Genomic DNA, 72,089 nt, shown 5'->3' with positions numbered 1-72,089 from the left:
GAAATGGCGCAAATGTTTTCAAGTTAAACCCTCTGAAAATACGCGATCTTGCGTTTGGTCTTTCACTCTGGATCAAAGGTCGTGGTGCCAAATAAAAGCCCATATGGGACTTCCTGTATGTTGAGAATAGTAAATATATCACTATCTTCAACCAGTTTTGAATTATAGCTCCCTGAATATCCAATGACCTTGAGTTTCACCTTTCAAGGTCACTCAAGGTCAAAAGTCTTAGTGCCAAATGAAAACCCATATTACGAGTTCCTGTATGTTCACAATAGCAAATATCTATCTTCAACCGGTTTCGAGTTATAGCTCTCTGAAAATCCGTGACCTTTTAATTTGACCTTTCAAGGTCACCCGATTGCCTCCAAATTTTAATCATTTCTTTTGGGACCAGTGCCCACATATCCTGAAAGTTTCATTTAATTTCATTCAGCCGTTTTTCCGAAATGTAGCTGACAAAAAAAAAGAAAGAAAAGCAAACTCGACCAAAAACAATACCTTTCGGACTCCGTTCGGATGACGTAAAAATGTGTTCTCTGTGATCTATTTTCCCGTGCATTCTGTCCTCTCCTTCCCACTGTGAGACTCTCTCCCTTGTAGTTATCATAGCGCTCGCTCTCCCTGGTTCTCCGTCCCTCCTTCCTTCCGTTCTTTTCTCTCACTCGCGTTTTATTTCATTCTTACCACCATCTCATTTCCCGGACAAGGATGTATCTCTGTACCTATTCATACACCAAACTTCCTATTTTCCTGTCAAACAACCCACTTGCCTGCCTATCTAGCCATCCACATATATTATGTCTATGGATAGCTCGATCTGTCTACCTATCTGTGTTGCGTCTCTCTCTCTCTCTCTCTCTCTCTCTCTCTCTCTGGGCTGCCGCAGGTATTTGTCATTAAAGTTTTGTGCTCAGCGAGGCGGTACATCACATCAGGGTTTGTGTGTTTGTTGCTAAGAGAGAGAGAGAGAGAGAGAGAGAGAGACAGACAGACAGACAGACAGACAGACCTAAGGGAATGAGTTCGCTTAACAGAGTGTTTCTAAGGTTACACGTGACCTTTAATATTTGTGTAGTTTTCCTGAAGAGAAAAAAATATAATGAAACAAATATATAAAGAAATAATATATTGGATTGTAGAGTTCAGTATGTTTTCCGCTGTACTACTTCCTTCGTGATACAATTGAAGTATTTTTTTTTTTCTGAACAGTTGTTAACCTGCTCAGTCTTTTCGCGTATTTGATATATTTGGTGTAATTACGAGTATGTTCATAAGAATGTCATCAGTAACAAACTCGTGTTCCTATCGGGATGTTCGTTGTAGAGATGATTATGACTATAATAACTAATATTGTTTGAAAATAATCTATATCGTTAAGATGCAGAAACTGAAAAAGTCCAGAAACAAGAGATTAAAATATCACAGAAACAAGAGAATATTTGGGATGGAAAGAGATTAAGAGTTCTATACCCATTACTGCATTCCACCAGCAACAAACATTTTGCGGGTACAGTGCAGAATCTAGTAATGGGTATAGAACTCTGAATGTTTCTCCTTTCCAGATGTTGTCTGTTTTTTTGTGTTCTTTTTTTCCATCTCTTGTGTCTACACTTCTTCCATCCCTGCATTATATTAGAATAAAGTTTTTGTTTTCTAGTTTATGATCTTTTTATGGAGGCTACCTACAAAGTACACATTAGCTGTACTATTACAACTTTAATATACCTTAACTCCAATCGTGTGTGTGTGTGTGTATGTGTGTCGCGGCCAAGACTGGAAAAAAAATTTATACATAAATTGGCAGGATGATTGCAACTGGGTCACAGACCCATTTCAGCTGCATGTCCAAAGAAATTTTCTAAATGGCTGTTATGACCCCTAATCGTTTCCATTCGTTTTATATTAGGCGCAGTGCGAGGGGGATTATCCATGGAGTTTCCTGTAAATCTCGCAGGAGCAAGTGCTGAGCCGAGCGTCAGGGCCGCAGAGCACTTGTTTAAACTATATGATAATCGCAAATGCGATTATTACTACAGTATATACAAAATGCTTATGCAGCATGAGACAACATAAATCTGTGGAGTTTTACATATTCCAAGAAGATGTCTGAGTTTCAGAGGTTTGTAGGTTGTAACTCGCCTACTGTAGCTTGAATGCTACTTTACGTATGAAAAAAGAAAAAAAAAGGTTCAGGTTGTTATGAATAGTTTTGGTGCCCATTACGCTCTTCAATACTTTTTCGTTTTGGGGTTATGGCTGATGAGGAAAGAAGAAATAAAGAAAAAGGAAATGAGAATAAAGTTTATAATTTTGCAACCTGATTCCGCGAATCATATGTAGGTTATCGGAGCTCTGTGAGTTGCTTAGCACATAAATAGCAAAGGCCTTTTAGTCCATATACTAAACATGGGCTTTCGCGAGCATTTTGGTGCACATAACTTTATACCTAATCAACGGGACGTCATTTTAATCTGCTCTATCCCTACATACTCTTTGATTCCACAATTACTGATGAGCTGAAGGTAAGGAATGCATAGTCATGATTAGACGATTTTACTTACCATTATCTTAGTAGATACTGTGTAAACTGGAGTGGTTAGAAACAGGCTACTTTAATCCATTCACTACATCTCTCTGAAGCTGAATATATCTCTGAGGTCGTTTACATATTCGTTTTCCCAACTCCTGAGGATATAATCCAGTTTTGGAGAGATATTTTATATTAGAAAAAGTCGGCTATGCCATCACCTTTGTCAGCCTTTTCACTTTCCATGGACGCATCAAGAAGGCTAGTTTCACTTGGGCTGCCACAGTACGATTTTATTCAGTTAAAGGAATTCCTAGTTCTTGGTGCAGATGGGGGAATGGTATGGGAGAGGGTGCTAGGGTAGAATGATGTGATGTGGCTTTGCTGAAGCTACGAGAGAGATGTGCCTAGCTTCCGAAAATCATCAGTGAAGCAGACAGCAAGGCCGATCCAGTATTTGCCGCTGCTTCTAAAAATGCCTAGAATTGGAACTGTTAAATTTTCCTGATCTCCATAAGCCAGCCTACATAACTGTATCCATACTAGCGAAATTGGTAACCCCTTCAGTAGGAAAAGGTTTCCCTATAATACACACACACACACACACACACACACACAGTCTAGGTCCAATGTTTAGCGGTACCTCTTTGGTGTAAGTTAAAGATCACTGACATAATGGCTCAAATTGAAAACTGTAATGAGTGAATTCCACAATTGTAATTACCAAGGACCTTCAGTGGCCTCGTGTAACTATATTTTCTGCGTGCTACCTCTTGGAGCTCGTGGAACTATACATCTTTTATATTTTCTTGTCACCGATTTTCATCTTTTGCAGGTTAGTCACGTGTCTCTGACAAAAAAGGACAATATCATGGCTTTTTACTATTCTCTCATTGCACTTCCTGAATAGCCTCATACTTTAATCTCCTGTTACAAATCGGCATGGAAAATGAGGAGATGGCATTTTTAGATCAAGATAAAGTGAAAAGAGTATAGAGGAATCCATTCTTTTCCCTCGTAGCAGAGTTGGGAAGAAGGTATGGGGTGAAGAGGAATAGGTGAGTGGAAGGAGCCGGTAGGGGTTGGATGTAGTTATTATCACGTCTGAGTTCACACAGTCGGACACATAAGCATGCGAAGGGGTTAATGAAGATTGTATCCAACCCCTCCATTTCGCAAAAGATCTCCATCAAAATAGTCATAATTCATCCTTGTAATGAAGAGGCTAACCTGAGAGTTAAGAAAACTGTTCTTTCCCACCGATAGTACGATAGTGAAAAACTCCAAAGGTTATTCTATGCTCTGCAACCAAGAATTATTGGAGTCTATAATGACCTCCACAGATCAGAAAGTCTCTCCAAAGCTGAATTACCTTGCACTGAGACAGGAAGGATAAAATTCCCTAACCATATATATATATATATATATATATATATATAACATCCTGTGGTTGAGATGGTTAGAGAATTTTATCCTTCCTGTCTCAGTGCGAGGTAATTCAGCTTTGGAGAGACTTTCTGATCTGTGGAGGTCATTATAGACTCCAATAATTCTTGGTTGCAGAGCATAGAATAACCTTTGGAGTTTTTCACTATCGTATTATCTATAGGAAATAATAATTTTCTTAACTGTCAGGTTAGCCTCTTCGCTACAACATATATATATATATATATATATATATATATATATATATATATATATATATATATATATATATATACTGCTACAACCAAACTGTTTGATTCAACTTTGGGCACACTGAAGTCTGCTAGCTAACTTCACCAGGTGGGCAAGTCTACATATACTACATCTGATTATATTCAACTGTCGATAGCAAGAACAAAAGAAAAAAAAAATGTAATCTGACTGAAGGAGTTGTGAGGGAATCTGCAAGAGTATCATGTAGGCTGGAGCTAAAAATATCTAAGGCTTGATGTGAAGGTGATTGGAGATTGATCCATATCATGGATTACTGCGTCGAAAATTGCTTGTGCTTGCTTAATCTCTTTTTAACCAATTTACGAGTATGACGGATTTTTCCCTTATCGTCTTGGAAGTGGCAGACGATATTATATAACTTCCTGAAGAACTAGTGACGAGGTTAATGATGGATAAATCTGCCCCTCCCCGTTGAAAAAGCCTCTTTTTAAAGGAGGATTACAGAAATAAAATCGCTCTTGGAATTCTTAGTTCAGCAGCAATTATATAAGAAAATAAATCATGTAACGGAACAAAATACCCGATAACAAAAAGCCTTATAATAAAATGGGAAAGTTATCCAAAAACCAGTCGACTACCAAACATTTGAAAAAGACAAGGCTCCTATGACACAAAGTGTCTTTATTTGTTCTTCCCTAGCTGGCTACATCTTAAGGTACGTAAGTGAAAAGTGAGACAACAGTGTTTAGTGAAGCAAAATGCCTTACTGTGCTGCAACAAGAGTTAATATTGCTTCTGGACAAGGCATCTCGGTATTTGAAATTGGCTTATTTGATATCATATGACTTGGGTTTTCGTATGCAACCTACAAAGGAATATGCTAATTTTTATTTATTGAAGATGGTTAGGGAACACAACGTATCCTGATTTTCACTTGTCACGATGACAGGAAATGAACAATAGTGTCTGATTCAAAATGAAAATTTGAGATTTTACTTTGAGCCCTGTAACCGATCTTTAACTTGAATAACACCGACAGGAATGAACACCAACAGCAAACACATCATAATGAAACGCATAATCTCGAGGTAGTAAAGTAAATTATAAGATGCCGTTATTGTGAAGGGTTTAACGAAGATTGTTTCTAAACCCCCAGAGAGAGAGAGAAAAAAATCAAGTTGATTAAAATCCTCTGGCGGTAGCAATGATGAAGTGCAAAAGCATCAGTATATTCAAAGAAGTTAAAGGAAACTGCGTGCAATCCCTTCCCTATGAATAATCTGCCCTAAGATGGAAAAAAATCGTCTGGAGTTAACCATAAAACAAAACATAAGCTACATCAACGTAATAAAGAGGCTAAGAATTCAAGAGCCACATTCATAACCTTTCTTGACCCATGTTGTGAATAAGATTATTTGTTTGTCCTCATACAGTAACTTCACTCAGACGGATATTATACACTCCACAACCTAACCAATGTGATTAATAACGTTGATAATATAATGAAACAAAAGTATTAATAATAAAATGTAGCCTATCTGATGCAGTATAGAGTTGATCGATTGCTTAAACTGGTTATTATAATTTCTGGATTCTTTCTCTGTTTCCCCGGTCATGATGGCAGATTCCTTGATGAAAGAAGGCAATACGCTTGTCCACTCAGGAGACATTCCAACAACATTCCTATTCTTGAGTGTATTATAGTGCACATTTTGCTTTGTTATTATCAAGGGTTATTTAGCACTTTCTGTATATAGATAACACTGGATAAAGACACAGAGAAGAATACTGGCCCCGTTACCTTATTTATAATGTAATATAAATAAATAAAATTAATATACTGTAGATAGATATATAGGTTGAGATAGATAGATAGGTAATAAATCTGCAAACAGATCAATCAGTTACGCGTGTTACAATTGATTTATGCATACACTGGCATTAACTGGAAACAGGAAGCACAAAATATCCCAAGCGCTAGCATGTATTCACAGTCCCTGGAAATGTGAATACACTAAAGTGCATTGCATATTTTACGATTCCTTTATTTTCCTGTTGATAACAGCATACACCTACGTAAGCATCTAATATATATACATATATATATATATATATATATATATATATATATATATATATATATATATATATACAGTAATCCGTCTACTATCCGATGCAATTGAGCCATAAGCATGTCCGGAAAGTGGTCTCGTCCAGAAAGTGGGCCCCAGCCTCCTGGACCGGTACTTATGGACCCTAACCCACCCTGACTCAGAAAAACACGTATACAACTCTCTACTGGACATGCATAGCACCTATTTAAGACCCAATTCACATCAATCAGGGACATAAAAGACTGAAATAAATGCAAAAGAACCAGAGAATGAGGTTTTAGAGGTGGGTTTATACAATACTGTATTAAAAATTCTGGGTACTTACAAGTCCCTGGTTCCTGGACTGGTACTTATGAACCCTAACCTAGCCTAACTCAGAAAAACACCTCCCTACTGCACATGCACAGCATCTAAGACTCTATTCACACCAAGATGGAACATTAAAGAGTGAAATGAGGTTTTAGAGGTAAGTATGGAAAATACAGTACAATATGAAACATTCTGGATACTTACAACAAGTCCCTGGCCATCTCAGTGAATAACCCGCCTCCTCTCAGACTCTGACAGTAAAAAGGAGTACCTGAAGCACCTGCAGTACCCTGCACATGAAGTTTTGCACTGAACTTAGTCATTTGAACTCAGAATTTCATTCTCTTAACACTGCGCACCCTAGTCTTACTTGCACCTTAATGAAATAAGTGTAGCACTCTGGACTTAAGTCTTTGCACTCATAAATCCAGTCCCTTAACACTACACACTCTAGTCTAACTTGCGCTTCATTGAACGTCAATAAAATCAGTGTTGCACTCTTCACTTAAGTCTTCGCTCTCAAAATTCTAATTTCTTAACACTACCACTGTTTTTTTTTCACTGAACAACACTGTAAAATCCCGTGTGGTCTAGTGGCGGGTTCTTGCTGTTTATTCACTGTCAGAGTCTGAAAGTAGCTGATGCAGGTGGCCTAGAGGTGCGTCACTGGGACGTGGTGATGGACTATCCACTGCAGACGACTCTGAAGAGAGGCGCAAACTCACGTCCAGTGGTGACTCCACCGTGGCTGATGTGCTGGGCTGTGGCTCGAAGGATGAGGGCATGTCTTGGGGAGGCAATGGTGTGGAGCCAGGGCTGGGCACAGCAGGGGTCACGGGTCTGAAAAAGTTGTCAATGATTGATTGACACAAGGAATGACGATTTTGGCGATTAATTATGCGCTGCCTGAAAGCGCGCACTTCCCCCACAAGTCCCAGGGGCCCCATCTCCCTGTTGCGGTCCGGGTATTCCAGGTAGTCAAGAACGAACTCTACGTGTTCCCGGAGTGTGCTCAGCTTGGGGATGGCTGGAGTAGTGTCACGCTAAGAGGAGTCCGCATTATCTTCGCCGTCCTCATCAGAAACTTCAAGCTGGGTACTGACACATGCAACTGAAGATGCGATCTAGATATCAGACATGGTCTGATACCCAGGATCGCCCTTGTTGTCATCCAACCACTCACGCACTTCGTCCACATCAACATCGTCGCCGTGCACGCGTAGACATGCATGGAAGTCATCCACTTCAAAACCTAGGAAATCGTGCTCCACATCCATTCTGAGAAGCAGACAAGACCAACCATTTTTTAGAGTCTTGACAAGGACTTCCTTCCATGCACTGGCCCAGTTGTAGATTGCAGACTTGATGTTGTAGCGGCAAAGGTTTTCCAAAGTCTGCTGGCCTCACATGTCCTGTCCCTCCCTGCGCTCGTCCTTGTCCTCGAGAACAACCATCATCTCGTCCAGGAACTTCCTACAGTACAGCCTCTTCGTTCCCACGATCATTCCTTGGTCCATTGGTTGGATGAGAGCAGTCGTATTAGGTGGCATAAACATGCACCTAATGCACCCATTCTCAGCCACCAAGTCCTTATCGCACGGGTGGGCAGGTGCATTATCGAGGAGAAGGAGGGCCTTTACCTGGTCGCGCGGGATTCCCAGTGTCTTCGTCTGGTAATTGATGACCTCCTTGACGAAATGGCGGTGGAACCAGTCTTTGAAAGATCTGGGCAGTGAACCAAATGACAGGAAGGACATCCATCACCCCACGAAGACACTGAGGCTGCTTTGCGCGGCCAACAATAACGGGCTTAAGCCGGTGCATGCAGTTAGCATTGGCACAACACAAAGCAGATATCCATTGCTTGCAAAGCCTGCGGCCAGGTACACTCTTCTCCGTCTCCTCGGCTAGAGTGTTAGTTGGCAAAGAGCGATAGAATAAACCAGTTTCGTCAGCATTGTAGACTTGACCGAGAGTGAGGCCCTCCCTGTCGATCAAGCCCTTCACCTTGTGCCGAAATTCCTCTAGTCCATTCTCGTTGGCGTCCAAAGCTTCGCCATGAGACTTACAGTTGGTAAGGCCATGTCGTAACTTGAACGCGAAGAGCCAACCCTCGGATGCCTTGAAGTCTGGGGCGTCATGAAGCCTTGCAAACTTCTCAGCAGCACCCTTCAGCTCCATGCCACACACCAGCACACAAGCAGCACGTTGCTGTTGATACCAAATCAACGTGGAGCGGTCGACTTCAGCATACCGGGGAGTAAACGTCATCTTCCTCTCCACGTTGCATTTGTTCTTCAATAAGAAGTCAGCTGTGTACTGCATGAGTTTGTTGCGGGATCTCTTGATATCAAACAAAGTAGATCGGGCCAGGTTGAGTTCACGGAGGATGCGTGAGGTTAACCATCCAGCGTCCAGCTTGTCCAATATCTTCCTCTTCTTCTCCAGAGTCAAAACCATTCTCTTCCTCTTCTCAGCCGGCAGGGCCATCATCACACACACTAACAAGAGCCAGGAGAGCAGCAGCAGAGCCTGCAGGAGGTAGGGCACCACCACAAAAGTGAGCACGTGGGCGGCCATGATGACAAGCGTGCACTCACAACAAGAGATGGGCAGTAAGTGGGGAGGATGCAGTGGCTCTCTAATGGACAGCAGGGGAACTATGCACCAAAACTCAGCTGGTCCGCTCCACGCGCTCCGTGTTCAAATTATGGGGGGGAAAAGTCGGATTTTTTTTTCGAATTTTTGCGCTTTTTGGCCAATTTTGGGAATACTGAATCCCGTAACAAAATGTCCGGTAAGTGGGGTGTCCGGAAAGTGAGCGTCCTGATAGTATGGGGATTACTGTTTATATATATATATATATATATATATATACAGTGTAATTTCAGCCCAACAGAGTAGTAGTATATTTCAGCACAAAGCATCCAGTGATCACCATATGGAATGGGTAGGCTCTAAGATTCTAGCAAAATCAAAAAGGTTTGATGAAAGAAATGTAATAGAATCTTGCCTAATTTCTGGCACATATGAAAAGAATGTAAACATGAGTTATGGTCATTTTATGTGTGATAAATTGTTAACTTAATTAATTTTAAAGCAGTAACCCCCAGATTAACAGTTGATTGTTCCTTGTCGTCTCCTGTTAGTACAGTCACACCTGTGAGGGTCACACCTAGCATTAATTCTCTAGGTCTTAAGTTAAGCCGCAATATTAACCCCTCCCCCTCCTTTTGTCAGGTGCATCCCTAAATATGAAAAGAAAGGTACCTATTGTTCTGTGCATCGCCCATTTTTGAATTCAGGTCATCCTTTGTTGTGTGCCACTCCCTGCTGCAGGTATCCATAATTTAAGCCGCAGGTACAAAGTTAGGTACCTATTATTCTGTGAATAGATCAGTTTTAATCAGGGGCGCACCCAGGAGTATTTTTCGGGGATGGGGACATAAAAATGAAAATTGTGGCTAGAAAAAAAAAATCTAATGGAAGTCACTTTAATTTACATCGTTTCTTACAAGGAAGGATATTTCAGGGAGGGCCATGGCCCCCTTGGCCCCCCCCCTGGGTGCGCCCCTGGTTTTAATTAAGGTCATCCTTTGTTCTGTGTACCACTCCCTCCTGCGGGTGTGCATAAAAGACCTCTACCCTTTACGTTTCTGTCTCACCCTGAAGATGTAATATACGAAAGTAATCACTGTCGCTCCTTTGCTCCTTTCACTTCTCCTGTAGTTATTTTGCACACACACACACACACACACACACATATATATATATATATATATATATATATATATATATATATATATATATATATATTAGGGTGGGTCGAAGAATTTAAATTCAACGAAACATGGAAATTTTGATGCCCGAAACACCATGTTTACATAATATAACACTATCATTGAAAATTGGCTAACGCTTCTCCAGCAACTTTATTATATGCTTGGACCTAATGCATGCAGTAATAATTTACCGATAATACGAACTTTGACGGCTTTGATAGTGACGATACTGATTTTGACGGCGTTTTTACAGGTTACACAAATGAGCAGTGCCTGTCAATTGTCAGTTTTAACTTTTTGCATTCATTTTTATCCTGTGTTGGAATGATGGCTACCTGCAGCATGAGGAAAAAGGTCAAAGATTCCGCATTTGCTTTACCTCGTAGACTTCCAGTGAATCAGCTACCTACATGCAAAGATGTCATTAGTGAATATTTGGAACACAAAATGGCAGATCCATTATCAAGCATGCAAGCCCACGCTGAACGTATTGGTGACCAAGTAGTAGAAATACATGAGAAGGCATCGATTCTTATAATTTACTACAAGAGTATTGTCATCCGTGTGAAACACTGGATAACAACAGCTCAAGTGGTAAGAAAATACTCTGCAAACAAGAGGACTTCATGCACCTACTCGGAGAAGTTGGCCAGCATTGATGTACTATTTGGCAACTGCTGCTGTAAATGATACGAAATTATTGATGCTAGAGAGAGGTCTGAGTGTCGTTGTGCCTGGGCTTTCAAGATACCTCTCGAAGAGTGGCCGTTTTCGGTGGATCAAAACAGTTGTAGGAAAATGTACATCAGCAAAGAAGACAAACTAAAAACAGCAAAAAAATGAACTCGCAGCAAACAGAAAAACGAAAGCTTCATGAAAAGTCAGTTCAGGAATCCATGCATGATGAAGAAGATGCTGGAACAGCATATAGGGATGACATTGATGATACTAGTCATGATGTATCAGATGATCAATATGATGATGATGGTACTGAAGAAATAGAGAGAGGCAAGCAGGGTCAGAACAAATTGGCATACCCTGGACTATGTCATGTATCAGACCGATGCCAAATGGCAACAGAGATATATGCTCCATAGTGAATGCTGCACTGAAGGACATGGATATTCTTGCTTGGGATAACAAACTTGATCCTAGCAAGCTTCGGCGTCAAAGAAGATACTGGAGGGATATTGCTGTTCAACAACCTCAAAGTGCCATGCCAAAGGTAGTTTGTCTGGGTTTTAGTGGTACAACTGACAAGACTGAGTACAATCCCTCATGGTGAGAGAGTCATCATCAAGGAAGGCCACTATTAAGAAATTGGTTTTCCTGATGCTGCGTACATAGATCTTGTCTCCCTTGAAAGTGGAAAAGCAGTGGATATTGCCAAGGAGATCATGTCTGTTGTCCATAAGACAGATTCAGCAAAATCACAACAAGCTATTGTTTGCGATGGCACGAACATGAACACTGGCAAGAAGGATGGGTTAATTCGTGTGCTGAAAACCCAGCTGGAGAGACCATTACAATGGCTTGTCTGTTTGTGAGAACTCAGTGAAGTAGTTTTCAGACGGTATTTTGAAGCCACTAATGGTACAACGACGAGTCCAACTAGCTCCAGAGGGGAAGTGGGTAGATCCCGTGAGTTCCATCCAAAAATCTGGCAATTGTAGACTATGAACGGGTGTGTGGAAAAAAGACTCAACCAGATGAAGTTGAGAAGGATCTCAGCAAAGATCAGCAATACTTGCACGGCGCATGTCTGGCAGTGCTAGTCGGAGGAGCCAAAGACGTAGTTTTGAGACCATCTCCACAGTTAGGGCCACTGAACCATGCCAGATGGCTAACTAAAGCCAACCATACACTGCGGCTCTACATGTCGTCAGAAGAGCCATCTCCATTATTGAAACGCCTTGTTTCACTCATTCTCAACTTTTACGCTCCAGCTTGGTTTAAAGTGAGAGCGAATAGTTCATGTCAGGATGGCATCAAGAATTTCATCTATATGGTGGAACTATTGAGAGAATTGCCACCAGAATATCAGGGCTTCAATCTCCCATTCCTCAGCAATAACAGTTACTTCTGACACCCTGAAAATATGCTGCTGTCTGCTGTTGCTGATGAAGATCCACATGGACGATGCATGACTGTTGCCCTCATTCATCTGCTGTTGCTGATGAAGATCCACCTGTACGTTGCATGACTGTTGCACTCATTCAGCGAGCACGGGAGAACGACAGCGACGATGTCAGACTGTTTGACAAATCTGCTTTGAAGATAGATTTCGAGGCCAAGAACTACACCGACCTGGTGCAGCTAGACAAATCGTCTGTCACAATCTCTCCACTTTTTAAGAACGTCACAATGGATGACAGCCAACCCATAATCTTGGACCCTGGTCACTCTCAAGATGTAGAGGGTTTCGTCAAAGATGTAACATCGACGACACAAAAAGTCTAGGGGCACCAGGTGTGACATGGCATACCTCTGCGATGTAAACGGTCTCGCCGAGTTTTTCTGAAGCGTTAGAGTAAAAAAGACTTCTGATCGGAATATACGTGCCCGGTTCGTGATTACGTTTCCTAATGAAATAGATCGGAAATGCGTTATGTTGTTTGTCACTGTTTGGTGTTTCATATACATCTGCGATTTGTATTTTTTTGTTTATATTGGCAGAATACTGTCTGTATATACTGAATACTGGCAAGCAGTTGATTTTATGGTTCGTTCAAGCTAAATCGTGCGTATAAATGTATATATATATATATATATATATATATATATATATATATATATATATATATATATATATATATATATATATATATATATATATATATATATATGTGTGTGTGTGTGTGTGTGTGTGTGTGTGTTAAGGCAGCAGGCGGGAGAAAATGTGGCAACCAAAAATATGTAGTAGCCTGCTAAGGTGTGGTGCTGTAAGGTATGGTGTGCTTTTATGTGGCATAGGTTGTGTTGTGCTATGGTGTGGGGTTGTATAGTGCGGTGTGATGTGTGTTTTTGTGGAAGAGTGTTATAGTATGGTTTGGTAAGGTGTGTATGTCATTTTTTTTTATATAAAGTTGTGATGTTTGGTGTGATATAGTTTGCAATAGGTTCCTTTGGTTTAGTGCGGTGTAGTATGATGTGGTGCGATGGTCCGTGGTGTGATAATAGTGATATGTGGTATTGTGATCATGCATGGTGTGGTGTAGCGCGGTGTAGTATGATTTGGTGGCGATGTTCCGTAGTGTGATAATGATATGCGGTATGGCGATCATGCGTGTGGTGTAGTGTGGTGTGACTTAGATTGCTTTGATGTAATGCAGTGGTGTGGTTGTGATGCTGTACAGTGCGGTGTGGTGTGTAATGGTGTATTAGTGATGTGGTATGGTGATGATATTGTGCTTAGGCGATGTGATATGATGTGCTTATGTTGCTTGTTGTAATATACTGTGGAGTGGTGTGCTTTGTGTGGAAGAGTGGTGTGGTATGGTAAAGTATTGTAAAATATGGTATATGGTATTGTGTGGCAGAGTTGGTACGGTGTGGTGTTGAGCGATGTGGCGAGATATGGTGTGGTGAGGTGGTTATATGGCATGGTGGTGGTGTGATATGGTTAGGTTTTGGTATGACATGTGATGCAAACCACAGCATGGGGTGGGGTGTTTTTGTGTGGTATGGTACAGTATGCCATGGTATGGTATGATGTAGTACCGTATGATGTGGTGTGGTATGATGTGGTGGGGTTAAATTTGCTCTGGTATAGTGCAGTGTGGTGTGGGATGGTTCGGTGCGGTGCGGTTTTATCTGCTCCAGTGTGCTGTCGTGTGTAGTGGGAGAGACTGGAAAGAGGCAGAGTGTGCTGTGGTGCGATGTTATTCAGTGGTGTGGTATAATAAGGTGGCACGGTGTGATGTAGTGGTGCAGTGCAGTGTGATGTGGTGTGATTCAGTGGTGTTGTGTGATGCAGTTGTGTAGTGTGATGTAGTGGTGTAATGTGATGTAGTGGTGCAGTGTGATGTAGTGGTGTAGTGTGATGTAGTGGTGTAGTTTGATGTGATGGTGTAGTGTGATATGGTGATTGTAGTGTGATATGGTGGTCTAGTGTGATGTAGAGGTATAGTGTGATGTTGAGGTATAGTGTGATGTAGTGGTATAGCGTGATGTAGTGGTGTAGTGTGATATAGTAGTGTAGTGTGATAGTGGCGTAGCATATACTGTTGTAACGTACTGGTGCTGTGTAGAGGTGTAGGGATATGTGAAATCATTCTGAGCAGCGTGGCAATGTCGGTCAGAGGACAGAGGCACGGCATGGAATATTCACAGCAGCCAAGTTCCAGGGAAATAGGTTAGCTTAGACTGAGTTATCTTAGATCAAGTTAACTTAACGACCAGCGAACAATGAAATGGAGACGTGGATAGAATTACAATGCAAAAAGGAGTGAAGGAAAGGTGAGGTGAAGTGAAGTAAGGTAAGGTAAGGTAAGGTAAGGTGTAGTAAGGCAAGGCAAGGCACTGTAGGTTTAGGAAAGTAAGGTAAGGTAAGGTTAAATTAGGCGTAGGTTAAGTTAGGTTGTTAGATTTGGTTAGGTAAGGTATAGTGAAGTAAAGTATAGTTAGGTTAGGTTGGGTTAGGTTGGGTTGGGTTGGGTTTGATTAGGTGAGATTAGGCGAGGTAAGGTCAGACTGAGTTACTTTAGAACACGTTAAGTTAAGGAAGAGTGAACACCAAAATGTAAATGTAGAGAATTACACACGTTAGGATAGGTTAAGTTACGGTGAGGTTAGCTTGGTTACTATGGGCTTGAGTAGGTTATTCGTCATTTCATGTTCTGCTATATCATGCTTTTGCTATGCTGGGTTAGGATGGGTTTATCTGGATTTGGTTATTACGCTGGGTCGGGTTGTGTTGGGTCGGGTCAGGTTAGGCTAAGTTGGGTAAGACTTGGTTAGGGGTGAGTGAGCAAATAAATGGAATTAGAGGTAGAATTTCAGAGCATAGCGAAGCCGGCTTTAAGTTAGATTAAGTTAGGTTTGGTACAAATCAACGAAGATATTGAGATACGGAGTACACTGTAGAGCATAATTTACCCACAAATGATACTAGGTTATGACGGAGGTGTGCATAAAACAGTGCCGCCCAAATGTAATTAAGGGAAAGGACTCTTCAGACTACCGAAGGGAGTACAGCACCGCACCAAAACACCTGAGGACAATAAATTACTAAAAAGAAACACTTGGAGAGTGACACATCCGCGTCCTACAATAACCAAAGAGCCTAACATTTTGACCTTGCCATGTGACTCTGACCTCCGACCGATTGTTTTGAAAATGTCTTAATTTTTGCATGATCCTTAACACTTCCTTTAGGTCTGATGTAAATAGAATCAAAACTGCATGTTGTATAATGTGACACTGTCCTTTAACCCATTATTTTCAAAGTTAAATCTCTTCAGCCTTGCCTGACCTCTACTGCGTTCACTTAGTTCAGTAGAAATTTGATCAAAACTTTTTGTGCTACAATGTTCACACACACACACACACACACACACACACACACACACACACACACACACACACACACACACACACACACACTGGCGTTACTTCGCGTGGATGAAACTAGCTCTTGTTCGTTCATCTTGACCTGACGAAGGTTATCGTGGTTTGCAGTTTTTATCACGTATATCAGTGCAGGTATAAAACAGTATTACCATTGTGCATGCTTTTCACAGCACTTCTTCTTGACTATAGCCTATTCGATCTGCTCTGAGAAGAGACGAGCCTTAAGCTTTTGAAAGCTGACAGCTGATTGCTTGCTCTAGTGCATGCATTATAAACGATGCATTTTATATTACTTTCCCTGTAAGAGTTACAATAACCGATTGGCGATAAGACTGCCCAAATAAAATATTATATATAGTTATTTGTACAGATGAAATTAAAAATGGGGCCATACTAAGTTTATCAGATGGTCTAGACAAGTTCGAAATTTGAATTCTCGTGACAAATCAACACATATTCAGGTAAAGTTTTACGATTACCTTGATTTTTTCTCCCTGTTTTGGCAAATTAAGGTAAATTGTCATTACCGCGACATTTTGTAAAATCTGACTTAGTAAAACATCGGAATTCCATTAAAAATGACTGGTAGACATGGATGAAAAAGCTATGTTATATCACCGTCACTTTTAAATACCCCGCAGCCGATACCTTGTCATAGCTCATTTAAGTTATAAGTAGATATTCGAAACTAAAAACATATAAAGTTTACTGATGATGAGAAAGTAGAAAATACAATGGAAATTGATGCAACAGCAAAACCCTCTCAAATCTATCTATCTATCTATCTATAGCCCGACGCCCTAATCCCGCAAAGGGTGGCCGCAGACAAAACGCCTCCAAGTCACTCTGTCACCCACCATTTGACTCCCCTCCCCCCAACTCACCCCCCCCTCCCTCATATACCTCTCAACTCCATCCCTCCACCTCATCCTCGGTCTACCCCTTCCTCTCCCTCCCTCCACCTCACCTACATACACCCTCTTAGTCAGTCTTTCATTCTCCATTCTCTCCACATGTCCAAACCACCTCAGTGTATTTCTCCTAATCTTTTCAACCACATCCACATCTACCCCACAACGTTCCTTCACTTCTTCATTCGTCAACCTGTCCCTCCACGTCACTCCACATGCTCCTCTCAAGTAACTCATTTCCACTGCTCTCACTCTTGACTTGTTCCCCTCTTGCAAGGTCCACGCCTCGCTTCCATACGTCAGGGTAGGGATCACAATACCATCATGCAGTGACTTTAACTTCCATACTCACCTCCCTATTTCTCATCACTGCTTTCAGTGTACAAACATCCTTTCTTCCCTGCTGTACCCTTTCACGTACTTCATCCCCCAAAGTTCCATCCTTACTCATCACACTACCCAAGTACTTGAATGCACTCACATTCTCCATATCCTCACCATCCAACCTCACTGCACACTCTGTGACTTCATTCCTCTCAAACACCATAACTTTACTTTTGTTTACCCTCTCAAATAAATTCGAATATTCGTCTACTTAGTCAAGTGGGACATCCCAAGAGCGGCCTAACCCCCCCCCCTCCCCTCCGTCATATTTGCTGTCAGATTTTACAAAACTTTCGTAGTAATAACATAATTTACATAAACTTGCCTAATCGCGGGGGGAAAATGAAGGTAATCGTGAAACTTTACCTGAAAGTTTTATTATTATTAATATTATTATTATTATTATTATTATTATTATTAGTCCGGGGAATTCAAATTTCAAACGTGTCTGGACCATCTGATAAACTTTGTAAGGCCAAAATATTAATTTATACAAATGATTATATAGAATATTTTATTTAGGCAGTGCTATCGTCAAGTGACCCTTATTAGAAAAATAATTTAAAATGCATGGTTAATAATGAATGCACTCGAACAACCAGTCAGCTGCCAGCTTTCAAAAGCCTAAGGCTCATCTCTTCTCAGAGTAGACTGAATAAGTTATGGCACCTGATATACTTTTACAGCCATACTAATTTTGGAAGAACGCAAACTTGTAGATACGACCCAATTTTTTAATGGAAATACCTGAAGAAGATGATAACAAAGCATGCCTGATCGTTTTGAAACATTAATGACTACATCCTTTAATGTGGGATGCAGACTAATCACATCTAACAATTACAGACGTCCCATCACTGGCTGTTATGAATAAATTAGGGACTTGCTAACACGTTCCCACACAATTTTAATAATACTGTACTTGTTACACATCAGCATTCAAAATGGAGAGATGGCAATTTTGGACTGAGTGGAAAAAATGTAGTATGTTAAAACGCTGATAAGTATGGTGCAGAAAAATACGATTTGGTGTGGAATAATGTAATGTGCTGCTTTATGGAATGGTATGGTAAACAGCATAGATTATGGTATTGGTGTGGTACGGTGTGGTACAATATGGAATGGTATGGTACGGTGTGGTATAGAATGATATGGTATGGCATGGTATGGTGTCATGTAGTGCGGTATGGTACGGTATGGTTACAGCTCACTATTCGAGGTAGTGCTAGCCTACATCAGTTTTAAGGGCAAGCTGGAGTGATCAGAGTATAGCATGGGCAACTATGTGCTTGTGTGTGAGTAAAGAGTGAATGAAGGGGCAGAGTGAAGTAGATGTGAGGCAGTGATGGGCTTGCGAATTATTAAACGTCCTAAAAGGCTGTCGAAAAGGAGAGTATCAAACGCTGGCAGACTACTAGAGAGGAAAGCTTTGTGCAGATGAAGACTTTACTGTAGCATGCCTGTTTTAGCCTAACGAAGATCCTGAATCCCTTTTTCAGCTTAGTTGATGGCAAAGTGTAGTCAGATTATAGGGCTGATTTGACTGGTAATAAGGAGACTCATTCGTTTCTCGTACATAAGGGTCATGGAATTTCAAGCAATCATGACTATGTGTTCCACTTGTGAGAGTAAAACAAGTCGAGCATAGTAATAGCTTTCAGAATCTATATGTTTCCATCTCTTCTGGTGTCCAGTAAATAGACAGATACAGACAACTGGCTTGGAAAAGACTGGCAGAGATAGACATGTAGTCTGAAATATTCAGACTGACAGAAATAAACAGAAGACATATTATGGAACGTCTTCAGAGATTGACGAAGTAAGGAACACCAAATTCCGACACACAATAAATAATGAACCTGCATGGAAAACACAGCAAAACACTGCAGATGTACAGTACTAGAGGTGTCGTTTTCATAGTTGCTGTGTTCGCATACGAAAAGAAACCCCAGTTTGGCAAGTTGGAGATGCTGTACAAAGGGGGAAAAAAAAAAAAAGTCGCTCTAAACGAATATGGAAAGTGTACATCTAGTTTTCAGTTGCACCAGTTGTTTCTAAGGCCACTTCGATAGTTGATAAACTTGCATCAAAGCGAAAAGATTCTCTGAATAGTAAGCTTCACTATGAGGTACGGAGTTCCTAAGAACTACCAGATAACCGTTGTAACACCTACAATCAAATGAATTCTTTTCTACTTCGTTCTTATTATATTCAGACGATTATATCCAATTTCAGAGCAACTCTGCGTTGGACCGGTCAAAAATATATTCTAAGAACACTCATTACAGGGGCCTCTTTTAGCCTGACTATTATGGTTCAGTAGCAGATGACATAATTTAATTAATTATGTCGCTGAAAGGAAATTAATAAGGATTGTGCACTTGCTGGCACCACCATCAAAGGGGACTGTGCAGGTGAAAGAATAAGAGGGAAAGTTTCGGCGGTTGCCATCTTATTATTTTTTTTTTTTTTACATCCACCAAATTATTTCATTCAACTTAGAGAGGACATCTAATAGTGAAGGGTTTATTGAAGGCTGTATCAAACTCCACCTTTCGAAATATATCTCCAGAGATGAATAATATAAAAATACTTTTGTCTAAAGGGTTAAACAAACAGCAGCGAATGTGAAAGCGGCATTATGCGATACAGTGACACCCGGGGTCGTGCAAGTAAGGTCGAAGAGCAACACGGAAAAGCAGTTTTTCTGTTGCCACAGAAATGCTTATTCCTTACTCAGAAATGCACCTTGGCCAAGATGTAGACATATGCACTGTTAATCTATAGTTCACTAATCATACCTTCGCGAAACTTTTTGTCGTTTTCCAGCTACTGCCGTTTCACGCAGCTCAACGACAGAATAAAACAGTCCTATATTTACACACACCCCTTATCCTACATAGCACTACTAAACTACCATCATATTCTAGTGTCAGTCTCTTGTTACTGCTCAGGGGCAGAAAATGACAATACTGGTACTTGCGTTCTATATCCTTTCCATATCACCTCTTCGCGACTAGCCTCATTTTCTAGTGTTTATCTCAAATTAAAGCAGACATAACAAATGAGAGGATTGCTTAAACCTTCACTACTCTTTTGCATTTCCGTCTTGCTACCGTCAGACAGTTTTATTCAGAGAGATCCCCTGCCCCGTAATAAAGGGGTCATTGGAGATTCCTCTATGCCATAGTGTTCGAAAAGTCTCTACTAAGCCGAAAAGAATCGTTCGAAGGTTGCAAGAACATGACTTGAAATTCTTTCTCGGGCTGAAGTGGCTAACCGTATAGGCCAGGCCGTCAAATCTCTTCTATTCTTGTTGCTACAAGACGAATTATTCAGGTTAGGAAGAGAACCCTGGTGGCAAAGAGTGTGATGAGGGCTTTATCTAACCTCTTTCGTTTCCTAAGTATCATCTAAACATTATCGTTTGAAGATTTCAAGAATACAGTAATAATAACGTCCTCGGGCTGAAGTGAGTAATGGATGTATGGTCCATACTGCGGGATAATGTGATGGGTGCTTCTTTAATTCTGCTTTTTTCTCTTCCCACTACCCTGGATACTGCCCACTCCATTAATTGTGGGTCTGGGCTTCGAGGGTCAAAATGGTGGTGATGATGATGATGATGATGATAATGATGATGGCTATCAGTGAAATTCTAGTAGCAAGAAATTCAGAAACGTACCGATACCCCATATGTTACATTATTTGGATGCTTAAACAACACACTGCCAAAACATGCTCAGATATATGGAGAAAATTATAGCCTACTAACGTGAAGAAGTAGAATATCATAATGCTACCAAATATAAAAATGTGATTATTATGAACACAAAGGTATGGTCTTAATGATAATATTTTGTCTGTCTCATATATCTGAGGTTATAGGTGATTGTACAGTTATGAAATTATGTATTAAAAGGTTGCCGTGTTGCATTTGGTGATGTGAACATAATAAGGTCTAGGATACTCATATACAGATATGGAAGGGAAATGTTTCAGTGTGGAGAAAATAGACAAAGTTATCTCTTTCACAGCGTTATTATATTTCATGTACGGTACTATACTCTTGCTTTCTCTAGACAGTATTAACAGTTTCAGCCAGTGGACATCATTCTGAATTGTCCTTCATGCTACAGGGCAATATCACTTAGCTTAAAGGAATCTTCTCATAGCTAAGTTATATCTAATTCTTCCACCTCGGAATGCTCTCCCACGCTGAATAAAGTCGTATAGATTTTGTAATAATATATTAAAAAAAAAAAAAGAACATTGTAGTCAAGTGGCTAATGATGCGAATTGAAGGACAATTATGCGAAGGAACTGGATGGAATTAATGTGATGAGATATATGTGTATATTGATGAAAAAAAGGAGTAGGTCACCGTATGCCATAACAATCAAAATATCTGCACAGTGAAATAAATAACCCCATGTAGTAAAGCAGGCGAGCTTGTACGCTCGTGAAATAGAGGAGTCTTGCAGTGCAGAGCAATACTAAGCTGTTAAACATGGATAGAAGATATAAACATGACAGCTTACACAGATAACTGCGTATCAGTAAACCAAGGTGTTATTTCGAAGTGTTAGACAAATATGCAGCAATTTACATTTAATTCATTTCCTACAGATATTGCATATAGGTGAGACAGAAGGGCGCAGAGGAGTACACTAGGAGTATAATCTCAGTGAAAGTGAATGTTGAACAGTCAGGCAACCTTGCAACAGTATAAGAGTCATTACATAGTCAAGATTAATTATACGGATTTTACGAAGGAAGTAGATGGGAAGTGGGGATGATGAACTGTTGGACAAGTATACATTACAGGGGAGAAAATATTATGACCTTGAAAATTGATGTAAACATAAGAATAAGGAGAATGTTTCACGCACACCATATAACACCATATTATTATAATAGGGTATAGGTAGGTATTTCAAGCACGTTCTTACCGTTCACGTTTACTTATCCAACTGCCCATGCCTGCTTATATGAACATAGATGAATTATCGGCTTATAGCAATGAAGCAGAATATTACTTCAATGCTGAGTAAATGTTAACCTGTTAGACATACGAGCAACAATTTAGAAGAAATCATTGTAGTCTACATGAATTAGATGAATAGTATAACAGAGACAGAGGAAGAAAAGGAAGTGGAGAATATTAGGTGGTACTGCCTAGATAAATTATATGAATCAAGGGAGTAAAGAGTGACAATCGTACAACAATCCTATATCACAACAAGGGAGGGTTAGGGGGATTGGATGAGGAGGTGTGTGTGTGTGTGTGTGTGTGTGTGTGTGTGTTTGTGCGCGCGCGCATACGTGAGTGCGTGTGCGTGTGCGTAGGTGCGTACAGCTCCGGTCAGATTTTCGTGACACAGTCAGCACTGCCAACGCCAAAGCGTCAGTGGTCCAGGGTTCGAGAATCTCGACTCGCGTGTCTGACACACACACACACACACACACACACACACACACACACACACCTAAGGCATGGTAAGGGACATCGACGGAGCATCTCCCTATCTTATTACAATCACGACCAATATTTCTATGAAATATGTAATCTATATCCCTCTACATATGTAAAAGACCAGTGATATTATTATTAGTTTATTTCCACGTCACATGAATTAATGTGGTTAGGTAACATAGTATTACATTTACCCAGAATACATCCTATAGGTGTATAGTCATAGCTAGGAAACGCTGACAAGTAACGTTTTACCTTATGCCACGCCCTTTGCAATTGACTTTTTAACTTCAAACTACATTTGTGTAGTAAATAGATTATCAAAGTATAGCACACCTGTTTTTCGTGTGTAAGCTCTGAAACACACGGATGGTCGGGTCTCCTTACATTTTGTCTAAGCTATAGGTTAGTCACATAAATGACGGATGCTACCACAACGTGGATAAGCGTCTTATTTTCAATTATGATTGGCAAAGTAAAATCACTATATATATATATATATATATATATATATATATATATATATATATATATATATATATATATATATATATATATATATATAGTTTTCTCTAGGTAATAATATAATCATAATAAATACTGAAAGAGATGAAAGACTCAATTACTTGGATATTTAATAATCCCATACTTAATATCCAGTCCACTCACCATTTTTCTCAGTCACACTCTGTAGCCTCCGTGTCATTGATGCCAGAAGCTTTTGCATCAGCTCTGGCCTGCGCCAGTGATTCTCCCACTGCCGTTGAACGCTGGCCATCAGGGTGTTGGTATTTCTCTCAATTTCCAGTTCCCAGGCATTGACAATCTGGGTCCACACATGCTCAGTGACATTCATGTCAGCTCTTTTTCTGGATCAGTCAAGGAGCTTAAGGTTCTCCTGCGTCTGAAACCACCTCTGTACAGCGTGTGCAGTGTGGATCGCGCATTTATCTTGAATGAAGATAACGGGCCCAGGAGGAAAAGGATAATCTCTTTCTTGGAGGGAAGGTAGGAATCACTCCTCTAGAATTTTTATGTATTTGTCTGCTGTGAATCGACCTTTTATTTGAAACACGCCACCAAGACCGTGTTGACACACACAGCCCCAGACAATGCACGTGACGTGACCAGAGCGGGCCTCCTCCAGAATGTTGTGTCGGTCGTAGCTGCAGAAGAAAATAAGCGTGATACTGTCCCCTCGTATTAGTCATTCGTAATATGGAGTATTTTCTAAGTGGCAGTATGGGTGTTCATTTAAATAAATATACAGTATAAATATTTAACCTTTAAATGGATTGGTGCAAAAGAGTCAAATAAACTATTACCAAAGAGACATGATGCACATAGTTTTCATTACTGGAGTAACACAACATGCATATAGCGAAAGTGACTAAAGGTTTCTGTTGTGGACAAATCCCACACTATTCTACTCTGATAGAATATATATATATATATATATATATATATATATATATATATATATATATATATATATATATATATATATATATATATATATTTATAAATAATCAAAAGAGTGCAAGGGAGAGAGAAAGACGGTGCAATGTGGTAAGGGGGATGTCGCAATGCTGGTGACCCAGACCCTGTGCGTGTGAAACGGCCATTTGTGTTTTATTTTTCCATGTGCTGTGGAAGGGACACAAAGTTGGGTCACAGTAAAAAGTGTTTCGAGTGTAAATATGATGCACATGTGATCCCTTAATCGCCTCATCCCGGCAAGGCGGGGTCACGATAAACTAAAAAACTAAAAGAACCATGCAAACTCGGGTCACATTTGCGTCACATCCACACTCTCAACACCTTATTATGTTTTACAATATTTAAATATGTGATTATTAATTTAAAATGAAGCTGTATATATTGCAGGGCTGTCGACAGCTCATATCTTACCGTGTATTATCCCTTTTCCAACAGTGGAATCTGCTATGGGAACTAGAGGAGAAATGCATCTCATCTGTAAAGTTGGCTTTGCTCCAGAAGTCATCATCCTGCTCAACATGGAGTCATGCAAAAGCCAGCCTTCCAGCACGGTGCTGGTCCTTCAGGCATTCTTTATGAGCTGGGGTGTGATGGTGTATTCCAGCGCAATGTAACCTTCTCAGAGTTCTGACTGACACTTCTAACTGCAAGTAATGCCTTATTGCCGCTGCGTTGGTAAGGGGGTTAGCTTCCGCTGCCGCAGTGATGTTCCCATCCTCTAATGGTGTCGTCGTCCCTGGGGCTCCTGTTCTTTCTATGAAAAGGAATTTGCTGTAAACCCAACGAGGTTGTGATGCATTTACTGAGGAATTCTCAAACGTTACTATTGTAGATTGCATGGGGCTTTCCTAAGGACTATGTAATGTTTTAGTGCATCCGTCCGACTCTGTGAAACCTGAACGATCTGCATATACAATATCGTTTCATGGGGTGAACGTCACTCTCTCAGCTTGTCGGAGCCACTCATTGGGGAGATGTTGCCATAATGCAGGTCACTTAGTTGTATCAGTCTGGACGCATGGACTATGTTACTACTTCACGCGATAACACTGTCACCTCCATAGAATCCATGAAAGTTTGACAACACATTGTTAACCAGTTGGGACAATTTCCATATTGATATTACCGATAGATGAACGTGGTGAACAGGGTTGTTAATATTACTCTGTACACCCATATTTTTTCTCATCATCCTTTAACTGTTTTATCAATTCTCGCACCTATTTCGCTAACTCTGGTGGAAGTGGAATCACTTAACACATAGTTATGTCGCATTATACTGATCTTTTTGTAATGTTATTAGATCCTAAATGTAATCGATAGTTTAATCACCAGGTATTCTTAATGTGTGAAACAATGATATGGATTTGTTGTTAAAGGGTATGTGGAAAAACTAATTATCTCTTTTATCATATACGATGGTCATTTGAGAACGGGAGGGTGGGAGAGATGATAACTTTATCGGAAGACTAAAGAGGGAGCCAGAGCTACAATGCGTTTTGGTCACGTCTTTGCTACAGCCACGTTCGGATACACTTAATATACACAGATAACACATAAATATGAACTACTACTATACTGTAATGCTACTGTAAGTCATACGTTACCGTGAACAACACTTAACCATCGTAGCACGCTTAACAACTTAACACAGACCCTCCTTTACTCCAACCCATTAGTGACAGGACCAAACATCTGATACCCTACACTACCCCACTACCAACCAGTAATGCAGGTCACAATTGTTGATGGTTGTAAATGCAATCGCAGACAATTTGTGTTCTCGTAAAATATCTATTGCCAGACGCCTCAATCCCGTTCGGGGTGGCCACAAACAAATCGCCTCCACGTCGCCCTGTCCCCCGCCATTTCACTGCCTCGCTCCCAACTCACACACCCCTCTCTCATATACCTCTCCACCCCATCCCTCCATCTCATCCTCGGCCTCCCCTTCCCTCTTCCCCCCTCCACCTCACTCACATACACTCTCTTCGTCAGTCTTTCACCCTCCATCCTCTCCACATGGCCAAACCACCTCAGTGTATTCCTCCTAACGTTTCCTATCACATCCACATCCACACCACAACGCTCCTTTATATTCTCATTTGTCAGCCTGTCTCTCCATGTGACTCCACAGGCTCCTCTTAAATAACTCATTTCCATTGCTCTCACTCTTGACTTGTGTCCTTCCAGCAACGTCCAAGCTTCACTTTCACTCACTCGTTAGAGTTGGAATCACAATACTGTCATGTAGTAACTTTCACACTTCCATGCTCACTTCCATGCTTCTTATCACTGCTTTCAAGGAACCAGCAACCTTTCTTCCCTGCTGTACCCTTTCAAGCACTTCACCCTCCAAACCTCCATCCTTACTCATCACACTACCCAAGTACATAAACGTACTCACATTTTCCAATTCCTCACCATCCAACCTCGCTGTACATTCACTGACTTCACCTCTCTCAAAGACCATCACTTTACTCTTCCCTACATTCACCTTTAGATTCCGTTTCTTACACACTCTCCCAAACTCATCCACCAAGCCTTGCAGCTCTCCTTCATCTTCACTCAGCAACACAGTATCATCTGCAAATAACAGTACAGGGAGTTTCCAAACACTACCCTCTCTCACCAGGGCCACTCCAACATGCACTGCCCTACCTTGTTCTTCTTTTATTACTCCATCCATGTACAGATTGAACAACCATGAAGACATGACACATCCCTGTTTCAACCCAACCTTCAAAGAGAAAAATTCACTCAGTTCACCATCCACACGCACTGCAGCCTTAGCACAGCATTCAACAACTTCCCATCTGCTCCATATATTCTTAATACTATCCACAATCCTTGTCTATTCACCCTGTCATATGCTTTCTCTAAATCCATGAAAGCTGCATACAACTTCTTTCTCTTCTCTAGAAACTTTTCCACTAAAGATCTAAGAATGAATATCTGATCTACACAACCTCTTCCATTCCTAAAGCCTCCCTGTTATTCTCCAACTAATTCCTTTGTTCTTTCTCTAACTCTGTCTATAAGTATCCTACCATACACTTTTCCTATTATACTAAGAAGACAGATGCCCCTATGATTACCACACACTTCTTTTTCCCCTTTTCCTTTGTACAAGGGAATAATTATACCTGACTTCCAATCCTCCGGGACTCTACCTTCCTCCCAGGCCAATTTGCACATTTTCCACGTCCATTCTACTACTATCTCTCCCCCATACTTCAGCATTTCACCACACATTCCATCAATTCCTGGGGCTTTCCCCAATTTAACTTTCTTCATTGCTTCCACAACTTCTATCCTACTGATTTCTTCCTGTCTTCTTACCTCCCTCCTCCTCCCAGCCATTCCCCAGCCACTTATACTCGCATTACTTCCATCCTCTATGTTCAACAATTCCTTAAAGTGTTCTCTCCATCTGCTCACTTTTTCTCCCTTCTCCACTAGTAATCTACAATTTTTATCTTTCACTTCCCTGCTAACTTCACTTCCACCTGTATTACTCTCTTCACCTCTTTCTAGAATATTTTCTCACGGTCCCTCCACTTTACACTCAAGTTCCTTCCAAATTTCTCATCCGCTCTCTTCTTACTCTCTCTTACTAATCTTTTCACTTCTCTCTTTCTTTCTACATATAACTCTCTCTTCCGCCTCTCAACTTCTTCCACGCCCCTATTTCTCATCCATTCACTGTATGCTTTCTTCTTTTGTGCCACAGCCCATCTTACCTCTTCATTCCACCACGCTGTTCCTTGCACACCCCTCCGTCTTCTCTTCATCCCACCCACCACATAACATGCTGCACATATTTCTCCTGTAAATATCCTGCACACACCTTCCACGTCCCCCATCTGCTCCAATTCATATTTGCCCAATCATTCCTCCACTTCTCTCTTATACTCTGCCTTTTTCTCATCCTCTTGTAACCTTTCCACTCTCCTTACAAATACTCCTTCCCATCCCTCCCTTCTGCTATTTCTCCATCCTAATTGGACTTTGATTCTGCCCACCACCAAGTATTGGTCAGAAAGTCCACTCCCCCAACCTCTATAAGCTCTTGCATCCATTACGCAGTTAAAATACGAGTATTCACAAGATATAGTGTAGAATACGATTATATTTACTACTGAAAACTTCAATATATAAAAATTGAAATGCGTAATGTACAAGATAGTGCCCCCGGGAACCCACTGACACCCCCACCCGGACCCCACGGAGTAGCCGCAGCCGAACTCCGGGATACCATGAAACAACGACACATGTCAGCCCGGGCCGTGCGCCCCTATAGCACCCAGCCACCTCACCGTCGTCCTAGCAGGAAAAGGACACTACCTTCCGGGATTGGGTCCGCCAAAGCAGCCCAGGGTGGAGCTGATATTTCAGCTCCTGACAGCGCCCCTCTGGAGACGGCCTACTGCCACTCCCGCCTTCGTCATTCGGCCAAGCGTTGCACTGAAGATGTTTCCTCTGAGACGGCCTACTGCCGCTCTTCTATTCTGCCGAAGGAGATGGCCTACTGCCGCTCTGAAGGCGCTGCCCCTGAGATGGCCTATTGCCGCTCCTCCCTCCTGCCGAAGGAGACGGCCTACTGCCGCTCTGAAGGTCCTGCCCCTGAGACGGCCAATTGCCGGTCCTCCCTCCTGCTGAAGGAGACGGCCTACTGCTGCTCCTCCCTCCTGCCGAAGGAGACGGCCTACTGTCGCTCTGAAGGTGCGGCCCCTGAGACGGCCTACTGCTGCTCCTCCCTCCTGCTGAAGGAGACGGCCTACTGCTGCTCCCCCTCCCGCAGAAGGAGACAGCCTACTTCTGCTCCCACCTTTGCCAGATAGCCAATTGCCGCTCCGAAGGCACTGCCCCTGAGACGGCCTACTGCTGCTCCTCCCTCCTGTGGAAGAAGACGGCCTACTGCTGCTCCTCCCTCCTGTGGAAGAAGACGGCCTACTGCTGCTCAGGAGGTGACCAGATGCGCGCTGACTCCCCTACCCAGGCCACGGCCGATTGCCGGGCCTTGGCGCCGATTAGTTGCCCCCCTGGGCAGCCACGGCCAATTGCCGGGCCCCACGGCCAAAGGGAGGTGTTGATAGAGTCATCGCCCCAGCAGGAGACAAGAGCCCAGACCTTCAGTACTGGAGCACCCCAGCAAGACCTTACAGTTTCCCCTGGTCTCCGTTCCCTACGCCTGGCTCTGGAGAAGACCCACCTGATGGACCCTAGTTCAGGTCAGTGCCGCAGCCCCTCCCTGACGGCGCCCCTCGACTCTGGGGACCGCAGTCCACAGTCACTCCAAACCCTCCCCAGGACGCCCGGGCGTGATCTTTCCATGCCCACGAGGCAGCGTAAGACCTCCACCTTCGGCCGAGACCTGAGCCAGAGATTTCTGGACATGTTCGGCCCCAGTCCTGAGGGCCACGTCCCTGAGCCTAGCCCGGAGACTGCGGGCCCCTTCGCCACCTCCAGCCCTGGACGCGAGAGGACGCCCCTGCGAGTCGTCCCGTGCCCTCTCGGCACGACCCCCCTCGGCGGTGCCCCTATCCCGGCCGAGTTGTCGCCGGCGTGTCTCCCCGCCGCCCCCACGATGTGAGTGACTCATGATAAGTGTGGTGTTGTCCCAGAACTAGTGAATCGACTTAGGTTAAGTGTGACGTTGCCCAAACTAGTGTAGCAATGATGCAGTGACTTAATGTATGTTGAATATCGGGGCAAGTGAAATCACGGGTGGATGAGTAAGGATGAGTGCAGAAACTAAGTTCTAGTGAATCAGACTCACGAGTGACGTCCTTGCAGAAAACCAGTAAGACTATTCCTCCCAAGAAATCCTCTGTAGCGAAATATTCCTATGCCTCTTGTTGTAATGAAACAATAGAGAAAGTGTTAATAATATTTTCCCACTTGTATTATCATAAACACAGTGAACTCCCAGTGTCGTTCCCTGTCTTTACAAATCTCTTCCCAGCAGCTAGCGAGAACGTAAACAAGAAATAGAATCAATTGTCAAAACCCCTTTGCTATTGGAAAATACTAAGTCTGAATTAATAATACTGTACTTACTCTCTCTCAATATTCCTATAACTTGTTCTGATCCGCCGCGAGTCACTCCCCTCACTCCCCCCCCCCTTGTGAGTCTCACTCCCCGCTCCCCCACGCGCGCCTGTACACCTGTGCACTAGAATTAATTGTGCTGGCATCAGTATCAGTTAAGCCAGTATCCTGCGAGATACTAATATCCTAGTTAAGGTTTTATTTCTTTGCCATATATTGTGTTGTAATATCTGCTGTCTTTGTTCTGTGTCTGACTGTGGTAATATACGTGTAAAGGTTATTGCCTGGAGTTTTTTTGTCCTGGCACTCTTCATGGCACTAAGCCCCGGTCTCGAAAGAGGACCCCGCTACACGTTAGGTGTTCTAGGACCGAGAAGTAGGGACTTTTTCACCTAGCATTACAGAACCTATAACCTCATAGGTAAATTATTTATAATTGTTCACCGACACTATAATTTGTGAATACTCGTACTTTAACAAATCCAAGTATGCACAGAACTTAAAGAACTTACATAGGTCATTTAGGTTTCCTCTGGTGTTCCACCTCGTGCCAGGCAAGGTCGCTGAGCGATAGCAAGTATAGACAGGTAACTATCATGCAGAGCGATGATGCGGCCTCCCAACGACAGGTTTTGCTCTTTCCTGTCCATACCTTATTTTCCCGGGGACTGGTAACCCTAGATCCGTATGATACAAAGAAATCTCGGATGATTCCCTCCCTCTCTATCAGTGTCAGACACGCGAGTCGAAATTCTCGAACCGATGCAAAAACTGGCATCAATGACGCGGAGGCTACAGAAAGTCTATCTATCTATCTATCTATAGCCCGACGCCCTAATCCCGCAAAGAGTGGCCGCAGACAAAACGCCTCCAAGTCGCTCTGTCACCCACCATTTGACTACCCTTTCCCCAACTCACCCCCCCCTCCCTCATATACCTCTCAACTCCATCCCTCCACCTCATCCTCGGTCTACCCCTCCCTCTCCCTCCCTCCACCTCATCTACATACACCCTCTTAGTCAGTCTTTCATTCTCCATTCTCTTCACATGTCCAAACCACCTCAGTGTATTTCTCCTAATCTTCTCAACCACATCCACATCCACCCCACAATGTTCTTTCACTTCTTCATTCGTCAACCTGTCCCTCCACGTCACTCCACATGCTCCTCTCAAGTAACAGAAAGTGATTGTGAAAAATGGTGGGTGGACTGGATATTGAGTATGGTAATAATAAACATCAGAGCAATTGAGTCTTTCGTCTCCTTCTGTGTTTATTATTATGATTATAATATTATTGAGACAAAACAATATATTGATTTTACTTTACCAATCATAATTGAAAATAAGACGCTTATCCACGTTGTGGTAGCATTCGTCATTTATGTGACTAACCTATAGCTTAGACAAAATGTAAGGAGACCCGACCATCCGTGTGTTTCAGAGCTTATACACGAAAAACAGGTGTGCTATACTTTGATAATCTATTTACTACACAAATGTAGTTTAAAGTTAAAAAGTCAATTGCAAAGGGCATGGCATAAGGTAAAACGTTACTTGTCAGCGTTTCCTAGCTATGACTATACACCTATAGGATGTATTCTGGGTAAATGTAATACTATGTTACCTAACCACATTAATTCATGTGACGTGGAAATAAACTAATAATAATATCAGTAGTCTTTTACATATATAGAAGGATATAGATTACATATTTCATAGAAATATTGGTCGTGATTGTAATAAGATAGGGAGACGCTCCGTCGATGTCCCTTACCATGCCTTAGGTGTATACTCTACAGTATACTCTCTCTCTCTCTCTCTCTCTCTCTCTCTCTCTGTGTTAGACACGCGAGTCGAAATTCTAGAACTCTGAATCTCAGAAGCTTTGGCGTTGACAGTGCTGACTGTATCACGAAAATCTGGCCGGAGCTGTACATGCGTGTGAGGGGGTGGAGGGGTGCCTCGAATTAACTGTCCTCGTATTTCATGTACACCGTAAATCATATATAATGTATAGATAGATAGATATAGATATATAGATATATGCGAGGAAGAAGGAACCAATATCGGGCCAGCCCGGTACTCTGACATAAAAAAAAACGAGTCCGGAAAGTAACATAGAATTACAATCAGGCTTTACTGATCTACCAGAAGACCCGCCGACATGTCGTAAAAATACCCCCGCTAATACCAATACACCAGTCCTGTATGAGACAGCCCTAGCATGTATTCAATATGGATGGTGGGTGTTAGCGCCGAAGTGGTGACATGTAGAGGTGTATGGTATGTAGGAGGACTGCTGGGCCTTGATAGCAGGCTGTGAAGCCTATGCCCAGAGTCGGACACATAAAAAAAAAAAAAAAAAAAAAAAAAAAAACAGGAATATACGGGGATTAGCGAGAACAGGAGCGGCGAGATTAAGTAGCTAACTTTATTCTTTTTTCTTACTCTCAGCAAACGATTCTAATATAGTAAAATAAGGACTTTTCGAAAGGTATGGGTTCGATTCCCATATTTTTCGATCCGAGATTAGGTGTGCTAAGACGCCCTCGTTACCCTAGTTCAGTTGCTGATTTTATACAGGGGTCTTATTCATCCTTGTGTAGAGTACAACTGTCATGCGTGTGGCAGGGGTGGCAGGTTCCTCACATACAGCTCTTTTTAACAGGGAGGAGTCAAATGCTTTTCATCTCATTATATCTCCTCTTACTGATTCTCTTCGTCGCACTGCCAGAATTTTATCTATCAATGGACGCCGTTCTTCTGAACTGTCTGCTTACATCCCTTCTCCATTACGCTGGGCACGTAGCATTATCAGCTTTACGACTAGTTTTCTCTCCCGAAGCTGAAGTTAACACCTTCAGTCCGATAACATTTTGTCTACTTTATTTTACCTACCTGCAGACTAGGAGAAATTTTTTGAGCTGGAGGGGTAAGACATAGCCTTCATTAATAAGCTCAGTAAGAGAGGCATTTCTTCAGTTTGATAAAGATATATTTAGTTGGCAAGAGTAAAACTTAAATTATGTCATCGGAATGAAGAGGTTAACTGTCTTACGGTAAAGGGAGAGTAGAAATAAAATTCGGTCAACAGAAAGGGTTGAGATAATTTCCCTCGCATAACCTCGATATGTATTTGCAAGATGAACAGGAGACAAACGAGGAGCATGCATCTTTCTTTTTTTGGTCCTTCCTCCAAAAATATTTTACACTTACGGCGGAAAACTGATAGCAAGTTTGTGGGACGTATCGATTTTTTAGATGGTATGGTCGGCTTCACTCCACCCTTTCCTCGACTATTTATTTTGCATATTACAACCTGACAGTCAAGGTGTCATACTCTTGGTTTCATGTAAACGTACACCTTCCGTAGCTATTTAGTTTGTATTTTGCATCCTGACATTCTCATACATGTTGCTTTTAATACCGACATAGTCTTTATCAGTATTATACACGATGATGATAAGTAATGTTGTTGTTGTTTACAGATTTCCTGCACCTATAGTGCAGGCCGGGCCATACATTAGCCCGGTCAGTGGGGTATGGGCTGATTAAAACATAGTAAGGGGGGAGACAAGGCCTGGGGATTGCCCAGCACACACGCCGTGTCTCCTGGCTGGCTTTGTGGTGTGTGATATAAGTAATGTGTTGAATCAGTCTTTAAGAAAGAGGCGTTATGCATTATCCACGGCCAGTTATAGTACGACTTTAAATATTATCGTATCTCATGCAGCCACGGCTTTGTATTGAAGTAGTGGGAGAGTTCCAGTTTTCACAGGGAAAGAAAAAATATATGTGAGTAAATAAAATAAAATGAAAAGAGTGAATCTGTCCCCACTTCGGTTATCACTAAATTATTTAATCATGCAGCAAACTGGGACTTGTCACAAAAGCATTTGATACGGAAACGTTCACAAAAAACGGAAGACGGATGGGAGGAGGGACGAGACATGCATTCCTTTAATTAAATGCCTCTACTCCCCCATCCGTTTGCAATTTATGGACTCGGTTCGTATTTCATGCCACGGAACTGGCCAGAATTACGCTGGGTGAAACGCAGCGCTAGGGAGAAAGAGAATTTTTGAAGATATTATACAGCAGCTGAATCAGGAAAATTAGCAGGATTATAATTCATAATTTTAGCACATTCAATACAGTGAAGTTTTTTATGCATCTCCAGGAGCAGCCTAATCAGTCAGTCACCCTCTAGGAATTTTCACATGCAAAGTGATTCGCTCCTGTGAAGACCTGTATGGTTTCATTTCCTTCATAGGGATTTTCTCACGTAAGATGCTGCACTTCAGCGAATCCCCATATGGCCCAGCATCTAAGTAGTACTTGTGTAGTGGTAATTACTTCCACCAAATGATAAGAGATGTTTCAGACAAGAGAGGGTAGAGTTTTCATTAACCCGTTCATTACTCGAGATTGCACAATAGTGGAAAAACGTTTGTTTAGTGGCCAGAAGAACAAAAAGAAAAGTCATTAAATTGATCGGGTTAATACGTCAAGAAAATCACGGAGATCTTGATGATGACACTGATCTGACACACATACAAAAAAAAAAAAAAAAAACGGTTAAAATTTGAGTAATATTCAGGGCATTCTCTCTCTCTCTCTCTCTCTCTCTCTCTCTCTCTCTCTCTCTCTCCCTATCTCCTTTGCAAGATTTTGCCTGCAAATTTTTCATCTCTCCACCTTCCTGTCTGGCCTCTTTCTATTTCGCTTGCAATCTCTTGGAGTCCAGTCATTGGGCCTCTTGCTCCGTCGGTTATTCTTTATTCTTGCTACATGACCTGCTCACCTTCATTTCTGTTTTTTACAATTTCCATATTATTGTCCTTTAGTCTGCACGCTCACCCACGTTTATCTCCTCCTGTCTCTCAAAAATAATCTCAACAATGACCTTTCTACTGCTCTTCAAGAACGGATTAGTTTATTTTCTATTGATTTGTCAGTTTCCAAGTTTTTCACCCATATATCATAGCCGGGGATGATGCATTCGTTATATAGTTTTGTTTCATACAGACTGCAAGCTACTTTTCATGATGTCTCTATGGTGACCGATATGTTTCCATCCCATTATAATGCGTCCATAGTTTTTGTTTTCATGGTCTCTTGTTACTTTTAGTATTTGTCCCAAGCAACTGTACATCACAACTTCATCAAAAAAATTTCTCCCTTTCTAGTGACATTCGTGTATTTCTATTAAACATTGGTGTCATTCCGGTTCATATGTAGCCCCACTGTTGAGGCTTTCTATATTTAGGCCATTCAGCATTTCTTACAATGTCCTGTTGTTTTTGAGATTACTATGTAATCTGCTAACCTTAAGTGGTTTGTTTTCTCCATCTATGTCTACTTCTTTCAATTCCCTTTCTAGCTTTCTGAAAATACTTTCAAGGCATGCTCAAAATAATTTTGGTGAAACTGTATCTTCCTGACACATATCTATCTCAGTCTTAATTTTTCCCAGTCTTTATGTAACAACTGTAGAAATTCCCTCTTTGTATATGCTTTCGAGCAGTTTTACAATGTTCTTGGTTCCTCCTTGTTTCCACAATGGATTTTTAACTGCTATGTGTCCACTCAGTCGAAAGCTTTTTCGTAATCAACAAAAGCTAAGCACAGTGGATGGTGGCGACCATCATCCACTCACTTGATGTAGTGCTGCCTACTTCTTCCTTAGCCTATATCATTCTTTTTCTGTGCCTGGCCTTCTTTCTTCCTATTTCTCCCATCTTTCCTGTCACTTCTTATTGCTTTTCTTTCCTTTACAGGTGGCTTTACATTGAGTGACAAGCCAAATGGTTTCCTGTAAGCCAAGAAACCATTTACAAAGCTGGGTGGTAACCATATAACCAAACCAAACGTGCTCCCTACGTGTCAACAAGTGGGTTGGTGGAAGGTTAGTGCTCCTCTCGTAAAACAAATAACTCGAAGTCAAATGGCCACCCCTTACGGGATTGTGGCGTCTGGCAATAGATAGATAGATAGATAGTTTTCTCAGTTAGGTGATTGTGTATAAATAATCAGTAGTCGAATACCCGCTTCGGAATTCCAGCAACTCTAGTTCGCTTTATTCCATTTTTTTTTTTATAATTATTCTGTTCGTAAGGACTTTAAGGAAGAGTTTGCAAATAACCAGCAAAAAGGTAAAAGGTCGATAGTTACTAAGATTTTTTTTTTTCAGTCGCCTTTCTTTTAAAGCAAAATAGATGTTACATTGAGCCATGTTTTGAGAATTTTCATTTTTTTCTGCACATTGGGCAAATACTTCAAAGTCGGCGAGACGGTTTTGAATAAATACTCCTGCATCCTACAGTAAGTCTGCAACTAATCCATCTTCTCCAGGGTCTTTTCCTTTTTCCATACTATTAGGAGCAACATTTACTACGTCTAGTGTTTCACTAGTGTTAGCTGGAAAGTTAGTTGTCTGTACTACTGTGTTTGATGCATACGTTTACTTGTAAAATATCTGAACTCTACACCATTTTCTCTCCCTGCACTAGAGAGAGAGAGAGAGAGAGAGAGAGAGAGAGAGAGAGAGAGAGAGAGAGAGAGAGAGACAGAGACAGACAGACAGAGAGAGAGAGAGAGAGAGAGAGAGAAATAGATAGCTATAGATAGATAGATAGTTAGATAGATAGTTGTAGATATAGATATAGATATATAATCTGATTTTAATCTAATGAACGTCAGTCAGTCAATCTGTCTACAGATAAGTAGACACAGTCGAGCAGATTAGAATCCGATAATGATATTGTGCTCGGAAAGAGAATTTGTGAAAAAATGGGGCTGGTAAATACATATTAGATATACGAGCGAAAATCTATTTATGATATTTAGGTTAAGGAAAGGTACGCGTCTAGATTTGCGAGAATACCATCAATCTATTTATCTATAGCCAGACGCCTTACTCCCGCAAGTGGTGGCCACCAGGAAGTCCCGCCCATGTCACCCTGTCCCCTGCCATTTCACTGCCCTCCCTCCAACTTACTCCCCCTCACCCATATACTTCTCCATCCCATCCCTCCATCTCAACCTCGGTCTTCCTCTCCCTCATCCTCACTCCACCTCACTCACATACACTCTCCTAGTTAGTCTCTCTCCATCCTTTCCACATGACCAAACTACCTCAGTGTACTTGTATTCCCCATAACGCTTTGTATCACATCCACATCCACAGCACAACTCTCCTTCCCTTCCTCATTTGTCAGTCTATCTCTCCACTTAACTCCACATGCTCCTCTCAGATAACGTCTTTCCATTGTCTCACTCCTGACTTGCGTCATTCCAGCAAGGTCCAAACTTCGCTTCCAGACGTTAGAGTGGGGATCACAATGCCGTCATGCAGCTACCTTTTTTACTTTCAAGCTCACGCCCCTATTACTTTTCACTGATTTCAGTGGATAAGCTGCCATTCTTCCCTGCTCTATCCTGTCAAGCATTTTATCCTCCAATCTTTCATCCTTACAAATCACACTACCCAAGTACTGAACTTAAATGCATGAATATGAATCCAGTATTTACACGTTCAGGGTATAAGCAAAGTCTACCTTGGTGGACTGCCGGATATAGTTTCCCTTCTCCGGCATCCCACCGTCCTCCTTTTCGGGGTTAGGGAGGGAGCAGAGAGATATTTATAGAGACGGGCAGAGGAGTCGCTCGGTTATGCCAGTGCCACCATATTAGTCGTCCCTCTTCGGCACCGTATTATTATGATGGCAATATGAAGCTTGCAGCAAAAGAGTAGACTATTGAATTAGGTATACTGTGTCACCTGAGGAGAAATTAGAAGTTTGGGTGGTAGGACAAACTGCTGACACAAAACTGTTAGGTAACTTTTTCTCATAGCTATACAGAATCCTTTCATCCCCAGAAGATGTATATTTTAAATGCGAGGCAAAGGGAGTCAACAGGGATATGAATGAGGAAGGGGAACATCAACAGTCCAGTATACAAAGAATCAGTATAGAGACAATATAGAGACTGAATATACAAAAAAAAAAAAAAAAAAAAAAACACACACAGGAAGACGTGAGCACGAGCAGATAGAAGGATAAGGAAGAAAAATCAATCACGACACAAAGAAGTGCGATATTCAGCTTTGGCGGGAGTTTTTAAGGTGAAAACTGCTCTTTCTTTACGTTTCCACACAGTTTTAATGTCGTAAGTTGCATCAGGAACATATCTGAATAATACTGATGCTCTTGATTGGTTTCAGTATCATCAAAACGTGAACATAAGGATGTAGCTTCTCTCATACTTCAGTTCAACATCCTCTTTTTGGGAGATAGGTATGGACCTGGGAATTTTGTATAATCAGGCTATAGACCCAACCGGTTAAATCTGTCCATGACAGGAATGCATCTATCTCCAACACGTACTAAATGTTCCTTGGGTAAAGAACGGAAAAAAAAAAAAAAGGTAAAAGAGGAATCAAGTTCCGAAAGGTGACATCTGTAAAATAAGGAAAATATCTAACTGAGAAAGATGTATTATAAAGTCTCATACGCAAGCGAAAATACGGCCTTTAGTTCCCTAGTAAGTGTTATGAGACCTTTGGTGAGAGAGGGTAGTGGAAATTGGGACATGTAAACTTATTGGCTTTCTAAGTACTCTGATGGTTTATCCATCTGTAGCTTGCATCAGGAGTGGGCAAAGCAGGGTATTTTTCCAGTCTAATGATGATGATGATGGTGATGATGATGATGATGATGATGAGGAGGAGGAGGAGGAGGAGGAGAAGGAGGAGGAGGAGGGCGGAGTTCGGTTCGAAAGCTCTGCCCAGCAAACGTGCCATAAAACTATTTGGGGTCCAATTTTGGTATTATTTGCGCTTGCCGTGAGCCTCTGTGTTTAATATGGTTTTCTGATTTATAGAGGGGATGCACAATTTTAAACTATTTGTCTGGTGTGCTCTTGCTACCTCAGTGAGTTTTATTCAGTATGGGATGGGCTTATCCAACTGGAAGGGCTAAAAACAGCCTTCATTTCTCCCTTCAAACCAAAGGGCTCTTATAAATCTGAATAAGACCGTCTGGTATTATCATCGTTAGGAAAGCATTAACATTTTCAGGTGTCTCATCTAAATACAAATTCTTGAAGACTTAGCTGGAAAAAAGGGTAGAGTCGTTCCCATCATGACATTATTTCACTTATGGGTCTCTACGACTCACTCTGAGTTTAATATATTCGACTAATGCTACATGGAATAAAAGGCTGCAATAGAGTTCTTCCGACTAAAAAGGGAGTTAATGTAGATAGTAATAAGACAAAGACCAATGGCTCACTCTACGATGAATAAAGTCGTCTGACAATAGCAAAATTAGAATACTGGAATTTTCTGGCAATGAGAGGGCTAATATTGTCAGTACCAATACTCCAGGGTCTAATGATTTACCATTGGCTGAAAAATGCATTATCTCGGGTTTAACTAGAACAGAAAGCTTGTATTCCGAACAGTCAGTGATGGCAGTATTAAACTCTCTCAGCCTCTTATGACTAACTCTCATCTGAATAAAATCGTCTGGGGTTTGCTGGAATAAAGAACAGGAGAATATGTTATTACAACATGATTAAATCTCCCCCTAACATTGACTTCCAACTCTCTCTCTCTCTCTCTCTCTCTCTCTCTCTCTCTCTCTCTCTCTCTCTCTCTCTCTCTCTCTCGTATGCTTCTTCTTCATCTTCTTCCCAGCCTATGAGTATGTCTGTCTTTACATCTTGCTGTGTAAGCAGGGAAAGAGAGAAGAAAAGAGACAGAAAGGGAAATGAGGAGGAAGAAGATGGGAAGAAAGAGGGGAAGAAGACGGAAAGGTATAAGAGTGGAGAAACCGAAGATGAAAGGAAGGTGGAGAAAGGAGAGAAAGGATGAGAAGGGGAGGAGGTAATGGGATACAAGTTTAAACAACAGGGGGGGAGGGGGGCAAGGAGAGGCGAGGTTGAGAAAAGGCCAAGGGAAATATTTAGTCATAATTTGAGTACTGGAGTGAAAGAGGTTACAAACAGAGAGAGAGAGAGAGAGAGAGAGAGAGAGAGAGAGAGAGAGAGAGTGTTTGTATCCTCCGTATCCATGTTTATTTGTGAGTATCTGTTTATATAAGTGTGTATAATTACGTGTCTTTATTTCTTTGTGTGTTTGTATGTGTGTGTGTGTGTGTGTGTGTGTGTGTGTGTGTGTGTTTGTATGTGTGTGTGTGTGTTTGTATGTGTGTGTGTGTGTTTGTATGTGTGTGTGTGTGTGTGTCTGTGTGTGTCTGTGTGTGGGGGGGTGGGTGTGGGTGTGGGTGTATTTACACTTGTATTTCATTGTATTTACCTGTGATATATATATATATATATATATATATATATATATATATATATATATATATACATATATATATATATATATATATATATATATATATATATATATATATATATATATATATATATATATATATATATATATATATATATATATATTTACTATTATTATTATTATTTTTTTTTTACCCGTCGCATGGCGGGTATTTTTAGCCCTCTGGGTCACCCCAGTGCCGGCCATTTTTCGACCTTTTTTTTTTTGGCTAAAAAGATAGATTTTGATGTGGAAACAACGAATTTCGCCATTAAAAAATGCTCACCGAGGCTCGGAAATGAGTTTTATTGAGTCCTGAATACCATGTAGCCTACAGGTATAGCTGCTCTCTCATGCTCACCACGTACATGAGAGAAAGCCGTTTTCTATGTAAGGTACACTCAGGTATTTATGCTGGGAAGGTATAGCAATGTTCAGTACACTTTTCTGATCACTCATTTCTTGAACATCTATCACAATTTGCATGTCACTCTCACTATGAATGCATTATCTTACACTTACTTGCAGATAGGTACAACCTGACTTCATTACGTACAGTCCTGGCACTTACAAGAAGGTATTTACAACTTGACTTCACTATACAGTATAGTCCTTACAATTACAAGAAAATATTTACAACTTACACTTACATGAAAATATTTACAAAATTCTTCACTATGTACAGCACTGGGTGAGGCACACAGGCAGAGTGAGGCAGAGCAAGAGTGAGGAGGGAAGCGAGTGAGTGTATGGCCTTGACAGCCTGGGGGATGGTAGAGGAACAGTTTCCTTACATGCCTGCCAATTTTTACCTGCAAATTTTTTATTTTAGACCATTTTAAAACGACACTGGCACTGGCCGCGGCATTACGTCAGACCATTTTAAAACGGCACTGGCACGCGGCAGATTAATAACGTGCCAGCTGATCCAGGATTATTTTTTAAGGCTGGTAGCTAGGAAGATTCTACTCTTTTTCTTCTTTTTGGTTTTGTTAATACACATTTCCTCCCACTCGAACTTTATTATTTGTATAACCCCTGAGAACTGGTGGTATAGAGCTTACCTACTATTTTGTTAATGTGTAGCCTTAGAAGCATTTTGGGGAAACTGTGAATGTTGGGCTTGGGTTGGCCAAGTTGGAGATTGACTCCATCATTTTGGCATGCTACCACTCTTAACTTGACCACATGAAAAGTAACAAACGCAACTGAAGGGCCGCTATTGGGAGAGAGTCTCTGTCAATCTGAGTGCCCGACCGTTCCAGTATGCATAGTCATCATCTGTGACTTGGTTTTTGCCCCTTTTGGCCACGCAAAAGTCTGGATCGCAGGGGTGCCAGTATAAGAGTGCCCTGAGAGTCAGTATATACCACGCACTTACTCTTAGGTCCATTGTAGTACATGTGCTAATGCACTACAGATACCATACAACTCTGCCAAAAAGATAGAGCATGCATTGTGTAGCCTATACACACTCATGTGGCCAACCCCATGAAAGGCACAACTATCCATTTGTAATGATGGTTCCCTCATCCAAATGAAATTCTTTCAGATGTTGGTGGAGTGAAGTAGCCAACTGTGCTGGGAGATTATTACTTTTTGACAGGATACTGGGACATGCAGGTCGAATGAGCTTCCATGGTGGAGTGGAAGCCAGCTCGAAATGGGCAACTGCTTCAATTGATATGCCAACTGCCTTCATCTCATTTGCCAGACGTGAAGTGCTTCTGGCAGAATAGAGGATGTATGGCCTCCAGCATACCTTGTTGCAAGAGCAGTGATATGTCTGTAATTTGGATTAGACAGATTAGATTTTACCCTTACCAAGTAGCATAAGGTCATCTCTTCTCAGCTAAGGTCCAGGGCTAACACTTCTTCATCTGTGTGCACCTGTGCAAATATGAAGACCTGCATTTTGGACAACAGACAATCTGTCCAAGTGAGATTTGGCTGCAGAGCCATACACTTGGCAGGCATAACCCAGTATAGAACGACACAAGTTTCTGAATAGACAGAGCAGTGTAGTTCGGTCTGCACCCCAATCAAAGGACGAAATGAATTTTAACATATTAAAGTATTTTTAAATTTTCGTTACTAACTGATCAATATGGTTGCTGAAAGTCAACTCGGAATCCAAGTAGACACCCCAAAACTTCACTTTCTCTTGGAAAATCAACAGAGACCCATCAAGAAACAAGTTGGGTACTTGCTCTTGTTTACAACTTCTTGTAAACCAGATGGCCATAGTCTGTTGTCGAAAACTTGAAACCATTGTTTGAGGTCCAATGAAGAATGTAGTGAAATGCATTCTGCATATGATGATACGCCTCAACCGCTGCAGTAGAAGTACAGTACAAGACAAAGTCATCGACAAATAAAGACCCCTTAACATTTACAGGGACTGCAGACATGATGCCATTAATGGCAGCTGCGAACAGTGTAACGCTTAAGGTGATCATCTTCATTATTGATGAAAAAATCTGAAAGTTTTGCATATTCTGACAAAATTCCATGCTGTTCTGGCATCCTTCCTCTGTCTCTGTGCAAAGTGATATCTTAAGAAATGTATAAGAGTTTTGAAACTATGCTTTTGTACACCCATATCAAGTGCTCAAGTGCAACTTCAGCACTGCTACATGCATCATGATATAGCTTTGTACAAAATTTACATAGAAATACCCTTTTTTTTTGTAGATAAATCGTCAACTAGATACTCTTTCTTTCCACATCTGGCATATTTTTTATCGTCATACTTAGTGCACCCAGAGGCATGAGAGAGGGACAGTGTTGCTAAGTGCTCCACAACCTGACTATTGTGACAGTCATTTTCGGAGAATGTATGTTTTAACATTTAGAGTCTATTATCTCCTAAACTAATCAAACTATAGAAAAAAAATACAGGTACCACTGGAATGCCCATAATAGTTACTATAAATTCACTAACTGGAATGTTTGTATAATGATGTTTGGTGTACAGAGCTTCCCAAACATTCAGAAATTGGTACAAAAGGAAACTTAGAATTTCATCAAAATTTTTAGAACTCACTGATATTCTCGTAAAACAAATATCATAAAACGTATTACAGAATCTGTAAAGCAACTCTTATTGATTAGTTTGCCACATAGCAAGCCATATTTTATACACTGCTTTAGGAACCTTTTAACCCGCCGCATCCCGTTGACGTATATATACGTCTGCACATTTTGTCACTGTCAGTCCCGTTGATGTATATAAACGCGCATCAAGTGCAAGGTCTCTAATTTGCACAATTTTAAATTTTTGCACGTGATTTTTTGTACGAATACGCGGGACACCTTCCTCTACAAGAAGCCAGGCAGGGACAATGCCTTACCCAGCGTGACCTCCCCCCCTCGCAAGCCATTGTCTCGGCAATTCACGTGTTACCAGTGACCTGGCCAGTAAAGACATGTCGTGCCACGGTACGAAATTCAGGGCCAGAGTGATTCCCCAATCAATGACAATGTATTTATGTAGCATTAGAGGAAGAAACATTCAGAAATGATGATCAGGTTATGTCACCAAAAAAGGTCAGGTATGTTTATGTGTTTGGTGAGTGAAACAATGCTTATATTGCCTATATTACTGTGTGAAAACCAATATACTCTCGTACTACATATAAATTCGTACTAAATAAATAAATAAATAAAAACCGTTTATGAGTGGTGTGGAATAGTTACCCTCCCATAGAATTCGTTTTCTTTGGAGCGAGCCTGATAGAAAACCCAGTAAGGTAAGGGGTACTGGTACCTGTATCGAGTATTTTAAACCTCAGGTGAGTTATTTCTCTATGAATTTTCGATGTTTCTCACCAAAAGCCGAGGTTTGAGCCAAAAAAAATATCTTTCCAAAATTGGTCTTCACTGGGGGGAGTCAGTGGTGGAAAATCGGTCAGGACAGGGTGGGTTAATTTCTTACTGATTATTTATAAAAGCTTTGCAAAAAGTCTGTAAATAAAATCTACTGAACAGAATTTGATGAAACTTATATACGAACAATCCCTCATATAGTCAAAAACTGATGTAAACTGCAGCCTCGCAGCCCTAATGGTTTAGGAGCAACATGACGAAAAAGACAATGGCCTTAATACACTTCCCTGAGGAACACCCTCCTGAGAGAAAGGATGAGAGATAGAAAAACCCACACGAACTTCTAAGGGTCGGTCCGTTAAAAACATTGTTAAAAATTGAAACACATGACCTTGAACAGACCACTTTGCTAACGGATTTAGGGTTCTCAGTCTCCCAGGCAGTATCATATGCTTTTTTGGGGTAAAAAAAGACAACCACTGTCTGCATGTTTCTGGAGAATCCAGACTGGATTTCTTTAGTAACCAACACCAGAGGGTCGGTGGCAGACAGATTCTGCTGAAAACCAAATTGCCTATGATGAAGGCTGTTCTTGCTTCCGAGAAACCACAACGAAAGAGTGTTGACCATTCTCTGAAACAATTTGCAGACACAACTTGACAAAGAGATAGGTCGAAAATTATTAGCTTGACTAGGATCCTGCCCAGGCTTGGGAATTGGGACAATAAGAGAGTTCCACCAACCATCAGGTAACACACCTCAAACCTCTATTCCATTAAATATATGTAACATAAATAATTTTCAATTTAATGGGAGCCACTCTATCATCTTAAAATCGATGCCATCCTCTCCAGGTGATGTTAAAGAATTTAATTAAAGGAGCCTCCAGTTCCTGAAGAGAGAAGAGATCATTATAAAGTTCTTTATTATCAGACCCTGGATCTGAAGCCACAGTTTGCTATCTAACAACTCTAAAATGAGCATCATAGTTCTCCAGGGTAGATATATTAGAGAAATGAGAAACAAGAACGTTTGTAACTTTAACAGGATCAGTTCTAACATTATTGTTTACCTGCAAAGCTGGCATTGGTACAGGAACATACTTTCCTCTAAGCCTCTGCACTTTATGCCAAATGAAGCTGCTTGGGACCATCAAAGTCAGCACAGAGATATACATCCTCTTGGAAGACTTCTTTGTCTCCTTGAAAACTCTCTTCTGTGGTTCTATTCCTTTTAAGGGCTATTTTATTTAGATCTGTAGGATTATTGTGATACCTACAAAAAGCAGCTGTAGTGGCTTTCCAAGCATTCGCACACTCTTTAGTCCACCAGAGAACAATTGGGAGTCCAGTGTATCCTCCCATCTTTGGAATGAAATGAAGTACCCCAAATAAAATAATAGACTGTATATAATTATACGCTACTATAGGATCAGGAAAGACATCATACTTCATCCCTCATTCTGTAGCTTACATGTAACCAGCCGAATTAGCATAATCAAATTTCCACTTAGGAAAACATGCTGGTGGACTATTCCGACCACACACTTAATAAGAAAATGATCACTGGCACATAAGTCTGAATGAACTGACCAATAGTAATCACCTGCTAAAACAGGTGAGGCAAGAGTCAGATCTAAATGAGAGAATCTAGTCCACGGTATTTCACACCACATAGATGAACCATCATTTAACAGAACCACCTCACTGTTATCAAGGAACTCCTCGATGACAGATCCCTTCGAACAAAGTTGGAAACTCCCCCATGTAAGATTATGGACATTAAAATCGCCCAGAATAAGAAACGGTGGTGGTAAAAGAGTAAAAAGATTGAGCGATTCAGGACAAGACATGTTCCAATTGGTGGCTCAATCCAGACTGTAAATAAACTGAACACAGTGCCATACGCCTGATCAATACAACAGACACAGCACACACTTGAAAATCTGTTTCAAGATTAATAACATTATATTTAACTGAGTTGTGAGCAAGAATAGCAGTCCCGCCCTGGGGATGGTCATAACAGGAATAGATTGCTAAGAAACCCAGTTAAGACCAAAGTTAGAGTTAGTATTTCCCAACTTTGTCCCCTGCAGACAGACCACACCTGAATTAAGTTCATGAACTAGAGATTTTAGCTGTTCAAAATTTGAATGAAAACCCTACAGTTCCCATGTAAAATGAACATAGGATTATTTCTTTTTCTGAATCGACTCTACTTTGCTAGCAGGTTTACTAACTTCGTCTTTCCCATTCTTGTTCGGAATGACCTTAGGTGCAGATGATGCACTCATAATTTTTGAAGAACCTGACTTACTCATCTAAGGATTAGAGTTTAGTTTGGAGACTCCTTGAATAGAAGTCTCCAACTAATGAATCTCTTCTTTATATCTACTCCTAGAAGAGGATGTCTTCTGAATACTTTGCGAAGTATTACTAGCCACTGACTTGGGAGTGGAAAGGGCATTAATACCCAATGAGCTGTTCTCCGACTGGAGTGACATCTCATCCTCATCCTTATTGGAGAAAAGATTTAACTGGAGGTGACTTAGGTCTTACCCCTTGTACAAGCTGGGAAGAAGAACCCAGAAGTAATATATCTAAAGTAGGCAGGGGAACCAAGGATTTAAAGGTGAGGAATGTTCACTTATCTAAATAACTACTTATGGTATGCAGAATAGTAATTGATCAACAATATTTCCAGAGAGACAGTGAAGGAGAACCAAAATGGTTTCATAATATTTTGCAGACATTTGCTTGTATTACTGTGCATTATATCATGCAAAGCTATTCACATACTGTTGAGGTATTTATGGTTCTCCATGTACTAACTTGTGCAGAATTATTAATGGCTTAATGATTTATTGGTATAATTTAACCCGCCCCATCCCGACGTTTTCTGGGCAGTGGTACGCCCCCGTCCCGACATTTTTGGACCTTTTTTTTTTTTTTGGCTCAAACATCCGCTTTTGGTGAGAAACATCGAAAATTCATAGAGAAATCGCTCACCTGAGGTTTAAAATACTCGATCTAGGTACAAGTACTTCCTTACCTGACTGGGTTTTCTAACAGGCTGGCACCAAAAAAAACGAGTTCTATGGGAGGGTAACTATTTTATCCACTCATAAACAGTATTTATTTATTTACTTGGTACGAATTTATATGTAGTACAAGAGTATATTGGTTTTCAAACAGTAATATAGGCATTATAAGCATTGTTTCACTCACAAACTCATCACCATTCATGACCTTTTTTTTCCCACATTACCTGATCATCATTTCTGATTGTTTCTTCCTCTAATGCTTTGTAAACTTTGTCCTCCACATTGTCATCGATTGGGGAATCACTCTGGCCCTGAATGTCTTTATTGGCCAGGTCACTGGTAACAGGTGAATTGCTGAGACAATGGCGTGCAGCGGGGGGCGGGGGGAGAGGTTATGCGGTGTATGGCATTGTCCCTGCTTGGTATCTTGTAGAGGAATAGAGGAAGGTGTCCCAAGTATACGTGCCAAAAATCACTCATGAAATCACTCGCGAATATTGAAAATTGTGCAAATTAGGGACCTTGCAATGTTGCTGCGTTAATTCACGTCACTGGGACATGAGTGCACATCATGTGCGGACGTTAATTCACGTCGCCAGGACGGTGCGGGTTAAAGACATATGGGACACCCTCTTAAATATTTACCAAAGAAGTTAGGGTACATACCTTTGTGCTGATTCAGGAACTGTATAAAGGTGTACGGAAGTGCCTTGTCGAGTTTGATGATTGTCTAAAAGTGAGGAAAATATGCTTTAAGGAAGGGACAGGGATCCGACGACAAGGTTGCATTCTGCAGTATGATGACGGGTTAACTTATCAGGATGGGATAGGAAAGGCTGAGAGAGAGAGAGAGATAGAGAAGGAAGTCATGGGGAAGAAGATAGAAAGGGGGTGCAGAGAGAAGGTAGCAAGGTAGGGAGGGAGGAGAAAATTGAGGTTAGAACAGCTGAGGAGAAAAACGAAGGATGGAGGAGGGAGGAAGGAAATGAAGTAAAAAAAGTGAGATGTGGACAGTGTGGGAAGATAAGTTAGAGGAAATAGTAGGGGATAGTAAGAAGAAAATCGGAAAGAAAAGACACTCAAAAGTACAACATCAGCTCCTTAAGTGTCTGACCATGCCCTGATGCCTTGACTTTTGGCCCATGATTCTCTAGGTGACTTAATTTGTTACCTGCCTGACTTTTAACTCTTCCAGTAAGGTTGGCTCAATATCCAACATAGCCCTTTGGGTAGTTTTCATTCATTTTTTTTTCTTGCTGTTGTTCTCTCTGTTCTTGTTCGTTTTTGTTCATTTTCATTTTCTAGGGGGTGCCAGTACTTCTCTCCCGGACTGTGCCCTTGTGATCGTCCAGGAACACGCACGAATACTGGTGCAAAGTCACGGAAATTAACCAATAAAAAAATCTAACCTAATTATAATACTGTAATTCACCCTTGTACCTCGATGATACCTGTCTTACAATAGTCTTGTTTCCATCATATGATTTCATTCAGCTCATGATAGACTTCGCAATGCAGAGGGTGGATACGGCCTTCATTAACTAAATCACAGCAAAAGGCCTCTCTTGAAGCAGAACAAAATAGAGTACCCATTACAGTACCAGTAGTGGTTGTTGCATGCACAGGCTCATCTGAACGTGAACCCTGTGGACTGTAGGCCATAGTTGCTCTCCTCCTGCAACTCAATGTCCTTCTTTCGTAGGGTAGGAAATAAGCTAAGAGACGTCTATACAACAGGGCAGCTGAGCACCTTGGTTATATTGCTGCCATTTTTTGGAAACGTCTTTCACCAGCACATAATATAAAAAATATAAATGGATTGAAGTGTTCATTTCCGGTTATCAAGATTGCCAGTCACATCTAAAGCTCAATGTGAGCGGAAAGCAATGACACATTCTGTAGATGTCACTGATTGCGCTTTGTAAGGTGAAGTGCAAGTTAACCACATATTGGTTCAGCTATTCATAGAAAGACCGTCAGAAACCGGGGGCTTACATCCATATCTATCCCTCTCAGTGTTGATCCTATCAGTACGAAAGATGTCTTATTTTAATGCTGATTGACCCATTCACTTCGTTCTTGATGCCACCAGGTAATGTCATTCACCTAAAAGAGAAACCTCTGACCCCAAAACGTTAACCACTTCACTCCAGTGACGGATTTTTTATTATTCTCTCTTTCTCTCTCTCTCTCTCTGTAGTTCACCAAGACTATCACTGAAACTTAATTCTGTTCCTGTTTAGAGAAACTAATTGCACTCCCACCCAGAGCATACGTTGTTCTCACTTCCGACACAATACGTCCCCCCCCCATCTCTCTCTCTCTCTCTCTCTCTCTTTCTCTCGCTGGCCCACAACGACTATTATTCAAACTTAATTCCTTCCCTATTCAGAGTAACTAACTGCACTCCCACCCAGAGCATACATTGTTCTCACGTGCGACACAGTCTGACACTATACGTCCATCGGACACCATTCCACCTCTGTCAGTAAGTCAGTCTTATGCTGCATCATTCTGTCATAAAAGACTTTGTAGTTACTTGTAGTGGAGTTTTATATATATTAGACTTGTGGGCGAGTGGTTGATATATATGAGTAGCTTGTAAGTAGATAATCTTCTTTCCCATTTGTCATGTAGTGACAGGAGAGGTAAAGAATAGTATGGGACTATTTTTATTTGTCTTGGAAATATTAACAAAGTCTCTCACACAGAGCGGAGTATAAAGTAGAGTCCCGCTAGCTATCTCTCTGTCTCGCTCTCTCTGTCTCTCTCTCAAGTTGCTAAGCCCTTCTCCCTACTACCTGCCTGTTCTATGGCCTGTCTCCTTCTGAGCTCTCTTTCCTAAATTCTGGTGAAACAGGAGACGTATCACGTGTGTTCCTTGTGAGTGGAAAGTTCTAGAAGCCTGTGTGTGAGTATGTGTGTATGTGTGTGTATGGTCACTAGGCGCTGTCGTGTGCCTATAAAGCATTCCTTGAGTTAAGAGTGTGTAAGCATGTTTAGCATTGCTCGATTCTCGCAGACACAATACCTTCTCATCATCTGACTCCCTGCTTCTATCTGTCTCTCTATCTAAATATTTATCTATCTATCTATCTATTATGATTTGTAATTATAATATGGAGTCCTAACATATTGCTCGGTTACGCGAAAATGGCGTACCATCGACAGTTAATAGTCCTAACATATTAATACATATTATATACACATTATAATAAACTTATAAGCTAATTAAGTGAAATACATAATACTGTAAAAGTAACATAATTGTATGAATATTGTATACATATAACATTCATAGTAAATAGTGATTATTCAGTAATATTACATTTTAAAACAGTTGTATACATATTTGAATAAATGCATTAAAAGTAAATTATTTAACTGTAATACAGTATGTACATGGGTTATTGTAGTGAAATGCATAACTGTGTTGGCCTTATAATTGTAGTTACATTTTGTTAATGCAACTGTTACATAAGTGTCTTGGCCTTATAATTGTAGTTAAAGTTACATAAAAGTTACATCTTGTTAATGCAACTGTTACATAAATGGTACATATTGTTTGTAGTTACATAATTGTAGTTAAAGTTACATAAAAGTTACATCTTGTTAATGCAACTGTTACAATTCCATCCAACACTGTGGCATTCCGATGGACACTGTCATTCTGTTTGACACTGTTTGACATCACGCCACTCCGTTTGACACCGTGCCACTTATTCCAACACCATGTTACTCATCGAAACCGAGCCATTCTTTTACGCATAACAATCAGATGCCAGAACATTGTTTAGTTCCATGCCATTTTCACATCCACATCCATCCATCTATCCATCCAACACCGTGTCATTTCTCTTCCCATCCTCCTGGTACAACGTCATTCCTGTTACTACAATTGTCCTACCCGGCACGATTCCTGTCCCTACATAGTATGTCCGGCTAACTAGTGATCACACTGTACTGTGCCATTTCATCCTTTTGCATATTCGATATTGTACCATTTTGTCTGATACATTACCATTTCGTCTGACATCACATCGTTCCTCCTTCTCCATATCAGTTACCTTGTCAGTCCATACTTATATTCGATAACATGCGGTACTGTCCGTCAGATATCGTCCGTGCTATATCGTCCGTCCGATACTGTGAAGTTCTAATCCACACGTCCGTTTTTTCAAAAATGTGCCATTCCGTCCGCTCAATATCGTAATTTCTATCCACGCGTCCGTCCATCCGATAACGTGTCATTCCGTCCAATACAGCAGCATTTCGTTAGACAAAGCACCAATCCTTCACTTCCATACCTGTCACTTCGTACGTCCTTCCATCCGTGGATCCGCCAGCGTGGCATTCTGTCCGTGCCATTCCATGAGTCGAGTAGCTGTTTCTGTTTAGCTTTTACGGTCAGTGTTCCGCCAACGTGCAATCTGTCCCTTTCACCCACGTTTGCAGCCCATACATTTTTTTTTTCCCTCGTGGCAGTATCATTTTATAAAGCCAGCTGCCATATGGTACAGTACATGTTGCAAGAATTTTATCTTTTACTGGTAATGTTCCAATAACTGGCATTTCTTCCTCATCTGTTTCTTCTGGTTTTAATTATTTTTTCCCTATTTTGCATTGTTTGCACGTTCATCAATAACGATTTTCCTTTTATTACTATATACTTCAGGATTTATCGAATATTACGCTTGCCTCTCTGAGTGTTTAAAATGGCCATTCCTACATTTTTTTTTCTTCCACTTGTACTTCTTTGTTGTAACATTTCTTCTTTAACTTTTCATATTTTTATTTTCAGCCTGAGTGTTTCACAGATATCAGCAGGGCATATTTTTACGAACCCTCGTGTCACTCTTACTCTATAAAGTAAGCTACCTGTTGATGATATTCTGTCTCATTCCTCATATTTTATTAATACCTTTCAAAATCCTTGTCTATCCACCCTGTCATATGCTTTCTCCAAATCCATGAAGGCCACATACAACTTCTTTCCCTTCTCTACAAACTTTTCCACTAAGGATCTAAGAATGAATGTCTGGTGTACACAACCTCTTCCCTTTCTAAAACGTACCTGTTCTTCTCCAACTATTTCCTCTGTTTTTTTCTAACTCTGTCAATAAGTATCCTATCATATACTTTTCCTGTTACACAAAAAAGACAAATGCCCCTGTGCTTTTCACACACTTCATTTTCCCTTTTTCCTTTGTACAGGGGAATAATAATTATACCTGACTTCCAATCCTCCGGGATTCTACCTTCCTCCCAGGCCAATTTGCATATCTTTCACATCCATTGTACTGCTATCTCTTCTCCATGCTTCAGCATTTCACCACACACTCCATCAGTTCCTGGGGCTTTCCACGTTTTGGCTTTCTTCATTGCTTCCACAACTCCCAGTCTACTGATTTCTTCCTTTCTTCTCACATCCCTCTGTCTCCCAGCCATTCCCCAGCCACTTACACTTGCGTTATTTTCATTTTCTAAGTTCAACGATTCCTTAAAGTATTCTCTCCATCTGCTCACTTCTCACTTCTCCACTAGTAATCTACCATTTTTATCTTCCATTCCTTGACTAACTTCTTTGCCACCCTGTCTAACTCTCTTTACCTCTTTCCAGAACATTTTCTTACGTTCCCTCCACTTTACACTCAAATTCCTTCTAAATTCCTCACCCACTTTCATCTTACTCTCTCTTACTAATTTTTCCACCTCTCTCTTTCTCTCCACATATAACTCTCTCTTCTGTCTCTCCACTTCTTCCACACTTCTTTTCTCATTCCACTTTCTATATGCTTCTTGTGTGGCAGGGCCTCCCTCTCCTCTTCATTCCACTATGTAGTTTCCTGCACCACTTTTCGTCTTCTCTTCACCCCACACACCACCTCACATGCTGCACAGATTTCTTCTGTGAATATCTTGCACACATGTTCCACACCCCCCGTCTGCTCAAATCCATATTTACCCAGTAGCTCCTGCACTTCTCTCTTATATTCTGCCTTTTTTCCATCCTCTTGTAACCTTTCCACCCTCCTTGTATGCATTGCTTCCTCCTGTCCTTCCCTTCTTCTATTTCTTCATTTCATTTGGACCTTGATTCTCATCACTACCAAGTGGTGGTCAGAAGTCCACTCCCCCAACCTCTATAAGCTCTTGCATCCATTACACACTTTCTCATCCTGTCAACCACACACACATAATCAATCATTGCCTTCCATTCATTCAGTTCACCACCAACCCTTCTCATCGCTCACCACGTATATCTATGGGTCATTTTGTGCCTGAAGAGGGTATTGGCTGTCACCAACCACCTCCCTGCACAAATGCCCACTAGAGCACTGCCATTCTCATCCATATCACCAGGCACACCCCACTCACCAACTACTCCATCCACCTTTACATTCCCTACATTTCCAGTCATATCTCAGATCAAAAACATTTTCTAATTAATTTCAAACTTCTCCATGCACACTTACACATTTGTCAAGAACACTTCTCTCACTCTGCTTGCACGATCTTGCGTTGGCGCATACAGGCACACAATCGCCCACATTTGTAGTCGAACTATCAATAGTCTATCTATCTGTCCATTGCCAGACGTCTTAATCCCGTAAGGGGTGGCCACAAACAAATCGCCTCCATGTCGCCCTGTCCAACGCCATTTCACTGCCCTGCTCCCAGCTCACACCCCATTCTCTCATACACCTTTCCATTCCATCCCTTCATCTCATCATTGGCCTCCCCCTCCCTCTCCCCCTCTCCGCCTCACTTATAATTATACACTCCTCGTCAGTCTCACTCTCCATCCTCTCCACATGACCAAACCACCTCAGTTTGTCCTAACGCTTCCTATCACATCCACATCCACACCACAATGCTCCTTCACTTCCTCATTTGTCGGTCTGTCTCTCCATGTGACTCCAAATCTCCTCTCAAATAACTCACTTCCACTGCACTCACCCTTGACTTCTGTCCCTCCAAAAAGATCCAAACTTCACCTCCATACGTTAGAGTTGGCATCACAATATTGTCATATAGTAACTTTTTCACTTCCATGCTCACTTCCCTGTTTCTTATCACTGCTTTTGAAGAACCACCAACCTTTCTTCCTTGTTGTACCCTTTCAAGCACTTCATCCTCTAAACTTCCATCCTTACTCATCACACTACCCAAGTACTTAAACGCACTCACATTTTCCATTTCCTCCTCATCCAACCTCACTGTACATCCACTGACTTCACTTCTCGAACTTTACTCGTCCCTACATTCACCTTTAGATTCCGTTTCTTACACACTCACCCAAACCCATCCACCAAGCCTTGCAGGTCCTCTTCGTCTCCACATAATAACACAGTATCATCTGCAAACAACAGTACAGGGAGTTTCCAGACACTGCCCTCTCTCATCAGGGCCACTCCAAAATTCACTCCCCTATCTTGTATCTCTGTTATAACCCCATCCACATACAGACTGAACAACCATGGAGACATGACACGTCACTGTTTCAATCCAACCTTCAAATAGAAAAATTCACCCACTTCACTATCCACACGCACTGCAGCCTTAGCACTCTCATACATACTGTTCACGGGATTGAAGATCTTTTCATCTGCTCCATATATTCTTAATACTTTCCACAATCCTTGTCCATCCACCCTGTCATATGCTTTCTCCAAATCCATGAAGGCCGCATACAACTTCTTTCCCTTCTCTAGAAACTTTTCCACTAAAGATCTAAGAATGAATATCTGATGTACACAACCTTTTCCCTTCCTAAAACGTCCCTCTTCTTCTCTGACTAATTCCTGTTATTTCTCTAACTCTGTCAATAAGTATCCAACGATTTACTTTTCCTGTTACACTAAGAAGACAAATACCTCACACTTCTTTCTTCCCCTTTCCTTTGTACAGTGGAATAATCATACCTGACTTCCAATCCTCCAGGACTCTACCTTCCACCCAGGCCAATCTTGCACATCTTTCACATCCATTGTACTACTATCTCTTCTTCGTGCTTCAGCATTTCACCACACACTCCATCAATTCATGTAGTTTTCCCCATTTTAACTTTCTTCATTGCTTCCACAACTTCCATCCTACTGGTTTCTTCCTTTCTTCCCACATCCCCTCGTCTCCCAGCCATTCCCCAGCCACTTACACTCGCATTACTTGCATCCTCTTTGTTCAGCAATCCCTTAAAGTGTTCCCTCTATCTGCTCACTTTTTCTTCCTTAACTAGTAGTCTACCATTTTTATCTTTCAATCCCCAACTAACTTCATTGCCACGCTGTCTAACTCTCTTTACCTCATTCCAGAACATTTTCTTATATTCCTTCCATTTTACTCTCAAATTCCTTCTAAATTCCTCACCCACTCTCTTCTTACTCTCTCTTGCTAATCTTTTCACCTCTCTCTTCCTCTCTACATATAACTCTCTCTTCCGTCTCTCAACTTCTTCCACGCCCCTGTTTCTCATCCGCTTACTATATGCTTTCTTTTGTGCCACAGCCTGTCTCACCTCTTCATTCCACCATGCTGTTCCCTGCACCCCCTTTCGTCTTCTCTTCACCTCACACACCACCTCACATGCTGCACAGATTTCTTCTGTGCATATCTTGCACACATCTTCCACGTCCCCCATCTGCTCCAGTCCATATTTACCCAATCGCTCCTTCACTTCCCTCTTATATTCTGCCTTTTTTCCATCCTCTTGGAACCTTTCCACCCTCCTTGTATGAACTACCTCCTGTCCTTCCCTTCTTCTATTTCTCGATTCCATTCGGACCTTGGCTCTGAGCACCACCACGTGGTGGTCAGAATCAAGGTCAGAATCAATACTACTACTACTACCAATACTAAGAAGAAGAAGGAGAAAGACGAAGAAGGAAGCAAGTAGTGCCAGACACAATAAACCTCGGCCGACAGCAGTAGTTTTAAAGCTGTTAAATACCGACTCATATCTGCCATTTAGTGTTAGAACTCAATTAAAGTGTAAGGTGATGGCACAAATGTTTCAAGTTACGCACTCTGATAATCCGTGGTCTTGCGTCTGATCTTTCAAGGTCACTCAAGGTCAAAGGTCATGCTACTAAATGAAATCCCATATTAGATTACTAAATGAAATCCCATATTAGACTTCCTATATCTTGGTAATAGTATATATCTCTAACGAGTTTCGAGTTACAGCCCCCTGAATATCCGTGTCCTTGAGTTTGACCTTTCAAGGTCATTCAAGGTCAAAGGTCTTGGTGCCAAATGAAAACCCATATTACAAGTTCCTGTATTTTCCTAATGGTAATTATCTCTATCTTCAACTGTTTTCAATACATAACCCTCCTAAAATGCGTGACCTTGATTTTGACCTTTCAGGGTTACTCGATTACCTCCAAAATGTAATCACTTTGGGGGAGGGGGACCAGTGCCCACATATCCTGAAAGTTTCATGTATTTTCATTTAGCCGTTTTTCCGTAAGGTTGTTAACAAACAAACAAACAAACAAACTCGACCAAAAAAATACCTCGTCGGACTCCGTACGGGCGAGGTAAAAAGTTAACGAAATGCCAGTTCAAAGGACGCAAAAAAATAAATAAAATTTGGCAAACATTGAAACAGAAAATATTAGCATGATAAAAAACAAAAGAAGAAAAACATTGAATTAGAAAAGGATTCGAAAAAAGAAAGTCAGTTAATCTGGGGAAAAGAGAATGCTGCCAGTGTGAGGTTAGAATAACGTTTAAGGGAAAAAGAATACAGATTTGTCTGCAAACGGAAGTCAAATATAAGCATAGGATATATAAGAAAAAAATATAAGTGAAAGAGATTTTAAAATTATGAAGGAGAAAAGCGTGGAGAATGACCGTTAAAAATACTAGTAATTGTAATGCTAGGTGTTTAAGGCTCGACGTCTCGTTCCTAGAACACCTAACGTGTAGTGGGGTCCTCTTTCGAGACTGGGGCTTAGGACAAATAAGAGAGAGGCAGGACACAAAAACTTCAGGCAATAACCTTGGACGCGTATTACTTAGTCAGACAAGGGACAACAGCAGATGATAGAGCACAATAATTGGTCAATTACAAACTCTTATAACTAGATTCTCAGTATCTCGCAGGATGCTACAGTAGTATACACTTGGAATAACACTCGAGGCGTAGTGTATAGAATTAGTATAGTCCAGGGTCTCGGTGCACGTGGAGGAGTGAGCGATGGGGCTCACTAGGGGAGGGTGTAAGGCACTGGGGTCTAATTGTATTTATGGCAGTATGAGGCGGAGGTTATTGATAGCGCGTTCAACTTATATTTTCTAAGAGCAAAGGGTTACTGGTTAATTATCTCAATAAGGTCCAAGATTGCTGCGCGCGTGGAGGAGTTAAAGATAAAGCTCACTAAGGGAGGGTGTAAGGCACTGGGGTCTAATATTATTTATAGTAATATGAAGTGGAGGGTATTGGTAGTGTGTTCGATTTATTCTTTTCTAAGAGCAAGGGACATTTGGGTAAATTACTAATATGAATTCCACGGCTTGGGCGTTTCACTGATTGTAACATGAAGGGAGTCACACATGAGTCTTATTCACTACCACTTGGATTTTACCTGGGTTATTCACTACTCCACCCTGTTGCACATTCGACCATTATTCCAACATCACATAAACACTTGGCCTGGTGCTAGGAAAGTACACTATTACCCCGTCACTGTTACACTGTACTCAGGGTGTAGCGGGGAGACTCGCCGGCGACAGTTCTGCCGAGGCAGGGGCACCACCAGGGGAGGTTGTGCCAAGAGGGCACGAGATGATACGCAGGGGTGTCTTCTCTCGTCCGGGGCTGCAGGTGGAGAAGGAGCCTGAGTTCTCTGGGCTAGGAACAGGAGTATGGCCCTCAGGACTGGGGCCGAACAATTTCGTGAACCTTTCGGTCAGGCCTCGGCTGGAGGTGGAGGTCTTCTGCTGTCGGGGCGTAGGGAGGTACCAGTCGGGTGTTCTGGGGAGGGCCTGGAGTTCCCGAGGGCTGTGGCCTCCAGAGCCAGGCGGCGCCATCAGGGAGGGGCTGTGGCACCGGTCTGCGTCAGGATCCATCAGTCGGATTTTCTCCAGGGCCAGGTGCAGGGAGCAGAGGCCAGGGGAGGCAATAGGGCCTCTCCAGTACACTGCGTTGGGAGTCAGGATACTCGTCTCATGCTGGGGCGGTGGGGCTGCTCTTGACTGCTTCTGGCCGTGGGGCCCGGCTACTGGCCGTGGCCTGAGAGGGGGAATAAGTACCAGCGCATCTCTGGACACCTTCGGAGCGGCTACCGACTGTCTGACAAAGGCGGGAGCGACTACAGGCCGTCTCCTTCAGCTGGTATGAGGAGCGGCTACAGGCTGAATCAGGGGCAATGCCTTCGGAGCAGCTACCGGCCATCTGACAAAGAGGGGAGCGGCTACAGGCCGACTCCTGTAGGAGGGGTGTGGAACGGCTACGGGCCAACTTGGGGGCAATGCCTTCGGAGCGGCTACCAGCTGTCTGACGAAGGTGGGAGCGGCTACAGGCCGACTCCTTCAGGAGGGGGTGCGGAGCAGCTACCGGCCGTCTCCGGAAGGACACCTCCTGACGAAGGCGGGAGCGGCTACTGGCCGTCTCCTGATTTACCCTCAGGTCGGCTTTTGGCCGATTCCTTTACGAGGGGTGGGCAGCTACCGGCCGTCCCAAGAGAGAAGACACCTTCGGAGAGGCTACTGGCACACTCCTGTAGAAGGCGGGAGTGGCTACAGGCCAACTCCTGAGGGGCGCTGATCGGAGCTGGAACCTCGCCCGGAAGGTAGTGCAGGATTCCTGCTATGGCGACATCAGGGTGGCTCCCGGTCACAGGGGCATACGGCCCGGGCTGGCTTGTGCCGTTGTCGCGCTGAGTCTCGGTGTGCTGCTGCTGCTCGTCTGTGGGGTCCTTGTGGGGGTGTCGGGGAGTTTCCGGGGGCACTACGCTGAATCCCTGGTGGAGGTGATTGAGCATTCCCGGGGACACTATGCTGTATTTCAGTAATAATAGGCAGAAATCTGCCAAAATGCATCTACCCTGATAGAGTGAGAGGGACACGAGGGTTAAAGGAAAACCAAAAGGAAAAATGCATGCATTGTGAACGAAGTTGGAAGCTTTAGAAGGTAAGTAAATGAGAAGCAGAAGAATAATGAAAGAAGATAATGGTAATGAAGAAATACTACTCAGGCTAAAAGAATACGAAGAGTAACTAAGATGTTATTCTTGTTGTTGTTGAATATCCCGTCTGTTTGGTCGGGCAAACCCATCTACTGCAGACAAACAAACGCTCCTACAGGACCACCCCATACAAAAAAAGGGATTAGTCACTTATGGCCTCGCCACAGCAAGGCACGGGGAAAAGTATGGAGATTTCGTTCATGGTTGGATGCCCCGTTTGTGTCTCTCCACCCAATGAACAGGGAAGCTTATTAATTTTCACATCACTTCCTAATTTAGTTATATTATGGTTACCATTCACCGTTGTAATGGTTTCCTGGGTTACAGGTAACCATTAGGCTTGTCACTCAGGGTAGTTACCTGAAATGGGAGGAGTAATATGAAATGAGAGAAAGACTTGGAAAATAATAGGAAGAGGGGAGGGCACACGCCGAAAAGGAATGATAAACGTTACCCTAGATCACCACCCTGGAAATTAGTACCTTACCACCACCCATGGTAATGATCTTGTACACGCTTTAGGAAATTAAATAGAAACATATGCGTTAAAGATCTCTTAATTTTATTATTTTTAACAAAAACTATAATCTTTTCTTTAAAAATAATAAGGAGAAAATTTAACAAAAAATGAAAAATAGAAAAAAAAATGTAAAATGTGTAAAAAGCTAAAAAGAAAAATATTCCTCTCTCTTGTGCCATCTAACCTAAAACGCTTCTTACTGGACGCCATACTGATCACTTATTGTCTCTCTTTCACACCTGAAAAATCAGTTTATTCCTGGAAAAAAAAAAATCAAGAAAATATTGTGTAACAATCGTACGTATAATTATTTAACAGGAACACCACCCTTGGTCAAAATGTTGCACTTTAGCACTAGAAATAGACGGTTATGAATAGAGCCGGACGAACGCAACTCACACGCGGAGACAACTAACATTGAACACTGCTGGGAGGAGGGAGCTGTACACCTGCGCGCTCGCCGGCGCAGGCGCCCTGCGTACCGCAAATGAAGATCCGTGTCAGGAGTCGTGGTGTAGGAGAGCTCTACATCAAGCGAGCGCATGATGGGCGCCCCCACCTACCACTAGTAGGTAAGAAGGACAATGAGGTAAAGAAAAAAAAGATGGGAAAAAGTGAAATAAACAAATAAGAGAGGCAGTTTAGAAAATATGAGATGCCATGCAAAAGAGTACGAAAAACAGAAGATAAATTTCGGACTGAAAGAAGACATAAGCAGAGAGAAATAGTTTTTAAGAAATCCACTTAGAAGAGAGAAAGTAGAAAGTAAATTTAGTAAAAAAAAAAAAAAGAATCATATACAATTCCAGCAACACTTATCTAGATCAACAGATAGAATTCCAGCGACACTTTGCTACCCTGATGGAATGAGAGTGGCTCAAAAAAGAAAAAAAAGTATGGTCTGCGAACGCGAGTGATAGACAGAAAATAATAATACAAAACATAAATAAAAGAACAAAAACTGGAGAAAGAAGATGAAACAAGCAAAAGGTAGAGTGCAAATATTAGTTAAAAAGGACTCGGGGGAAAAAAAAAAAAGTAGAATACGGCAAATTTAGAAACAAATGGAACAGAGAAACAGGTGAAAGTGGAAGAAATATGTGTGGAAGAAATTACAATTAAAAGAACACAAGGAAAAGGAGACAGAATTGTTGCAACGCTTTATAGAATGAGAAGGGCACGAGTTTGAAAAAAAAAAAAAAAAAAAAGAGTTAACCTTGCGAATGACGATGAAACGGACAGATAACAAGAAGCAAAAGAGAAGAGTACACAAGTCTGATAACTAAGTCCATGAAAAGAAATGCATCGCGAAAGAACAGGAGGGAGAATACAGGAATCAATTAACCACAAAATATTAAGAATAAAATGACAGAAGTAAAAGAAAGAAAACTTTGGGAATTGCAAATCTAAGAAGAGGAAATGAGGAAGAACTTGTATTACAAATAATTACTTAGAGAGAGCGAAAAACAAAAAAGACGTCTGTCAACATGTAGCAAGGTTTATAAAAAGAATTGCTCAAGGATAAAAACAAAAATACCATTCCCTGCAAACTGGGCTGAAAGGAGCAGATTGCACGTCGGCGAAACACTGGCCATAAAAACTAAACTGGAAATATTGCATGACGCACGGACACGAATTGGCACGAACGGAATGTTGAGTTTTCAGAGGGATGGACGGACGAGGTGACAGGTATGGAAGGGGAGGAATGGCGCCGCGTCAGGCAAATTGGTTTTGTATCGGAATGATGACGTTATATCGAACGAACGGATGGACAGACCTGTGGACAGAAACATACTGTCAAAAGGACATATTGCCATGGTACTGGACAGACGGATTGGCAGTCAAATGGACAGTTACAAGGATGCAACGTGGGACTATGAATGCAGCGAAGTCGGACAGAAGTAGGGACAGCTATAACAAAGCTGTAGGACGGAAGCGGTGACGGAAAAGACACCGTACCGGATGGAGATGGTGAAAGAAAAGACGCCGTACAGGACTGGAGAAGTGACGGAAAAGACACAGTACAGGACGGAAGAAGTGAAGGAAAAGACGCCGAACCCGACGGAGGTGGTGACGGAAGAGACACCGTACCGTGCGGAGGTAGTGATGGAAATGACGCCATAACGGAAGGAAGAAATGAAGGAAAAGAGGACGTACCGGACGTAAGTGGTGAAGGAAATGACGCCGTACCGTACGGTAGATTTTGTCAGTTATAACTTTTCATCTCGATGATGTTATCGCTATCTTTTTCTTACTATTCCTTACAATAATAGTCTGATAGGCAAGATGTTTCGAAATAAAAATGTAAGTAACCTTCCCTAACCATTTCAGTACAAGGGGGCTCTGCCGAACCGAATAAAAGTGTCTGGAGATAACAAAAATAAAATTACCACACCATCCGCTTCAGTCTTAGTTCACTTGCGTAATGGTCTGGTCGTGGCAAGAATGAAATGGAAAACATGTTGCCACCCGCTTCAGCGTACATCGAATGAATAAAATTCGTCTGGACATAGCAAGAATAAACAAGTACAGAAGAAACAGATACATACGGGACTACTACATGGGCCTTCGCTAAGGTGAAGCACAAAAAAGGCTTCACCAGAAAGAAGTGCAAAAACCCATAGGGAGCTAATATACAAATGAATACAGTATGTAGCTTCCTTACAGTGAAGCACCATGCGTGTGAAAATCCTTAAGTAGCTAAAGTTAACCACCAAATGCGATCTCTATAGTGAAGCACCTTGGGTGAAAAAAAAAAAAAATCTTTAGGGTTTCACTAACTGACCAGACCGTTCCAAGATAAGTTCCCAGCATCTAAAAGCAGTGTCCATCACACCACCACCCACTCACCTTCGTTTGACAGATTTTGTTAGTATTAAAAAAATCAGTATCAAATGAGGGGAACTTTTCTCTCCGCCAACTCCACGCGACCTCGAGCCTTAAGAATGAAAATTATGAAGAGCATTTTTGCTCTGTGTAAAGCTGGGCGTTTTGCTGGAAATAGTCCGATCCCAGACAAAAGACTAACTCTGGCCGGTGTGTGTGTGTGTGTGTGTGTGTGTGTGTGTGTGTGTGTGTGTGTGTGTGTGTGTGTGTGTATTGCTTTTATCATTATTGTTCCTGCTCTTACTTTATTCTTATCATCTTCTAAATTCTCTCTCTCTCTCTCTCTCTCTCTCTCTCTCTCTCTCTCTCTCTCTCTCTCTCTCTCTCTTGAGAAATATATGATGAGGTGGAATTTGGGGGATTTTGAAGAAAGAGGCAACACAAGAAAAAGAGGCAGAAGTAAAACACGTATAAAGAGAAAAGAGAGATATAGAAACAGAAGAACAAATCCATCCATTCATCCATCATCCAGTTCTTTTTTTCCCTCATCAGGAGTGTAGTGGCCCGTGGCTAGGCTATTCGATCCAATCTGAGGCAAAAGTGACCAACCTCACTCGACTCTAGGTGTCATTAAGTGAGCTATACACCCCAACCACTCCTCAGATGGAAACTCGTACAGGCTTCGCTGGGTTCGAAGGTCTCAGCCCACAAGACTACCAGGCTTCATTTAGTTTGATGGCTACAACCCACCGTAGTATGTGGTTTCCTGGTTTACTGGAAATCACATGACATGTCACTCAGGGGCAGAGTCATTTGGGGCCAGCTCTTCATCGTGTGAGAGAAGGATGGATACCCCCAATTATTCAAAAGAAGGAAAGAATGCAGTGCATGAATTGATGGGAAAATTTGGGACGCAAAGCAACTGAATGGATTTTAAAGAAGAAGAAGAAGAAGAAGACGAAAATCGAGAAGAAGGAGGAGGAGGAGGAGGAAGATGCGTGAAACTGGAGGTAAAGGAAAGAGGACGAACAGACATTAGAAGAGAATGGGCAGATTTCGATAATTTAAAAAAGATGGAGAAATTAGGTACTTCGAGGATTTCAAGGTTTTTTGAAAAAGAAAAACAGAAACGAGGGGGTATGAAATAGAACAGAAAATGGGCAGAAAATGCAGAAGAAGGAAAAGAACAGACGGTAGACTCCGACTAACGCAAGAAACTGTGTGTGTGTGGGGGGGGGAATGGACGCGGAGATATTAATGGGCTTGTGAAGAAGATAGACAAAAAAAAAGAAAAGAAAAAAAAAAAGAGGCGGAATGAAGAGAGGAGAGCCAGGATGAAGAGGAAAAGTGTAAAGAAATGATGACGAAAGGATATATAGTAGACTACATGGAAACGAGCAATAGCAGTTGTTGCAACGCCAGGGTCATTTGAATATTAACCTGGTAGACTGCACGATTAATAAACTGACCATTTTCGTTGCTCTATTCTCCATCCAAGGGACGGGGAGCCTACGAGAGTTTTTATAACAAGGGAGTGGAACAGTCCGGTTTATACCAGTGCCGAGACACGAAGGCGTCCTCTCAGAATGTGAAGTAAAATTTGGAGAAATATGTGACAGGGTAAAAATCATTGACGTCTGAAGAAAAACGAGCGACACAGGATCCAAAAACTGTCTTAATTCAGGCGATCCATGGCTTCTCGGTGAGAGTTGTTGCTGTTCGCGATTTTTCCTAAGCCAAATGTACCCCTCTAAATGGAGAGTATATCATTTTGTTATATAAATGTCCCTCTTCACTGTTCATCGCTAAAAACAATAGGCATACGTATAAATGAAAAGTTACTAGAGAATGTCTTTGAACGTTTTGTCCATTTTTCAAAGTACAAAGACAAAAAAGTTTCAAATACTGCTACAGCGACTGTACAAGAGTAAGAAAAATGCATAGAAATTAAGAGGAGAAAAGATGTAGAAAAAACAAAAAAAGGAGAGACTGGAATAAGCTTCGTTAAATTAAAAGATGCAGCTATTAAGAATAGTAAAGAAACGAGAGAGAGGTGTTCATGGTCGTGTGACGATCAAAAAGGATTTACTGGGAAAGGGAGAAAGAGAGAGGAAGAAGAAATGTGTGTGTGTGTGTGTGTGTGTGTGTGTGTGTGTGTGTGTGTGTGTGTGTGTGTGTGTGTGTGTGTGTGTGTGAATCAGTCATCTAGAAAAAAAAAGGAAGGAATAGAATCCGATGAATAAAAACAAAATGGAATAAAGGTGACGGAGGAATTCACGGGCTTTTGCAGAACAGTCGAAGGTAGATAAAAAGAAAGAAAATTAAAGAAGAGGGACAGAAAGAGATGTTGGCAGAAGGGGATGAAAGTGTTACAAATGGTATATTGCGTAGATATCGACAGTTAATGTGAATCTTTTATTTGATTATACTGGCATTTACCGCTATCGTAAACAGTTGAAGCAAGAAATATTGGAATCTGGGAAAGAAAATAAGCAAGAAGAGAAGGAGTAAGAGGTAGGAGAGGAAGACAGAAATAGAAGAGAAAGACAGTGGTAGAAAAAGAAAAGGAAGAAAGAAGTAGTAGAAGAGGAAATAAGTGGTCGCATGGAAGAGACAAAGAACAAGAAGAGTTATTCGCTATAGAGAGATAAAGAAGACACTAGGATTAAGAGGTGCAGTTCGACCAACAATGAATCAGAAAATACACATATGAAGATAGTTCAAAAGAAAAAGAAAAGGAACAAAAGTTAAGTAATGCGGAAATAGAATATTGGTAGTACAAAGCTAGAACGAGGATAAACACACACACACACACACACACTAGAGAGAGAGAGAGAGAGAGAGAGAGAGAGAGAGAGAGATGGAATACTTTTCGAACGGTGGCAAAATATTGGTGCATAAAATATCAATATAAGAATTAGAAATGAAACTGACATAAGAAATGTTGATAAGGGCAAAAATCAGTTAAGAATATATGGCGTTGATGGGATGTTGTTGAATCCCGTGAAGAGTAGGCTATGTATGAGGGTGCTATGGCTGCAGTGCGCGTGGATAGTGAGCTGGGTGAATTTTTCTATATGAAGGTCGGATTGAAACAGGGATGTGTCATGTCTCCATGGTTGTTCAACCTGTATATGAATGGGGTTATAAAAGAAATACAAGGTAGGGCAGTGGATGTTGGAGCGTCCCTAATGAGAGAGTGCAGTGTTTGGAATCTCCCTGTACTGTTGTTTGCAGATGATACTGTGTTGTTAAATGAAGACGAAGGGGAGCTGCAAGGCTTGGTGGATGAGTTTGGGAGAGTGTGTAAGAAAAGGAATCTTAAGGGGAAGAGTAAGGTTATGGTCTTCGAGAGAAATGAAGTCAGTGAATGTACAGTGAGGCTGGATGAGGAGGAAATGGAAAATATGAGTGCGTTTAAGTACTTGGGTAATGTGATGAGTAAGGATGGAAATTTAGAGGGTGATGTGCTTGAAAAGGTACAGCAAGGAAGAAAGGTTGTTGATTCCTTGAAAGCGGTGATAAGAAACGAAGACGTGAGCATGGAATTGAAAAAGTTACTACATGACAGTATCGTGATACCACCTCTAACGTATGGAGGTGAAGCTTGGACCCTGTTGGAGGGACAGAAGTCAAGGGTGAGAGCAGTGGAAATGAGTTATTTGAGAGAAGAATGTGGAGTCACATGAAGAAAAAGACTGACGAATGAGGAAGTGAAGGAGCGTTGTGGTATGGATGTGGACGTGATAGGAAGTGTTAGGAGAAACACACTGAGCTGGATTGGTCATGTGAAGAAGATGGAGAGTGAGAGACTGACGGGGAGAGTGTATGAGAGTGAGGTGGAGGGAAAGAGGGGGAGGCGGTGGCCAAGGATGAGTTGGAGGGATGGAGTGGAGAGGTATATGAGAAAGGGGTGTGTTAGCTGGGAGCAGGACAGTGAAATGATGTTGGAAAGGGCGACATGGAGGCGATTTATTTGTGGCCACCCCTTCCGGGATTAAGGCGTCTGGCTGTAGATAGACAGATTATTATTATTATTATTATTATTATTATTCTATCTATCTATCTATTGCCAGACGCCTCAATCCCGTTTGGGGTGGCCACAAACAAATCGCCTCCAAGTCGCCCTGTCCCCCGCCATTTCACTCCCCTGCTCCCAGCTCACACACCCCTCTCTCATATACCTCTCCACCCCATCTCTCCATCTCATCCTCGGCCTCCCCCTCCCTCTTTCCCCCTCCATCTCACTCACATACACTCTCTTCGTCAGTCTTTGACCCTCCATCCTCTCCACATGGCCAAACCACCTCAGTGTGTTCCTCATAACACTTCCTATCACATCCACATCAACACCACAACGCTTCTTTATATCCTCATTCGTCAGCCTGTCTCTCCATGTGACTCCACAGGCTCCTCTTAAATAACTCATTTCCACTGCTCTCACTCTTGACTTGTGTCCTTCCAACAACGTCCAAGCTTCACTTCCGTACGTTAGAGTTGGTATCACAATACTGTCATGTAGTAACTTTTTCACTTCCATGCTCACTTCCCTGTTTCTTATCACTGCTTTCAAAGAACCAGCAACCTTTCTTCCCTGCTGTACCCTTTCAAGCACTTCACCCTCCAAACCTCCATCCTTACTCATCACACTACCCAAGTACTTAAACGTACTCACATTTTCCAATTCCTCACCATCCAACCTCGCTGTACATTCACTGACTTCACCTCTCTCAAAGACCATCACTTTACTCTTCCCTACATTCACCTTTAGATTCCGTTTCTTACACACTCTCTCAAACTCATCCACCAAGCCTTGCAGCTCCCCTTCGTCTTCACTCAACAACACGGTATCATCTGCAAACAACAGTTCAGGGAGTTTCCAAACACTATCCTCTCTCACCAGGGCCACTCCAACATCCACTACCCTACCTTGTACCTCTTTTATTACCCCATCCATGTACAGATTGAACAACCATGGAGACATGACACATCCCTGTTTCAACCCAACTTTCAAAGAGAAAAATTCACTTAGTTCACCATCCACACGCACTGCAGCCTTCGCACCATCGTACATACTCTTCACAGCATTCAACAACTTCCCATCTATTCCATATATTCTTAACACTTTCCACAATCCTAGTCTATCCACCCTGTCATATGCTTTCTTCAAATCCATGAAAGCAGCATACAACTTCTTTCCCTTCTCTAGAAACTTTTCCACTAAAGATCTGAGAATGAATATCTGATCTACACAACCTCTTCCCTTCCTAAAGCCTCCCTGTTCTTCTCCAACTAATTTCTCTGTTCTTTCTCTAACTCTGTCAATAAGTATCCTACCATATACTTTTCCTATTATACTAAGAAGACAAATGCCCCTATGATTACCACACACTTCTTTTTCCCCTTTTCCTTTGTACAAGGGAATAATTATACCTGACTTCCAATCCTCCGGGACTTTACCTTCCTCCCAGGCCAATCTGCACATATTCCACATCCATTCTACTACTATCTCTCCCCCATGCTTCAGCATTTCACCACACACTCCATCAATTCCTGGGGCTTTCCCTGATTTAACTTTCTTCATTGCTTCCACAGCTTCTATCCTACTGATTTCTTCCTGTCTTCTCACCTCCCTTCTTCTTCCAGCCATTCCCCAGCCACTTATACTCGCATTACTTCCATCCTCTACGTTCAACAATTCCTTAAAGTGTTCTCTCCATCTGCTCACTTTTTCTCCCTTCTCCACTAGTAATCTACCATTTTTATCTTTCACTCCCCTGCTAACTTCACTTCCACCCTGTCTTACTCTTTTCACCTCTTTCCAGAACATTTTCTTACGGTCCCTCCACTTTACACTCAAATTCCTTCCAAATTCCTCATCCACTCTCTTCTTACTCACTCTTACTAATCTTTTCACCTCTCTCTTTCTTTCCACATATAACTCTCTCTTCCGCCTCTCAACTTCTTCCACGCCCCTATTTCTCATCCATTCATTGTATGCTTTCTTCTTTTGTGCCACAGCCCGTTTCACCTCTTCAGTCCACCACGCTGTTCCTTGCACCCCCCTCCGTCTTCTCTTCCTTCCACACACCACATCACATGCTGCACATATTTCTTCTGTAAATATTCTACACACACCTTCCACGTCCCCCATTTGCTCCAACTCATATTTGCCCAATCGTTCCTCCACTTCTCTCTTATACTCTGTCTTTTTCTCATCCTCTTGTAACCTTTCCACTCTCCTTGCAACTACTCCTTCCTCTCGTCTTTCCCTTCTTCTATTCCTCCATCTTACTTGAACTTTAACTCTGGCCACCACCAAGTAGTGGTCAGAAAGTCCACTCCCCCAACCTCTATAAACTCTTGCATCCAATATACATCTTCGCATCCTTTCATCCACACACACATAATCAATCATTGCCTTCCTTTCACTCAATTCACCACCCACCCTTCTCATCACTCGCCATGTATACCTGTGGATCATTTTATGCCTGAAGAGGGTATTGGCTATCACCAACCCCCTCCCAGCACAAATGTCCACTAACGCACTCCCATTCTCATCTATCTCAGCAGGCACACCCCACTCACCAACTATTCAATTATTATTATTATTACTATTATTATTTTTATTATTATTATTATTATTATTATTATTATTATTATTATCATCATCATCATCATCATCATAATCTCCGTCCCAGAAGGGCTCGAGAACAGGTATTGTTTTGACTCGGCTTGTCTGTTTATTCATTTGTGTATCTGTCTGTTAACAACTTTACGCTGAAACTAGTGGTGCGATTTTGACTAAAATTACAGAGATAATGGGCTACGACATTCTGATCACCTGATTAAATTTGGGGCCAAATTGGGCCAAGGCCCAGGCTATAGGCCCCAAAAATATTGGGAAAAATCGTTTCTTCGCCATAACTCCTTTCAAATTCGTCATATCAACATGAAACCAAAACCTAAATGTGCGTCATTCAAATCTGCATCCTATCACATGCCTCATTAATCAGAGGGGTCACCACCCCAGTTAGCGGTAAGGGGTCAGTGTCAGGTGGGTGGGGCCCAAAGTTTCAAATGGGCGTAAAATCGTCAATATTCATCCAATTTACTACAAATTCGATTTGTGACATCTTTGACTAGATATCCTGTTGTGTTTATACGTCAGCACTGAAGTGACTGCCGGGGACGGGTTTGCTGTGCCTTGGCACTGCTTCTTATTATTATTTCTATTGTAATTATCTTCTTTTTCCTACTTTTTTTTCCTCCTCCGGCCACTCCTCCTCCTCCTTCCTCCTCCTCCTCCTCCTCCTCCTTCTCCTCTTATTCTTATTCATCATCATCATCATCATCATCATCATCATCATCGTTATCATCTTTTTTGTCTTCTCCTCATCGTCTTCCTCCTCCTCCTCATCATCATCCTCATCCTCATCCTCATCCTCATCCTTCCTTCCTTTTCTTTTTCGTTTTTTCAAGTTTGGCTGTGTTTTAGTTTTTCCCTCTTTTCGTTGTCGCTTTTATTCAGAATTTCCACGGTTCTCTTTTAACTAGCTTTTTCTCCCTCTATTTTATGCTGCTTCTGACAAAATTATCTTTTGATTCTATACGGTATATTCTTTTTTTTTCGGTGTTTTTCTTTTTTTTCTGCTTTTGTGTATCTCTCCCGTTCGACCACGTCCCCACACCTGGAGAACATCGGTTCAGTGTACTGGACTGCACTGCGAAAGTGAATGCTTGCTTGCGGTTGATGGGTCTGCACATCCTGATGGATCACGTGTTGTTCTTCAACCCGAGTACTACAACTTTTCCTGTTCTCATACTTTATTACTGTTATTACTATTATTACTTTTGTACCCTGTGCATCTACGATTCTCAACAGTCTGCTACACACTGCAAGAATTCTATATTTTGTTCCACTTATTCTTTCAAGTGGAGTTTCCTTCGCATATTTTATTTCTTCTTGTAGTTTTTTTTTTTTTTACTTTTATTTTTACTCGCTTAAAGGCAACCTTCGGCGACCGTCGCTCGATGTCAATTCCTATTTCCAGTCGAAAGGTAACAGAAAATTTGAATTACTAAAGCCGCGAGAGAGACGGAGCAAGGAATTTTGCCTTATTTTTATCCTGCTGGGACACCCGTTGAGAAGAGAGAGAGAGGGAGAGAGAGAGAGAGAGAGAGGCAAGATAGTTGTGTTTGCTAGTACACTAAATTATACCATAGCATTTTGGTATACAATTCTAGGAGCATATGAAGGGAGGAAGGAGAGGAAGGAACTGGCTATATCTGCACCTCCTACCTCTTACCTCCATCGTTGCTGCTTTACTGGACGATCTGTTTCAGTAATGTGTTTGAATGTTACAGTGCGGTTATGGCAAGGGGGTAGGCTGTCTAAGTACCATACGTAGCTATACTCTGTTCAATTTAACTAGGTGTAGAACTGCAGTCTGTCCATCTTCAGTGCTTAGATGTATCAAGAACTCAACACTAAAACATGGTGCTAGTCACCAAGAGATGCTGTTTTGCCTTATTCTGCCTCTGAGCTACGAGGAATAAGCTCCTAAAGGACGATAATCTCCAAGTAAAGATGAATGAACTATAGATGAGTGTGCTTCTTTGGATGACTAAATGCTGAGTGAATCGTGTAACTATCTGTTTTTTAGCGTTGATTCTGACTGGTTTTAATTTTTTGTCACTCATCCTCCGTCCCTTTGCTGTCGGAATTGCTTGTGATGTTGTTTTTCACTTGCATTGTTCCGACGGTGAGTGTGGTCTGCATAATGCACAATAAACAACAATCTACTATTTTTCCTATTCGTCTGGCTCTATCTTCCTTTTCCTTCTCATATCGTCTTCCCTCTTCTTTTACCTCTATCCTCCTCTTTTTCTTTCTTTATCTTCTCTTTTCCATCCATTTTTTCCCTTTTCTTCCAGAGTATGTGTTTTCATGCTCAAACATCAGTATATCGTGTTTCTTCATCTTCTTATGATAATAATATTGGCCATTAAAACCCGGTAAAAAATTCACTTTTATTGC

This window comes from Coenobita brevimanus, chromosome 52, assembly GCF_032717465.1.
Source record: "Coenobita brevimanus isolate Jiangsu-jjx chromosome 52, ASM3271746v2, whole genome shotgun sequence".
Classification (NCBI taxonomy): Eukaryota; Metazoa; Arthropoda; class Malacostraca; order Decapoda; family Coenobitidae; genus Coenobita; species Coenobita brevimanus.
The sequence above is the reverse complement of the archived record's forward strand: the minus strand, read 5'-3'. Positions refer to the sequence as shown.